We start from the raw sequence: 72,089 nt of genomic DNA on the forward strand, positions 1-72,089 counted from the left end.
GTAAATATAAGATGATTTTAAATGCTAATAACCTATGTATTATTTCTGTTGCTTATTTTTGGAATGGCATCATAGTATAATGAGCTAAGAATTGCGGGGGGGCGGGTATTGTTGTTGTAAATTGATCATACATCCTAGCAGTAGTTTTGGAAATTAACTAATAGTCCATCTATACCTTCATTCAGCAACCTAAATGTTATGTGCATTTCCAGAATTTTAATTTTCACATTCTTCAAACTGGGTCCAAGAGGAATTTTTTTATTTGTTCTTTTTAGTTATATGTAATAGTAAAGTCTATTTTGACATAGTTGATGTTTAAGAAGTTTTTAGACATCAGCTTTTAAAACTAGTTTGCCTCATTAAGTCTATTTTCACAGCCCCTTGTTATAAAGTGTTCATGCTGATATATAGACCCTAAATTTTTCATTTTTAAAAATAAAATTGATGTTAATTAGCCTTCAGTTAAAAACAGGCTTTTTTCAATTGTCTGTAATCTGACATCAGATCCTTTGCCAACCTAGAGTTAAAAATGAGGTCATATGGTATTCTAATCAGCAAGATGTTTCACCACCTTTAAAAAATGTCCTTCAAAGCTGTTAAATGGATCTTGTGCTGTTAAAAGTCTAGGTTGCTTCATCTAAATGTTGTAGAACAGTTTTCATTTAAAAAAGAATTATTTATTTTGGCAGTAAATGTAGATCTATTTAATATATCAGCGTGCCTGTTTTTTTTTCTTTCAGGATTAGTGTTATTTCTAATATCTTTATTTTCTCCATTTCTAACCACCTTAAAACATAGAATAATAAACTTTTGGATGTTTTCATTAGTGTTTAAATGCTAGAAGAATTTTGAATACTTTTTAAAATTTTTATTAGTGCTTTATTGTTATATACAACACTAGGGTTTATTTTGACATAATCATACATGCATGGAATATGATTTGCTCCATTCAGTCCCCAGTACATCCTCTCTTCCTCCCCTCCCCGCTCCACCTGTTCCCCTTCCTCTACTGGCCTTCCTTCTATTTATGTATTGCTTTTTTAATTGGCACTTTATGGATATACGTAAAGATGAAATTCACTGTGGTATATTCATACATGCCCATGGCATAACGGGGTCAATTTCATTCTGCAGTTCCTCCCTTTTCACCTCCCTCCTCTCTTCCCATTTATCTCCTTCTTCTACTTCACTGATTTCCCATATATTTTCATGAAATGACCCCATTTTCTCCTTATCTCGCTTTACTTTACACATATGTGAGAAAGCATTCAACACTTGATTTTCTGAGTCTGGTTTGTTTCACTTAGCATGATATTCTCCAGTTTCATCCACTTACTGGCTAATGCCGTAATTTCATTCGTCTCTCTGACTGAGAAAAACTCCATTGTGGATATACATCACAACACAGGCATCTGTGCTGGTTCCATAACTTGACTATTGTGAATTGTGCTGCTATAAACATTGGTCTGGCTGTATCACTACAATATGATGATTTTAGTTCTTTGGGATAAATGCCAAGGAGTGGGATAGCTAGTTCACATGGTGGTTCCCTTCCTCTTTTAATGAAGCTCCATGCTATTTATACTGCTTTCTAAATGGTTGTACTAATTGGCAGCTCTACCAACAATGTATGAATGTACCTTTTCCCCCACATCCTCACCAGCATTTATTATTATTGGAATTCTTGATGATTGCCATTCTAACTGGAGTGAGATAAAATCTCAGAGTAGTTTTGATTTGCATTTCCCTTTATGCTAGGGATGTTGAATATTTTTTCATGTATTTGTTGGCCATTTGTGGGTTGTTTTTTTTTTTTTTTTTTTTTTTGAGAAATATCTGTTTAGTTCTTTTGCCCATTTATTGACTGGGTTATTTGGCATTTTTTAGCATTAAGCTTTTTGAGTTCTTTATATTTTCTGAATATCAACCCCTGTCACAGGAGTAGCTGGCAAATATTTTCTCCCATTCTGTAGACTTTCTCTTCATGCTCTTGATTGCTTCAATCCATGTGCATAAGTTTATTGAGTAATGCTCTTTTTACTCTGTATTGATTTGACTGTTCTGGGTCAATTATTTCTCCAAACAAATATTAAGACCGTTCTGGTTCTGGGAAGAATGTCATTGATATTTTAATGGGAATTGCATTGAATCTGTATAATGCTATCGGCAGTATGGCCATTTTGATAATATTAATTCTGCCTATCCAAGAACATGAACATGGGAGGTCTTTCCCTTGTAAATCCTTCTTCAAATCATTTGGTGATCTATAGTTTACATTATAGAGGACTTTCACCACTTTGGTTAGATTTTTTTCTGAAGGATTCTGTTTTTGTTGTTGTTGTTGTTTTTAGATTATTTTGAATGAGATCATGTCCCTGATTTCTGGATTAGCATATTAATTGTTGGAGTATAGAAAATGATGGATTTTTGTATGTTGATCTTGTATCCTGCTACTTTAATAATTTGTTTGAAGTCTTTGGGTGGAGTTGTTTTGGGGGTGGATCTTCCAGATATAGGATTATGTCATCAGCAAACAGATAATTTGACCTCTTTTTAAATTTTTTATTCCTTTAATTTTCTTCCCTTTTTAAAAAAATTTTTTAGTTGTCAATGGATCTTTATTTTATTCATTTATATGCAGTGCTGAGAATCAAACCCAGTGCCTCACATATGCTAGGCAAGCACTCCACCACTGAGCCACAACCTCAGCCCTAATTTTCTTCTTTCCCTCCCTCCCCCTGACCCTCTTCTATTTTAATGGTCTCCCGTCTATTTTTTTTATTTGTTCTAGTTAGTTTTACATGACAGTAGAATGCATTTTGATACATTGTACACAAATGAAGCACAACTTCTCATTCTTCTGGTTGTACATGGTGCAGAGTCACTCCAGTAGTGTAATCATACATGTATATAGGGTAATAATGTCTGTCTCATCCTACCATCCTTCCCATCCCCACAACCACACACACACCCCTAACTCCCTCTGCATAATCCCAAATTTCTTCATTCTTCATTCCTCCCCACCCACTCCCGACTATGGATCAGCATGTGCTTATCAGAGAAAACATTTGGCTTTTGGCTTTTTAGGGGATTGGCTTACTTCACTTAGCATGATATTCTCCAACTCCGTCCTTTTACCTACAAATGCCATGATTTTATTTTCTTTTAATGCTGAGTAATATTCCATTGTGTGTGTGTGTGTGTATGTGTGTATATATATATATATATATATATATATATATATATATATATATATATATATATATATATATATATATCACAGTTTCTTTATCAATTCATCTAATGAAAGGCATCTAGGTTGTTTCCACAGTTTAGCTATTGTGAATTGAGCAGCTATAAACAATTGATGTGGCTGTTGCTTTACTATAGTATTCTGATTTTAAGTCCTTTGGATGTAGACCAAGGAATGGGATAGCTGAGTCAAATAGTGGTTTCATTCCAAGTTTTCTAAGGAATCTCCATACTTCTTTCCAGATTGGTTGTGCCAACTTGCAGTCCCACCAGCAATGAATGAGTGTGCCTTTTCCCCCAGATCCTCACCAATATTTATTGTTGTCTGTATTCTTGATAACTGCCATTCTGACTGGTATAAGATGAAATCTTAGAGTAGTTTTGATTTGCATTTACCCAGTGTTTTTAACATAAACTGGTGCTGAATCTCATTAAAGGCGTTTTCTGCATCTGTTAAGATTATCACATGATCCCTGTCTTAATTTACATTTATTGATTTGCATATGTTGATCCAATCTTGTATCCCTAGGATGAAACCTGATTGATAATGGTGTACTATCTTCTTACTGTGTTTTTTAATGCAGTTTGCTATTATTTTATTAAGAATTTTTGTGTCTGTTCATCATGGATATTGGTCTGTAGTTTTCTTGATGTGTCTTTTCCTGCTTTTCATATCAGGGTGCTATCAACTTCATAAAATTAAATTGGGAGTGTTCCTTCTCTTTCTATTTAATAGAATAATTTGAAGAGGATTGGTGTTCGCTCTTCTTTACAGGTCTGGTAGAATTCAGCTGAGAATTTGTTTGGTCCTGGGCTTTTCTTTGTTGGCAGGCTTTGAATTGCTGCTTCAATCTCATTGCTTGATATTGGTCTATTTAAATTTTCTTTACCTTCATAGTCAAATTGGGTAGGTCGTATGTGTCTAGAAATTTGTCAATAACTGAGATTTTCCAATTTATTGGATTATACATTTCAAAATAGTTTCTAATGTTCCTTTTAATTTCAGTAATGTCTATGATGGTAGCTCCTTTTTATCTCTAATTCCATCCATTTGGGCCTTCTCTTTCTTTTGATTAGTTGGCTAAGGGTTTGTCAATCGTGTTTATCTTTCAAAGAGCTCACACTTTGTTACACTGATCCTTTGTATCTTTTTATTCTCAATTGCATTAATTTCAGATCTGATCATAATTATTTCCTATCTTCTACCGATTTGGGTATTTGTTCTTCCTTTTCTAGGGCCCTGAGGTATAACATTAAATTATTTGGGATTCTTTTTTTTTTTTTTTTTTTTTTTGTGTGTGTGTGTGTGTGTGTTTTAATGTATGCATTCAATGCTATAAGCTTTTTTTCTCAGAATTGTCTAAATACTGTCTCGGAGATTTTGATACATTGTTTTTCTGTTCTCAATTGTTTCTAAGAATTTTTTTTATTTCTCCCCTGATTACTTCTATGATCCATTCCTCATTGGAGTGTTTTATTTAATCTCCAGGCATCAAAATGGTTTCTGCCAGGCTCGGTGGGGCATGTCTGCATTCCCAGCAGCTATGGAGGCTAAGACAGGAGGATCTTCTATTCAAAGCCAGCCTCGGCAAAAACGAGGTGCTAAGTAACTCAGTGAGACTCTGTCTCTAAATAAAATACAGAATAGAGCTAGAGATGTGACTCAGTACCCCTGAGTTCAATCCTCAGTACCCACCCTGCAAAAAAGATAGTTTGTTTTTTATCTTGTTAATGGTTTCTAATTTTGTTCCATTATGATCTAACAAAGTTTCGAGGAATTATCTCTATGTATTCTTTTTTTTTTTTTTTTAGAAATAAAAATTCTTAGGTGGCTGGGGTTGTGGCTCAGTGGTAGATCCCTCACCTCACACAAGTGAGACCTGGGTTCGATCCTCAGCACCACATAAAAATAAAACAAGTGAAATTAAAAAGAAAAGAAAAATTCTTAGAAACAACTGAACAGAAAAACAATGTATCAAAATTTTTGGAACAGTGTTAAGACAATTCTGAGAAAAAAGCATTGAATGCCTACATTAAAAAAACACACACACATATACACACACAAAAAAAAATTCCCAAATAACTTAATGTTATACCTCAAGGCCCTAGAAAAAGAAGAACAAATACTAAAATCAGTAGAAGACAGGAAATAATTATGATCAGATCTCAATATGTATTTTCTAAGACTGGTTTTGTACTATTGTACTAAAATATGGTCTATTTTAGAAAAGGTTCTATGTGCAGCTGAGAAGAAAGTGAATTTAGTTGTTTCTACAGATGTCTGTTAGTTGGGCACAATGGCACACGCCTGTAATCCCAACAAGTCAGGAGGTCAAGATTTGCAAGTGTAAGGACAGCCTCAGCAACTTAGGAGGCCATAAACAACTTAGCAAGACCCTGTCTCAAAATAAAAAATTAAGAGTTTGGGGATGCAGCTCAGTGATACAGTGCACCTGAGTTCAAGTAACTTCATAGAGTGTGTTGTGTGTGTATGTGTGTGTGCTATGTCCATTTGATTAATAGTAATGTTTTTAGTTCTGAAGAGTCCTTAGTTGTTTATTTTTAATTGATTCCCTATCTATTGGTGGACAACAGTGTTGAAATGATCCAGCATTGTTTTATTGGTATCTGTTATATTTTTTATATTGAGTAGGCTTTGTTTATGTATGCATGTGTTTGGAGAATAAATATTTACAATCATTATATCTTGTTGGATTATTCTCTCAACCAGTATGAAGTGAACTTCTTCATCTCTTCTGATTAATTTGGGCTTGAAGTCTACTTTGTCAGATATGAGAGTACCCACTCCTGCTTGCTTTCTGTCTCCATATGCGTAGTATCTTTTTCCATCCTTTCACCTTCAGCCTGTGAATGTCTTTGACTCTTGTAAATGACATATAGTTGAGAATTATTTTATGTCTTTTTATTGGAGAGTTTAGACCATTCATATTCGGTGTTATTACAGAGAGGTGATTTTATTTCTAATGCTTACTTTAATTCTAATGCTTTATTTTGATTTATTTCTAATGCTTAATTCAGACTCAATTCTCCTTTAATTCACTATTCTGGGAGATTTATCCATACATTGGCTCTGATATTTGTATTTCATTTATTCTGTATGAAATACTTGAGTATGTTTTATAGTGCTGGCTTAGTGATTATGAATGATTTTAGTGTCTGCATGTCATGGAATATTTTCTATTTCACTTCAACACTGAAGAATAAATTTCATGGATATAGTAATCCTGGTTGGCACCCATTTTCTTTCAGGGCTTGGAACATATTATTTTAAGTTCTCCTATCTTTTAGGGTCTGGGTTGACAAATCAATAAAACTTTTAATTGACTTACCTCTAAGTGTGACCACCTGTTTATTTTTGTTGTTGTTGTTGTTGTTGTTGTTTTTTTTGTGTGTGTGTGGCTTTAAAATTCTACCCTTATTATGTACATTAGGCATTTTAATTATAATGTGTCTTAGAATCTTTTTTGATCTTGTTTATTTGGGATTCTAAATACCTCTTGTATTTGGATTTGCATCTAATTCCTAAGGTTTTGATTTTTTTCTGATTATTATTTCATTGAAAATGCTTAACATTTCTTTAGTTTGCATTTTGGGTGACTTCTATACCATGATTCTTAGGTTTAGTGTCTTAATGTTGTTCCAGCTTACTTGAATATTCAGTCATGGTCTTTTAATTTCTTTATTGTTGAATTTATTTTTAAGATTATGTACTTTGTTATGACTGGGCATGGTGGCATACGCCTGTAATCCCAGCAGCTTGGGAAGCCGAGGCAAGAAGATCGTGGGTTTAAAAGCAGCCTCAGCAATTTAGCAAGGCCTTAAGCAACTCAATGAGACCCTGTCTCTACATAAAATACAAAAAGGCCTGGGGATATGGGTAGTGGTTAAGTGCCCCTTAATTGAATTCCTAGTACAAAAAATAAAAATATATGCTTTGTCTTCAAGACTTGAAAATCTGTCTTCTATGTAATTTAATCTATTGGTGAGGCTTTCAACTGTTTTGAATTTGATTTATTGAGTCTTTCACTTCCAGTATTCGTTTTGTTCTTTTCATGATCTCTTTATTGAATGATTCCCACATTTTCTCTCTTAGTTCATTCCTTATATTCTTTTAGTTAATTGAACATTAAGCTATGAACTTTCTAATTTTTTTAACTTTAAATGTTAAAAAAAAAAGTAAATAAATAAAGTGATAGCTTAAATGTAGAGAGGAAGAAATTAAGGGGGAAAAGGTCCAGGAAGATATAATCAGGAGATGGGGCGGTTTCTAGCAGAGCTGGAATAAGTGGAGTGGGTAAAAGGAGATGGGGGAAACCACATCCCAAATGAACTGGAAAGGCATGCTGAGATCAGCTGATCATAGGTCATGCATGCCAGGGAAAGATATTTCCATTTTTATAGAAGTTGTTTAAAGAGGTTGATTTGACCCCTTCTGTTTTACAAAATTGAGTCTGGTAGCAACAGATAGGTGACTTTGGAGAAGAAGAGACAGAGAAAAGAAAGCCAGCCGAAAAATTATGATGAATCTGGAGTGGAGTGGAGGTAGTGACCATGAGAAAGAAGCAGTTACTGGGAGAAAATGAAGAGGACTGGCAATGTATAAATATGAAAGAAGTCAGGAGAGCAGAGGTAAGGTGGGTGACAAGGTGGAGCAGTTTTATAACTAGAGATAGACTTATCCATTCACAGAACTAGGAAAATATGAAGAGGAAATAGCTTATATTTGTGGAGAGGGAGGACGGGAGAGGCGAGACTGAGATGCTTGCATACCTCTAGCAGGAGGGGGCCAGCAGACAGTTAGGAGAGGGTGTGGGAGTCCAGGCCAGAAGGCAGAGCTGGGAACATAGACTAGAAAGCTGTTTGTGAAATGGCAATAGTTGAAAAAATGGAGTAAGTGGAGATGGACTCCTCTCACCACAGATGTGGTCTAAAGGAAAATTCCATCCCTAATGTTTCCCTTAAGTATATAATTCTTCAGAAAATTCTAAGTATAATGATGTATCGTGTGATAAATGCTCTTTCTCCATGTGTTCTCCTACCTTCATTCCTAAGAAATTGTTTCTTCAGTTCTGTGATTTTGAGCAGGAAAGCTGTCTTCATAGTGGAAGATCATTTTAAAAAGACATACTCTAATGATAGTTTTTCAAAATATTTTTATTCTTATTTCTTTTGAGGCATTTTCTGTAACAAAATTGTTGTTCTGAAGATTTCAGAAAAGCTACTGATGTACCCTACCTCATCACAAAGTCCTAATAGCCCAAGGGACTTGCCCAGTATCTTATACAGCAGGCATGGACAGTTGGACTCACAGTGAAGTCAGTGTGCGTTTCTTTCTTCCACAGGTACATTCCTGGTACTTAGGTACACGTGGTAAAAATGGGAGTTCATAACCCACTTGAATCAAATGTATGAAATATGATATGTCAAGAGCATTGTAATGTTTTGAGCAACCAGTAAAAAAAAAAGATACTCATGTAGGTACCAGGAGATGATAGGTAGGGAGATAGAAGGATAGATGCTAAGTACATAGGTAAATAGGAAAGTAAACAGGTAGATAATCAAGATGGTTGGGAATAATACATCTATATTTTAATTTTATTTTTTAAATGGGGGAAAAAGAGAAAATGGCTTCTGATAGGTATTTTTTGACTCATCAAAGCCTTGATAATCTGAAAAAAAAAACTTACTTTGGCTTTCCTAAAACATTAAATTGAACCAAATCAAAATATTGAGAAAACATTATGACACATCCATTCAATAAAGTTTATACTCTATCATGTAGGAAATCATGATTTTTGTTGTTGTTGGCATGCATGTACACATGCAGAAGCAATTTCCAGGGGGAAAAAAAAGTCAGTAGGAATCAAACCTTAGATTTTTACTTTTGTTTGTTTGTTTTGCAGTGATGGGGATCAAACCCAGGACCTCACCTAACAAATGCTAGACAAGCACCACTGAACCACATCCCCAGTCCTCAAACCTTAGACTGTTTTATGCATCATAGACGCAAAATGCCCATAGTAAATCCCTTTTGGAAAGTTAAGTGAGATTTCCTTACAATGAAGTTCCAAATGCATTCATTTATGTAGAAGATGGAGAAAAGATAGACCATACCATTTCAAATATATGTCACAAATATACAGAGTTCTGATGACTCATGTCAGAGTAAACCAACTTGAGCACCTTCTCCCAAAATCTGGAAATACATCCCACTGTTTTTATAAGTGATGATTCCCCTCAATATAGGTTCTTTCAATACTTTACCTAGGCCCACTAGAGTCTTCCAACAACACTTGAGTGGGAGCTATCAGATTTTCCAAAAAATCTTCTTTTTATAGAGAATGTAGGCAATGAGCACCCAGAGAGCAGTGGCGAGTATGTTCTGAGTTAGATGTTCTTTGTGTGACTGATTATCTTTCAGCTTCCACTGAAAGGGGAAGTAGTCCTCAAATACCTCGTGGCCAACATATACCAGAATAGAATTCATTCCTTAAGGAGAGACACAGAAAATAAGTTTCTTCCTGAATCACATTGGATCATCTATTTAATTTCTGAAATGAGTTCAGTAAAAACAAAAATCATGCACTTGTATTACTGACTGCCGCTGAGAATAAGTGATGCATATTTGAGATATTAGATGTGAACTGTATCTTTAATTTACTAGAAAATATTCATTTTATGATAAATTCTTTTTTCTTTTTTTTTTTTTTTTTTTTTTGTGTGTGTGAGGGGGGATTGAATCCAGGGCACTGCATGTGCTAAGCACACGTTCTACCATTAAGCGATACCCTTCAGCCCAACAATGAATTCTTGAATATTAAATATGAAAGGAAAATTACAACATTAACTTTTTTTAGACATAAAACTTGAGGTACAAACAATGTAACTATTACTAAAATCAAAACAGCTAAAATGAGTCATTGAAGGAATCTTAGAACTGCACCTAAACTATTTCATCCCTCTCTTGATATTTCTTAAAATGTCTAATCTTAGAGGTAGTACATGTGTGTTAAGAAAGTCTCATTTCTAAGTATTAAAAACCAAGTAAACATATTGCCATACTCGTGTCTGTTGTGTTCTGCCTCCTTTCCTATCCTCTACTATCCCCCCTCCCCTCCCCTCCCCTCCCCTCTTCTCTCTCTGCCCCCTCTACTGACATTCATTTGTCCCCAATATGTAAATCAATGGATGTGTAACTGATGTGATTCTGCAATCTGTATATGGGGTAAAAATGGGAGCTCATAACCCACTTGAATCAAAGTGTGAAATATGATATATCAAGAACTATGTAATGTTTTGAACAGCCAACAATAAAAAATTAAAAAAAAAAAAAAAACAAGTAAAATGCGCTGGATTGTTTCTGATGCTCCACGATTTGCCACTGTCTGGAAGTAGAGCTTATTAATTGTCATACAATGACTCAGAACCTAAATGGGGAGGGCCTCTTCAGAACAGGCCAGCTGTCTCCCTCAGTGTGTTCCTTGGAAACATAGTGGCTCCAGTCCCTAGCCAGTGGAGCTCAGTAGATCTCTGGGCCACCATCAGCAACTCTGTTTGCATTTAGAGTTGACTTACCTGGATAAAAGAAGGGGGCTCCTGTCCACAGTCCTCTCACATCAACAACTGGGTATAGGACCAGCAGGATGAAGAAGGCAAAAGAGCTCAGTGTGGTGACATATGAAATCGACCTTTAAGGAGTTGAATGGGTGAGGTAATTTAGTGCTCATGAGAAACAGCCAATTTTAACACGAGAAATTATCAAACATTAAAAGGACACTTTTTTTCTATACTTACCAGAGATTTTTGTTGATTGGAATGAAGGCTTCGTTTTCAGAAACTTTTGTCAAAGCAACAGAAATAAGCCCCTATGAAGGGGAAAGGAAGTGTGTTAAAATCTCAACAATTGTGTTTCAAAAAATAACTAAAATAATTAGTTATTGAATTGCCTTATATTTTACTCTTTTGACTGGGAACATATTTTAAGATGTATAACCACAATTTATTCTTTTTTATTAGAGCTTTATAGTTATACATAGTAGGTGGGTTCATCCCGACAAACTCATACACACAGGAAATTCTATTTCGGTTCATGAGCCCCCCTTTCCCTCCCATCCTCCCTCCTCTACTCTAGACTTCACCTCACTTGTCTATTTATATTTGATGTATATTTACGTTTGTATAAAGGTGAATATGTACACATATATTTATGTATAAAGGTGAATATATGTGGCATATTCACATAACATGATTGTTTAAGAAGTCATTCTGCGTTGCCTCCCCCTACCATCCTACTCTACCTCTCAAGCTCCTTCTTCTACCTTACTGAGCCTCCCTTTATGTTATCCTATCCTCCTCTCCCCCTTTCCTTCATTTTACTCCAGCTTCCACATGAGAGAAAACATTCGACCTTTGAGTTTCTGAGCTTGACTTATTTCAGCTAGTATGATATTCTCCATTTCCATCTATTTATCAGCATGCTGTAATTTCATTATTTTTTATGGCTGAGTAGAACTCCATTGTGTATATATACCACAATTTCTTTCTCCATTCATCTATTGATGGGCACCTAGGTCAATTCCATAATTTAGCTATTATGAATTATGCTGCTATAAACATTGAGGTGGTTGTTTTGCTATATTATGTTGATTTCAGATCTTTTGGGAAAATACTCAGGAGTGGGATAGCTGGGTCATATGGTGGTTCTATCCCTAGTTTTTTTAGTAATCTCCATACTGAACAACATATTCTTTAAAAATATGTTATTCAGTATGGAGATTACTAAAAATCTGCAGTATTCCTCTGAGTTGAAGAAGGGAAGCTAACTGATAAATTATAGTGAATTCTAAGAGGAAACATGATTGCAAGACTAAAGGAAAAAAATCAAACTTTCAGTTATTTTTCTACATATAAATCTGGAAGTTGGGATTTACAAAATTGTTGTTATTTACCTAGTCTTTCTGATAAACATGCAGAAGCCATACCTCATACATTTCTTCAGGCATTTCTCATTCCAGTGTTTGATGGAAACATTGTCTTATTTAAAAACATATCCTTCTAAGAAGATAAATCTGAAAATTTAGATGTAAGGATTTGTTCCTTCTTGAGAATGGGGGTGGGGCTCAGTGGTAGAATATGATCTTACAATGCAGGAGGCTCCAGGTTTGACCTCTAGCACCAAAAATTTATATATATATATATATATATATATATATATATATATATATATATATATAAATAAATTTGTTCCTGTTATTCAAATGAAGCATATTCCCTATCACAATGTGGTAACAGCTGCTGTGCCAGTGTTGCTAAACATTTTATTTCTTTTTAAATATACATGTGTGTGAAGAAAATCAATCTTTTTTTAAAAAAAGTTTTAGTTGTAGATGAACACAATGCCTTTATTTAATTAATCTATTTATTTTTAATGTGGTGCTGATGATCGAACCCAGTGCCTCACATGTGCTAGGCAAGTGTTCTACCTCTGAGCCACAATCCCAGCCCAATCCCATTCCTTAATAAGGAATGTCCATTACTTACTAAAATAAAACACCAGACAGTGAATCGGATGAGGATGTCTTTGGTCTGATCTTTGTAATACAATAGTATTTTTCCTGCCTAGAAAAGAAAATAATATGACCAAGAGAATCACTTAAGATATATATTCTTATTTCATATTCACCCGTTTTTTCAATCACTCAACAAAGCACACTTTCAGACACTGGGATCACAGGAAGAATGAAATTTTACCTCTGCCCTCAACTAGTGGAGACTGAGAGAAACAAGAGACCAAAAAAAGATGAGGTACCTCTTCAGGGAAGGAGGGAGACATCTGAGACGTGGTACCCTTGAGCTGAGGCTACAATCATGAGATGGTGAAGCAGGAGGGACACTCTGAGCATAATGGAACAGCATGCACAGAAGCATGTCAAAAAGAGTGGAAAAGCACCACAGCATCTCTAAAGGGCTGCATAAAGATAGAGGGAGGCTATGTACGTCTTGCAAAAAGGTGGTAGGCTTTGTAGGTCTTGCTTCAAGCAGGCTCTTTCTTTCATAGGTGATAGGTAGCCAAGGAAAGTTTTCCCCCAAATGACAGGATCCAGCTCAGACTAGTCTGCTAGCTCATCCCATCTGGCAGCATTACAAAAGAGGGATAGAGACAGAATGGAAGTGTGGGCAGGTAAACTAAAAACACTAAAATAGGTCTTTGCATTAAATTGAAAATTAATTTTTGGAAATATCAGAGGATGAGAAAGTGTTAATAATAATTTATAATAGCTACAAGTTATGCAGACTTTTTATGTGCCAGTTCAAAGAATTATATACAAATTATTTAATCTTCTCAACATCTCTATTCACTATGCTACTAAAGCCAGAGAGGTCAAGTAATATGCCTGAGGTTACCCAGTTATCAAGTGGCAGAGCTGGATTCAAAGCTGGGCAGTGCAGCTCTAGGTCTGCACTCTTAACCTCTACATTAGACTGACTGCTCCAACAGGCACAGATTGACCTAGAGAGCACACAGTGAGGTTCAAGGAATATATGTAAAATCATAATATAAAGTGCTATAGAGATAAAGGCAGGATTTATAACTATAAAATTATTTAATCACCAAAATATACATGGTTTGGATCAATATAGGAGCCACCAGCCACATATGACTATTTATATTTTGAATTAAATTAATTAAAAAGAAGTAAAATTTAAAATTCAGTTCCTTAGTCATACTAGTCACATTTCAATTACTCAAGAGCTATCCAGGCAAGAGGCTGCCCTAATGGATGGCACAGATAAAAATTCCCATCACTGCAAAAAGTTCTATTAGCACTGATTTATACATTTTAACACTCTCAGTTCATTCCCTGAAAAATGAATATCACCAGTAAGAACTTTTGGAAGAAAAATAGAGACTACTCAGAATTTTAACAAAATTTCATGTGAGATAGATTAAGAATAACCTGTATTGACCTTGTCAATTATAATTTATAATAATATACATGCATACTATGTCTAGCTGTGGTACACACACTGAGGAGGCTAACAAAGGAAGATGATAAGTTCAAGGCCATCCTGGGCAATTTAGCGAGACCTGTCTCAAAATAAAATATTTAAAAGAGTTGGGAATATAGCTCAGGGGTAGAGAACTTGCCTAGCATGGGTGAAGCCCTGGGTTCAATCCCCAGTACCAAATGCACGTGTGTATAGCTAAACACTAAGTTGAAAAGAGTGCAGAGCCTCTGGGAGGTGATTATGTATGAGAGATTTTATGTCCTTATAAAAAGTCTCAAGATAAAATGTTCCTTGTCTTTGCCCTTCCACTTTCTACCACACAGGACATAGTGCTTGTCCCTCTGGAGAACACACTGTTTGAGGTGCCTTCTCAAAAGCAGAGACCGGACTTTCACCAGGCAAAGAAACTGTCAGTACCAGCACCTTGATTGTAGACATCCCATCCTCCAGAACTATGAGAAAGAAATTTCTGTTCTTTATAAATTATCCAGTCTCAGTTTTATCACAGAAGCACAAACATTCCAAGACAGAAAGAAATGTGATAAGTGACATGGTGACTTCCTAAGGTTACCAATATCCACTCTGCATATCCCACAGGGAAATCTTTTATCCAGAAATTATGGGACTAAGATAAGCCACATAAATAATATTTTTAGAATATAATAATTATATCTAACTATTTGTGCTCAATTTTAACAAATCCTAGTTTTGCACAATCTGACAAACCCAAATAAAATTTATTAGACCAGTAACACAGAGGAAATGCTTGTAATTGCTTTGTTTTATTGAAATGCTTTCAAATTAGTGATGAATCAATAATCATAAGCTGTTAGAAAAACATATCCTAATAAAATAAATAAATACCTGAACTCCTAAAAATGCCATCACAATGGAATTGATGGTTCCTAAGATTCCTTCTGGATCGTAGGCCACCTTAGTGTGATAAAGGACCTTAACAAAGTAGAACAAGAAAGTAGCACTTACTCACTGACCACAAAAATTAATGTAAGAAATTCTTAGATTAAATGCAAACTTGAAAGAATTCTAGTGTTTCCAATGTTTCTGGGTTCCTTTTTTTTTTCTTTTGGATTTTGCTACAGAAATCCATTACCCTAACTTATGGAGATTCTAGGCAAAATACTCCAGGTTATGAAAGGTATATATAGGGAATGCACAGCACCAGGGATAAGCCATAGTTCAACAGCAGCTACTTCAACTCCATCTGGCTTGGAATAAGCCTGGTTCCACAAGCCTGACAAGTTTCAGGTGCAATATATTAGTCTTTGTAATATGCATACTTATTTTCTTTTTTACCAAACCTATTATAGCATCAATAGCTTCCTATCTTCTTCTATCTTCTTTTAAGGCAAATAACCCCTAAAAATACATTTGGGTGGGGGGGTGTAGCTCAGTGGTAGAGTGCATGCTTAGCATGTACAAGGCCTAGAGTTCATCTCCAGCACCTCCCAAAATAAAATAAAACAAATATAAAATAAAATATACTTGTATTTTTTATTATAAAATAAATGCTGAAAATGTAGAAATTTGGAAGTACTCAGGGTAGTAAATGCTGTAGCGCACCATCAAGATCCCTCCAACCCTTTCAGGACTAAAGCATTCATTACCCCAGCTGCTAGAAATATTAATTGCCAAAAGTTCTCATCCAAGTTTCTCTTCCGGATTGTCTGTGACTAAAGTCAGCTGCTAGGCCAGGTACATGGCTCAGTGGTGGAGCACTTGCTTAACATGCACGAGACCCTGGGTTCAATTCCCAGCAAGGTGAGGGTGGGGGGAGAAGTCTACCTATCTAGGAATCACCCCTTTGTTGGAAGCAGTTCATATCTGACAAGGAATATAAAGGGCCTAATTTCTCAGCACACACAGAGCAGTTCTGACGTGCCCCCAGCTCCAAATGAGATTAACTGGGGCTTTTGTCAGAACCACAGTGCAGTTCAGCTTCTCCCTCAACCAAGTCCCGCTTCCTTCATTCTTCAACAGGGATTGATATACCAAGGATTTCCCACTACACTTCTAGCACATGAAGCTCTTTCTCAAACTCCACTGCCTAGAAATCTAACCTGAGATATATAGAAAAGCACTAAAGTGCTACTCATTTAATACAATGCATTATCACTTTATCCTTAAAAATAATGTTCATCTACTGCCACATAATGAATGCTGAAGTCATTAAGGTAGACAACTTTTAGTTTCCATCCCATTTTACATAGCTGAACATTTTGCATGGTCTAAAACTGATGGTTCTTTTTATTTTCCCTCACTTTGGAGACCCTAAGTTTCCCAGGTCCAAGGACTTGCCAGTCTCACGTACTGCGGAAGAAGGGTGCTGGTAAAGATGATCATCTCCCAGAAGCAGGCGATCAATGTAGCCAGCAGCTCCTCCTGTACAATTTGGATATTTCCCAAAATCTCCAATACCACCAGGGCCAAGATATCCACTAGGAAAGTGAAAAACATACTTAAATTATGAGACTTCAGGGGCTAGGGTTGTGGCTCAGTGGTAAAGCGCTTGCCTTGCACATGTGAGGCACTGGGTTCAATCCTCAGCATCACATAAAATAAATAAGTAAAACAAAGGTATTGAGTCCATGTTCAACTAAAAAAAAATTATAAGACTTCAGAAGACAGAGTGGTATATAGTGACTATATGCCGCCCAATTCAAAGATCCTCAAACATGTATAAGCATCCCTCTGGCTCCAAGCACTCTCATTAATGCTCTTTTGACTTAATGGCTCCCCGCATGGATAAGGTAGTAAACACAATTTCTACACAAGCTGACCAAACACCAAACTTCCCTCCCAATGCCAAGTATGCCCCAAAGGAGAAGAGTGAAATAGAATTCCTCTGACTTGAGAAATTTGAAAGCTGAAAGCCCAGAACCTCTCACTTGGCAGAAAGTGACATATGAAAAGGGCTTACTTATGTAGGGCAAGGGTTCACTTACATAGGGCACCCAGGAACTGGTAATAAGAACGTTAAGCCCAGCCAAATGCTTTCCAGAATCAGAATGAAGAGCCACTGGGGCCAGCTGGCAGTGATGTCTCGAAGAAAAGGGCAGCTTCTCTCCTGAGGGCAGAAGAAAAAAACACATATAAACCAAATGCAAACAGAATAGCACACGTATTTGGGAAATTCCAAGTGATTATTCTTTTGATCTCTATAGCAGTAATTCAAATTTTTATCTAATAATATAAAGTTTGTCTATCTCTCTCTTTCTCTCTGACTCTGAAATATAACAGTAAAAATATTAGTTAAAAAGAAATCAGGGGGCTAAGGATGTGGCTCAATGGTAGAGCACTTACTTAGCATGCATCAGGCCCTGGGTTCAATCCCAAGCATGCAAAAAAAAAAAATAATAATAATAACAATGATAGAGATTAAATAAAAATAGCTTAATAAAGGAGGGAAGGAATACATTTGATTAGTACAAACACTATTATAATCAGAACTTAAAAAAAACACTAAAAACTAAAAAGTGAACTTTTTCATGTCTCTTTTAAAAAAAACAAAACAACAACAAAACCGTGATTTCTCACCAAAACACAATTTTCAAGCATGGGTTTAGCAAAGAGGAGCTCCAACACAGCAACCACAAAGTAAGTTACTCCCAACCGCTGCAGGACACCAGGAATTCGCACCTTATCCCAAGACACTGCAGAAGATACAAGTTAGGTAAGGGATTACCCAAAATTTCTCATCGCATCCCAAAACAATTTACTTTTTTAATGAGGGAAGACATACTCTTATTACATCTAAATAAGTCTTTTTAAGTTCTTGAAGCAGAAATATACATAGTCAGAAGACAAGGCTCAAATCCAAGCTCCAAGAACAGACCAATACGTTCATCAGAAGGATGGTCAGGAATATGGCTCATCCTCAAAATATGAAGCTGGCCGACTGGGAGACCAAGAACAAAGGTGTCTTACTCAGGGGACAAAGATAAAACAAAGATAACCTTTGGCCTTCAAATCCACCAGGAATCTGCAGACCCAACACAAGACAGTGACTGACTCTCCTTGCCCAACAAGCTCCGGGACTGTACCAATGGAAGAGTACAACCCTATAACAAACCCTGTGATGAATACTACTGGGAGCAATGGCTCATTCTTTGGAAATGCATTAAATCTGCTTTTAGGGGACATCAACCAGAAATGATCTCTACTTCCTCTTAGTGCCTATAGCCTTTCAATAAAATGACTTATTGCCTGGGGGCTTGATTGGCTACTACCCAGACATTTGTGTCCTCTTTTGCTAATGACAGAGTAAGCCCCTTGAGGACAGTGACTACTGCCTTTCCTGATTCTGATACTGGTATAAAGTGCAGAATTGATATCCTTTCTTCAGCTATCCTATCTCACTCACTGCAACCAACAAAGTAATAACAAAGATATCATCCTTCCCAGACAGCCAGTTAGCATACAAGGGATGATGAAGGTAAATTCTTAAACTATCACCCCAAACTATAAGTTGGGGAATCCAAAATGGCAGAGCAGGGCCTTGAGAGCAAGGTAACCTGGTCTGGCCCTCTGCCCTGCTCCTCACGATCCAGAGAAAACACATCAATCTTTCTTGGCATTGGATATTTCTCTCATACAACAGGAGAGTTTGAGTAGTTGTACGGATTGCTGCCAGGTCTAAAATTCCAAGATAATAATAATGTTGATGATGCCCAAAGTTACACAAGTATTGTATGTATTTTTCTAAAGTTGTTCTTTTTGCAGGTACCTGAGATGGAGGAATTACATTTCTTTCAAATTACAACATATAGGCCTGGGGGGTGTAGCTCAGAGGTACAGCACTTGTCCAGCATCTGCAAGGACCTGGGTTCCATTACGAGCACCACAAAAATAAATAAATAAATAATAACATGATTTTTCTACTTTCAAGTGAATATATACCAACAAAAGGGAAAAAAACACTTACATGGACCAAGACAATAATTGGGATTCACGATGAAAATTCCTATACAGATTAACAGGAAACTCCTCCATGCAATTTTCCCCAGCAATTTGAATTTTGAACATCCTCGCTGCAGTATAGAAGTCATTGATAGAAAAATTGAAGATCCCATAATAAATACAAACCTAAAAAACAAAACATGCTATTAATAGGTGGTCATTTTGTATGAATATGTAACAACAAACCCCATCATTATGTACAACTACAGTGCACCAATAATAAAAAGTGGGTTAAAAATAGGTGGTCAATTACTAATTTTTTATCTAAATATCATTAATATTTTATAATATACTACATGATAGAAGCAGTACATTCAGTTTAAAGTAGCCAATTATGAAATCAAGCTGGGCTAATAACATAGAAAAGAATCAGAACATAGTCCTGGTGGGCTGTGAGGTTTTGACAACATATATCCAAGTTCTATTTTAGGAGGAAACTTCTTTAGTATTAAGTGGAATTGCCAAGGACAACTCTCCCAAACAGTTGTCAAAGAGAAATTATAAGAAAGATGCCACAATCCAAACAACTGATTTTTTATTAGCATACCCTCACAGACCTTGAGAAACAAGCCAAACACTTCAATCATTTCTAAATCCACTCCTGCTCCCTCCAAAAATGAAAGCTTAACTTTTTTCTCCATTTAGTCACACGTATTTCCCCTTTCTTTTATCATGCAAAATTCTCTCTTTAATGAAAATTCTAATATTAAGTTTCCTAGTTATTTTGCAAAGGGTTATGGAAGTGAGAACTTGCTCTTGCTGTATTCTCAGAGGTGCCTTGGCTTCCTTTCTAGGATCAATCTAATCAGAAAATTCCTCTACAAACAGGAACTTTCCTATAGGGAATCCCACAGGGAATATACTTAGAGAACTACCAGGTCCCTGTAGTATGCTGTTTTTAAATCTTTTGGTTATAGACCAAGGAGAGGAATAGCTGGGTCAAATGGTGGTTCCATTCCCAGATTTCCAAGGAATCTCCATATTGCTTTCCATATTGGCTTGCACCAATCTGCAGTCCCACCAGCAATATATGAGTGTACCTTTTTCCCTACATCCTTGCCAACAATTATTGTTGTTTGTATGCATAACAGCTGCCATTATGACTGGAGTGAGATGATATCTTCGAGTAGTTTTGATTTGCATTTCTCTAATTGCTAGAGAGGATGAACATTTTTCATATATTTGTTGATTGATTGTATATCGTCTTCTGAGAAGTGTCTGTTAGATCCTTGGCCCATTTGTTGATTGTGTTATTTGTTTCTTTGGTGCTTAGCTTTTTGAGTTCTTTATATACCCTAGATATTAGTGCTCTATCTGATGTGTGAGGGGTAAAAACTTGCTCCCAGATGTATGCTCTCTGTCCACTTCACATCAATGTTTAGAGTAGCACAACTCACAAAAGCTAAACTGTGGAACCAACCTAGATGCCCTTCAGTAGATGAATGGATAAAAAAATGTGGCATATATACACAATGGAATTGTACTCAGCAATAAAAGAGAACAAAATCATGGCATTTGCAGGTAAATGGATGCAGTTGGAGAAGATAATGCTAAGTGAAGTTAGCCAATCCAAAAAAACAAATGCTGAATGTTTTCTCTGATATAGCAGGATAGGGAGGGGGAGCATGGGAGGAATAGATGAATTCTAGATAGGGCAGAGGGGTGGGAGGGAAAGGGAGGGGACAGGGTATTAGCAAGGGCAGTGGCATGTGATGGACATCATTATACAAAGTACATGTATGAAGACACGAATTGGTGTACACATACTTTATATATAACCAGAGATATGAAAAATTGTGTTGTATATGTGTCATAAGAATTGTAATGCATTCTGCTGTTGTCTATTTTTTTTTAAAAAAAAAATCAATTCAAAAAAAGAGAGAACTACCAGGTCTTCACCTATGTAAAACTGCCCTACCCATATGCATCTCAAAAAATCAAGACTTCATCAGTGATAAAAAATGGAACCAACGATATATAACAATCTTCTGGTACTGTTTCTTAATGATGGAGCTAAGGTGCTCAAAGCATCACAGCAAAGACACAAATTGCACAACATATACAAAGTGTCCCTGAACAAAAATGAGAAGCCCTGGATGAACAGAGTATGGGTAGCACTATTATAATAAATTTCAATTTATTACTGTCACTGCTTGCTACATATTTATCATTATTCACAGACATACTATGTTTCTTTCAGAAAATATGATTTTATATGCATTTTTGGACTAGTAGAACTTAACTATATATTCAAAATTTATAATATAGGATTTTAGGATCTAGTATATCCTATCTGTTCAGCATAATGTTCCCTAAAAAATCACTCATCTTTTGGAATAGAGCTGTAGCTCTATGGGAGAGCATGTGCTTAGTGTGCACAAGGTCCTGGGTTCAATCTCCAGAGCCACAAAAGAAAAACAAAAAACACTTATCTTTTCTACACACATGCACAAACATGAAGCCAAGTATAAAAACAACCCATTGATGCAACTTTTGGAAGGACTCTGTAACAGCCAACACAGGCCTATGGTGCAGAACTCAAGGCTGGTCTCAGAGAAGGCCTCCAGCATCATTTGAAAGAAAGAACTAGAGATGCCCCATGGAAGAGCTGATGGTTAGAATGCCAACTCACCATGGGAACACAAGGTCAGCCACTGTCAGTCCTGCAGAATAACACAAGCACAAATGGAAAGAGGATTCTTGAATATAAATACTTCTTAAATTCAAAATGAACATAATTGTAATTGACACAGAAAGTACAACTAACATAGAGGACACACACACACACACACACACACACAAACTCTCTTGAGACTCTGCAGCCATTCCACAGGCTTGGAACATTTCCTGACCATATCTAAACATGGGACAACAAATTACAAGTATGTAGACAAGTTTGCTAGCTTTATACAATGCTATTCAAAATTTATTGCTTCCCCCCACCCCCCGAGATGTTCTCTGTTTTGCAGCAGAATGTCTAATGGACAATGTAACTGTAAATATTCAGCTGCATAAAAAGGAGCTAACATTTAGGCACAAATGGGAGACATGACTCTTTTGTTTTAAAATAAATACTTGAATACAATTTGGGTCCTACAAGAATTTGGGCTCCAGATCTGATGCAGAGGTGCCTTACCCATGGACCTGCAATGACATCATTAATTCCCTCCCAGGAATCAATACATGGAACCTGGGTACCAATGGTCAAACATGATCACAATGAGATAGATAGATAGATATATAAAATCTTTCCCCAGCCCTCTACATATATGAACTGTCCAGGACAAAGACTACTGGAATTTCACAAAAATCACTGGTCCAGCCAGGTGCAGTGATGCACACCTGTAATCCCAGCAACTTTGGAGGCTGAGGCAGGAGGATCGCCAAGTTCAAAGCCAGCTCAGCAACTTAGTAAGGACCTAGGTAACTTAGTGGGATCCTGTCTCAAAATAAAAAAATTAAAAGGACTGGGGATATGGTTTAGTGGTTAAGCACCTCTCTGTTCAATTCTCAGTACAAAAAAAAAAAATCAGTGGTCCGTAACAGGTAAGTATTCTAAATGATTCTCTTGGTTCCTAGAAAATCTATTCTTAAACCAACTGCCAAGCCAGATTACAGCTATGATTCAGCACCACTCAGATCAATCCCAGTTTGATAGCACCAAAAAGGACCATGAGTCTTAAAAGATAGACTCCCCAAGAATATGGTAGCTGTCATATCTATGACAATGATCATTTAAAACCAAATTCTTCACATCTTCTGCTGAGTTCCAAGTGTCAGCAGAAATATTTCTGTTACTCTAGTGAAGCATCCACACATTAGAGATCAGATTCACACATTAGAGATCCGCAGCACACAAGAATTAAACTAAAGGGCCCACAGAAAAATCTAAAGGTCATTCTCTGGGGGAAAGAGCTCAATAGCTCAGAAGAGGTTGTAGGGCCTCATCTCTGAAGCCCTTAGAGGAAATGCTGAATGATTCTTCAGATGCCAGTTCTCTGAATGAAACTGCAAGCAAAGTTACCTTGAGGTAACTTACCATTCCAACTCGAATGTTTGAAGTACCAATATTTTCCTCCTCCGTAATTAACAAAAACCATGAGTATGAGAGCTAGCCTGTAAAGTCAACAAAAAGAACACTTTCACAGTGTGCAAGGTGACAAAGAATGGTTGAACTCCAAGACATTCCTTTATACTCACAAGGTTAGTCATGCAATAATGTGATTCTACACAGCAGTTTGTATCACCAGAAGAAATATAAAGGCAAGACACTATTGTCCACAACAATTTTCACAACAATTAGGATCATCCACTAATGTTCTGTTGCAAATATTTCCAACATGTTTTAAAAAAAAATTGTACTTTACTACTAAGCTATATAACTTGGGAACACAGCAAAACATTTCCAGTAACTCAATTGTGTGCCAATAATTTGATGTCTCAGGTTAAAGAACTGTTATAGAAGGTACAGAGTCACTGGAATCAAAGAGCTAAGGATTCATATCCTGAGTCTTTTTCTCTTATTAGTCATGAGACTTTACACTAAGATTCAATTAACTCTGTACAATACCCTACCACATGACTATGTGGTTGGCACATTTGGGGCGCTTAATAAATGCTAGCTTCTGTTCACCTGTAAATATCTTATCTTCAAAACTAGCAATGATGATTGGAAAGAAAGAAGAAAACAGTAGATTCTGAATATGCTATCATTTGGTGCTAACTGTGCAGAATGCAGAAAATAAAGACTTTAGTATATAAGGGAATAATCTGTGGGGCCTCTGTAACTCAACTAACTGGAATCAAATTCTGGCTTTAGTACCTGAGTGACCATGGGAAAATTACTTACCCCTGGCTCAATTCATCTGTGAAACAGGCATATTAAAAGTGTGTACCTGGGGCTAGAATGTGGCTCATTGCTAGAGCACTTGCCTAGCCCATGTGAGACACTGGGTTTGATCCTCAGCACCACATAAAAAATAAATGAATAAAATAAAGGTATTGTGTCCATCTACAACTAAAAATAAATAAATAAATAAATTTAAAAGTGTATACCTATAGGAATGTTAAGAGACTAAATAAATTAAGACAAGTTAGGGAAGTGATAGCTGTTATTTGGATATGAGATATCTCTAAAAAAGTTCATGTGGCAATGCCCGAAGATCTGATTAGATTACAAAAGCCATAACCTAATCAGTGGACTGATCCATTTGCTGGATTATTGGGTGGTAACTGAAGGCAGATAGAGCGTGGCTGAAGGAAATAGATCAGTTGGGGAATATATTTTGTCCCTGTCCTCTGCTGCTATGAGCTGAGCAGCTCTCCTTCACCACACCCTTCCACCATGATGTTATGCCTCACCTGGGCCCAGAGCAATGGAGTCAGTTAATCATGCATGGACTGAACCTCTGAAAACATGACCACAAGATAACCTTTTTCTCCTCTAAGTTGTTCCTGTCAGGCATTGTGGTCACAGTGATGAAAAACTGACTAACACATTGGCACACAGAACTTTAAAACTGTTAGCAACTTTATTATTGTCATTATTGCTATATTGTTTTTACTTGAGTATCTCTAATCTAAAATGCTCCAAAAACCAAAACTTTTTTAGTGCTGAAATGATGCCATGAATGGAAAATTCCACACCTGACCTCATGTGACAAGTCACAGTCAAAATGCAGGCATGGAGCTGGCAGTGTAGCTCAGTGGCAGGACATGTGCTTAGCATGTATGAAACCCTACATTCAAAATTTCCAGCACCAAACAAAACAAAACAGGCACACTAAAAAGACTGTCTGAAATTACCTTCAGGCTATGTTTAGATGTAAATGAAACAAAACTGAATGGTTTAACTATGGACTTGCTATCAAAAGAGTCTGATTTTCAAATTGTTCCACCAACAGTGAAGGATGACCACTTACTCTTCCACAGGCTGGTGTTTCATTTCTGGACTGGCATGTCTTCTAAATTGTCAAGCTACTGACTGGACATGGTGGCCCAGTTTATAGTCCCAAGTATAGCCATTTGCTCAAATGCAAATGACCTTAACTCAGCAGGCTGTATACAGTAGTGGAAACTGGCTCTGGCCTTGTCCTACTCCTCTTATCAATGTACTCTAATGGACATCATAACAATTTTCTTTATTTTTTAAATTTGCAGTGCTGGGGATCAAACTCAAGTCCTTGTATATGCTAAGCACACATTCCACCACTGAGCTATATCTCAACCACTTATCTTGACAATTTTCAAGTAAGGAAAGACTGCAGACTTTATTTTTATATCCAAACAATACTTTCTAGCCTAGAAAGTAATGGATATGTAAAAAATATCTCAAGTTAAGTGCGTTTATGTGTAATTACATAATCTATCAAGGACCTGTGCCCACCATGTCACAAGGGAGCCTCACATACCCCCTGAATGTGTCCACACAACGGAGACGGTATGGCGAGCCCACCTGGCGCCACATTTCTGGTTGGATATCACCACTAAGAGGGTCTGCCCTGCTTGGGGACCCCAGCTCCTTTAGAAAAAATAGAGAAAGAGAAGACAATCAATAAAAGGGAGGAGTAAATTTCATTACTCAATATATTAGGAAAAAAATATTAGTGGAAAACTAAAGATAGTTTTCTGAATAATCATTTAGTTTTGTTTAGTTTTATTTTGGTTTTCCACTTTATTTGCTTTTGGTGCATTTTGTTGAGTAAGTACAAGGACAGAAGCAAACATGCCCATAATTTATTAGCACAAATTTCATGCAATATTTAATCATTAGAGTGGGCCATTGGTAATTATAGAGTTAATGTTAATGTCCCATATTCTTTGGTTTTGATCTTGACAATCTTTACTTAACTGAATGGTTTGAACAGTGCTGCCTCCAGACTGGAAAATGTCCCCATTGAAGAAAGAAAAGGGTGGAGCCTTCACAGAAGCTGAGGACTAGGCAGCTCTTTATTAAGGATATGGGTCAGGCTGGGATGTAGCTCAATGGTTGAGTGCTTGTCAGCATGTGCAAGGCCCTGGGTTCAATCCCTAGCACCATGGGGGTAAAAATTTGGGATCCTCAACCTGGTTTTTCCATAATGTAAACAAAGTTTATTGAGCTGGGCAATACTATTTACTAAATAGGAAATTAGAAACTCCAAATTTAGAAAACCAGACAATACATGATGTATCCCAATAACTCACAGAATTGATGAGGCGATCAGTTTCTCGAGAATTTATTGCCTTAGAAATCCAATTACTGAAGTCATCCAAACTGTAAATAAATAAAAGCTTTAGTTAATTCATTTTCTTTGGTATAATTTTCAAAACAATTGGATAACATATTGAAATAAAATTAATTGAAGGTTCATATTTGTATTAGTTAAAGAGCTAAACACTGAAGAAGTTTTTTAACAACATAACAATAGAAATCAAAATTTATAGCAGCCATACTTATAAGTATTTGACCCCTTACAGAATAACTTCCTCATCAGTAAAACAGAAACAGTGATGAAGCCTCTAATGAAGAGTTGTGAAAGTATTAATGATATTATTAAAATTAAAAAAGCAAAAAATTTGGCAACAACCGATATTTACTCAATATAAGAATGACTCAACACAGGATACAGCACCTGTGTGATACAATGACACAGTGATGAGAATAACAAGACTATAGGCTCTGAACAAAGAATGAAGATAAGCTATTATATACGAAAAGCAAAAACCCAACACAGATGGTTGATTGCAACTAAGTAAAAATGCATGTGTGTGCACTGAAAAAGTGTGAAGGCAACTTTGTAATGATTCAAATACTATATTGGGTTCTTTTTCCCCACATGGCTGATTTAATCCAGGAAAAAAATCCAGATGACATTAAGTTATTATATGATTACAAAAATATAAATATATTAGCTGGTTGTTCTTTAAATAACATTTTCACCTGGGGAAAAAAAAACTTTCAAAAAGTGTACCTTAGCCTGGCAAAAAACAAAACCACTGATATGTGTTGCATTAATTTTGCCACATCTGAATTACCTAATGCATAAAACTTTTTGTTCTGTCATGAAACATTTCAAACAGAATGAGAAAAACTAGCACACTGAATTGCCATCATTCAACTCCAACAAATATACCCACACACGGTCAATCTTATTTCATCTATACACTACCCACCACCCTCATTTATGATTAATTTATAGAAAAATCCCCAAAATCATTCATCTCATCCATAAATAATTCAATGTGTATCTCTAAAAGATAAGGACAATTTTTTCTTCTAAACATTATCATGTTAATATGTTAAGCAGTAATTCCTTAATATCATCACATAGCCAGTTCAGTTTTGATCCTGTAAATTATTTTTGACAGTTCAATTGTTCAAATCAGCATCAAAATATAATCCATACAACACACACATTTGTAATTTCTCTTTTACTCCTACAACACAACTCCCATTTCTAGTTTATTCAGCATTAATAGTGTCACTATCACATGAAAAATCTTAAAATAGATATACTTAAGGAAAGGCAAAAAGGAGAAGTGGTAATTCTCTTGCACGTGCTTGTTCTCCAAGTGAAAGCAGAGAGACTTTGTTCTTTCTACCTTTGCTGCTTCTCTTCTGGTTCCTACTAATACTAACTTCCCCAGACTTCCATGGGTATGTTGGAAAGCAATGGAGCAAGAGTAAGGGACTGTAGTTTTGTGGAGAGTAACACTCTGCCCACAGGCAGGAGAGGAAGAACCACATGCAATAGAAGTTTCAGCCCCACAGTGGGACAAGATGGAACTTCTCTTTGCAAGTGCTTGAGCTCAGCTCTCAATTACTTTAAAAAGAAATGGAACAGAACCATTCACAGATAAGCACCTCAAGTGAAAGCACATTAACAAGACAGACACTGGAATATAGGTGACTCTACGACCAGTGTGATTCTGCAATCTGTACAATCAGAAAAATGAGAAATTATACCCCAATGATTCAAATGTATGAAAAACCAGAACTCCTCTGAATTTTATTCTCTTCCTAGAATTCTATTCTGCCCCTAAAAAGCCATTAGGTTAAACATGTGCTTCTATGAAGCAAGAAGTTCTTTTACCTTTTTATACCAGTCAAGTTTTGCATACAAGGAATTAAACTATTTCTAAGATGCACAAGCTAGAAGGAAAATGGTGCATAAATTCCCCTAAAGTTTTAAGATTTCCTCAAGCTAATCAACTTTTTTTTGTACTGGGGATGGAACCCAGGGGCATTTTACTACAGAACCCCATCCCCAGCCCTTTTAAATTTTTATTTTGAGACACGGTCTCACAAAATTGCTCAAGGCCTCACTATATTGCTGAGCTGGCCTCAAACTTGTGATACTCCTGCCTCAGCCACCTGAAGTGATGGGATTACAGGAGTGAGTCCTCATGCCCAGCAAAGGTGAGGTTTTCATTTTTCCAATTTAGATACAGTTCACCAATAGTCTTTTGATCCTTCCTGATATCCTAACAGGATCGATCTTATTCCTTTTATTCCAATCAATCTTCTTCCTTTTAAAACACTAAAAAACTTTGCTTCAACCAGGTCTGGATCAATTCTATGTTCAAATTTTTTCTTCTCTAGTCTACTAATTCATTCACCAGACTGGCTGTTAACTAGGCAGAGAAGAACAAATCCCTCAAGTGAGCAACTCTACAAAAGGGAGTCTGTGGGATTCTGAAGTACAGCCCCTCATCCTCCCTCTTTGCCCCCAGTTCCTGGCCTGGGAGAGGAAAGGAAAGTTGGACAGAGGGGTGGCCTCAGGGTTCAGAGGCTAAGAGGAGGAAGAGAGCACAACACAGCAGCCTCCTCCTAAAATTATCACAAGCCACTTCCACTCACTGAAAAGCAGGATGGGAGATTATTTAGGAAAAAATTATTACTCAAGTGTTTTCTTTATTTTTGGCCACGTGGGAGGATGGAAGGCAAACATTCATGAGAACTTTTGTCAAAATTTCCTTACAGAGACCATATCTTAGTCTACATTGATTTTAATGCCTAGGACTAGAACAGACACGGTAGACACACAAATGTTCACTTAATCAAATAATAACGTTCATGTTTGTATGTTTTTAGAGACTCTGCTAGGATCAAATAATAGTCATTTGAGGGATCAAACTATCCTTTCTGAATATATTATCTCTGTGTTCTGTCCTCCACAGTCATTTCCTCTCCAACAACTTACCTCAGCAACAGCCTTAGGAAGGATATTGCAATGACGAGGGACAGACCAATAAGGAACGCAATACTCACAGCTATAAAAAGAAAGACATTATCACCAAAAATGTCATCATAGGAACCAAAGTTGTCACATCATTAAATCTAACCTATCAATTAAAAATGAAAACAATACAGGAAAAGCCTACATTTTTATATTAAATTTCCTATAAACAAGAAACTACTCTGCATGAGGGGAGTACTAATTTTTATTATGAAAAATATCAAACATACACAAAATTATAGGGAATTGTAAAATAAACCCATATATATCCACCACTCAAATTCTAGCATTGTCAAGATATTGTCACTCTCAGGACTGGGGGTTAGCTCAGTGGCAGAGCACTTGCTTAGCAAGAGTGAGACCTGGGTTCTATCCCCAGCACTGCAAAAAGAAAACAAAGAAAAAAGAAAAAGAAAAAGATATCATTCGCTTCATCTATTACTAACTCTCCTCCCTTTTGGGGGGGGTGGTAATGTATTTTAAAATCAATCCCAGACATCACGTCCCTATACCCCTACAGTATTCAGTATGCATTCAGTATGTACCTCTAATGCAGATGAACCTCTACAAGACATCAACCTCATGAACTTCCTGACATAACATACCTAAAAGGTGACAACATCGCTCTGGTAGTATTCTACCAAAAAATGCAAAACCTTTACCTACTTTACCTACTCATGAGAAAACATCAAGTAACTCCAAATCCAGGGACAATCTATAAAATACTAGCCAGTACTCTTCAAAACTGTCAAGATCATGAAAGAAAAGGAAAGGCTGAGAAACTGTCCTAGATTGAATGAGATGAAGGAAGAACTGACACCTAAATGTACATGGATCCTAGATTGGTCCTGCACCAGAAAATGGACATCAAAAGGGACAATTTGAAAAATTTAAATAAGCCTAAATAGATCAGTATTATAAGAATGTTAAGCACCTGGTTTCAATAATTGCACATGAACTACTCTTACTATGATTATACAGTTTAAGGGTATAAGGGCAGCCAGGTAAAGGGTATTTAGGAGTTGTTTTGTTTTGTTTGCAACATGTTTGTAACCTAAAACTATTTCAAAATCAAAAGTTTCTTTAAAATGAACTATTTCCTTAATATAACTACAAGGTGTTACAAAATTTAACAAAAATTTTCTAGTACTGAAGAAGCAACTTCTGCAATTGACCATGTAACTGGCAGATGTGTTAAGCTGGTAAAAGCCTGATCCCTCCAGTGTAAAGTTCCCCTTTCATCTGAGGATTTTTGCAAAATTATTTCATTAGGACTTGCAAAATAACCTACCATTTGGCCACATTAGCTGGGATTCTAAAAAGAAGCCATGCTCATCAATTAGTACAATTTGGTTATCTTTTTCAATTATAGTTAAAACAGGATAATGTTTAAATCTTTCCTTTCAACCGATACTTTTAAATCACCCTAGTCAACACAAGTGCCCTAGTTACCTCCAAAGACAACCAGAGTATTACTTTGTTTTTGTTTTTAATTGGGGAGGGGGCCTCACTCTAATTTCATAATGATCCCATAGTTTTTATGTATCCATTATTTTTCATCAATGACATTTATTTTTATTTTTAATGCTTAAATTGTCCCATATTGGTCCTTTCATATTGTCTTCTACATTCTTCTGCAATAACTTTGGACTCTGATATTTCTCTGTGAACTGTGTATATTAGTGCCACAGGGATTCATTACTGTGTCTTGAAAGGCAAGAGAACAATTATCTAATGGAGAGCTCAGGATGACAAATTTTCTTCAATGGAATTATTATAGAATGAATAATCCCTTCTTAATGTAAAGGGAACCTCTGGGCTCATTATCAGTAGACACATACAGGAAATACTACACCCTAAATCCTAAAACAAGGAAAGCCAATTATCCTATTTCTTACTTCTTTCCATTGAATTAATTTTTTTATTTATTTATGATTCATAATTAAGCTTAATAATGATATGGGGATATGTTGATATATTATACAATTTTTAATATATCACCTAATTTTCTTAGTGTACATCAGTGACACAATAAAAAAATATTACAATTGGGCTGGGAGGCATGACAAGTGCTTACTACCAAACACAAATCCTAAGGGTTCTATTTCTAGCACCAAACAAAAATATAATCATACCAAAACTAAATGGTATAGATATCTGTAAGCCAGATTTTCATTTATATGCTATAGACTGCTTCAATTTACAAAGAGTACTCAAAAACTAAAACCTCCGGAAATGCAAATTTAAAAAAAAAAATCAACGAAGAGCATATACATACGAAGGTCACTGTCAACTGGATTCTTATTAACAACTAGGTCACACGCAATTTCACTGACTCCATTGTAAGTGTCCTTTACCAAGACAGAATAGTTTCCAAATTCTCCAAATTTGTATTCCAGCCTAAAAGGATGAGATAAAAATATGACAAATGGCTAGATTAGGGACAGAGTTGGACTTTCCCAATTCACCAAGGGAAAATGATATTCCTTTCTGGGTATAGATCAGTAGAGATAAAATATATTTAAGAGAGTAAAAACAAAACCACATAAGAAAAAAAGTAGAGAGAAAACTCAGACTTCAATTAGATCACATCAAAGCAAAAACGAACCTACAAACTTCTTTCTCTTCCAGGGTATCATTAATTTGTAGAACAGATCTGTGCTGGGTACTGACAGAGACTGCTGCAATGCTGGGCTTCCCAGGTTTCCCACTCTGAGAAACATTTACCAGAAACTGAAACAAGCACTGTAAGATAAATGCACAACAGGTAAACTGTGAGGGGTTTTCTGCAGTGTTACAGACCAAACCCAAAACCCAGGGTCTTTAGCAGGGCTGAGTTATCCCTACAGCCCTGTTAGGGGATTTTTAGAGTCTCTGGGTTGATGGGGGACATGACTACACAAATGAAAATCCTATCATGAATTTTCCTTCACACTTATGACTTAATGTAAAATTTACCAATTATTTTATACTAAAACAATGATTGTTGCTATGAATTAACAATCTCCACAAATTGGCAAGTCTAGCCTACATTAAATCTTGCATCCTATTGTTTTACTTATTATTTAACAAGTAAACTTCCATGATTGTACATAACATACACTTTACAACACTTAATGGATGCCCCATATTTCAACCATCACTATAATTGTGTGTACTTGGGATGGTTTCAAAGCTTTTCTGTTTTTCCTTTTGATGTTTTTTGTTATATAAATATGCTGTTTTAAAAGATCTCCACATGAGATTCTCTTTCCTTTAAATTCTTTCCCTGAGGTAAATTTCCAAAAGTAAGATTACTAGATTAAAAGTAATCCTTTTAATGATTCCTGTTACAAGTGGTCAAATAGTACACAAATAAGAAAAATTACAGGGGCTGGGGATATGGCTCAAGCAGTAGCGCACTCGCCTGGCATGTGTGAGGCACTGGGTTCGATCCTCAGCACCGTATAAAAATAAAATAAAGATATTGTGTCCACCTAAAGCTAAAAAATAAATATTAAAAAAAGAAAAATTACAAACATTTTATTTGTTTATTATTATTATTTTTTTAATGTGGTGCTGGGGATCAAACCCAGTACCTCACACTTGCTAGGCAAGTGCTCTACCACTAAGCCACAACCCCAGCCCATCTTGCTAGGATTTTTATATAATTCTTATATTTGTTCATTTACTAGGTATCTATTTCACAACTTTAAGAATGAATTTTAAATTATCTAGAGATGAAATGGGTCAGTGCTTTTGCTATTTTGTTTCCATGTTGTGAGCCATAAGACCTCAAGTTCTCCTGAACTTAATCTGAGAAATGTCCCCATATACTGTAATAATAAATTTTTAACCATCTCAAGTATTTTTCCATTCTGCTACTTCCATTTCATCTTGTTATATTTTATTATTTTTAATTAAAGTTTTTAAATTTTTAGATAGTCATACTAATCTGGCTTATTTCTTCTATTGCTTTATTAATTTAAAAACATTCCGCTTTTCTTTTCTTTTTTTAATTTGTGGGGTATACTTTTTAAATTTAATCCCCTTGGAGTATTTGATAGATGAAATATAGTAATTTGAATTATCTTCCCCATAATTTTAGTCATAATACTTTGTATTCTTTTTTTTTTATTTCCAAAACTGGGGATTGAACCCCATGGCACTGTACCACTGAACTATATCACCAACACCAACCCCTCTTTCTTTTTCTTTTTCTTTTCTTTTTCTTTTTCTTTTCTTTTCCTTTTTTTTTTTTTTTTCTTTTTCTGAGACAAGGTCTCACTAAATTGCACAGGATGGCCTTGAATTTACAATCCTCCTGCCTCAGCCTCCTGAGAAGCTGGGATTACAGGCATGTACCACTATACCTGGCTAAGAAAATCAGGTTTTGAATCTTAAATTTAACATCTTATAAATATTTGTTGGAAAAAAATGTTTGTTAGACCATAATATTTTAAATTTCAGCTGATATATTTATTGTAATTTATTTTTTTCCTGAGCCTATGGTTTTTTCGTTTGTTTTTTGTTGTTTATACATTTTTTTTAGTTGCAGATGCACACATTACCTTTATTTTACTTATTTATTTTAGGTGGCTCATTGAACTCAGTGCCTCACATGTGCGAGGCAAGTGCTCTACCACTGAGCCACAACCCCAGCCCCAATTTATTGTAATTTCTAATATTTTTAATTCTCATTATTCCTTTAAATTTATGAATTCTACGACTTTTAAGTTTTAAACATTTCTTGACTCTTTTTCGCAATTCTTCTCATGACTAATTTAAATACTTACTACTTTTTTTATACCTTTATTTTATTTATTTATTTTTTATGTGGTGCTGAGGATCGAACCCAGTGCCCAGCACATGCTAGGCGAGCGGAGCGCTCTATCACTGAGCCACACCCCAGCCCAAATACTTATTACTTTCATTGCTTCCCTTTTTTTTGTGTTAGATGATTACATTGTTTGCTTGCCAAAACTTTGAGATTGATACCAACAGTTTTATACTTCCCTTTTTCATTCTAGTTAATAAAGCAGAACTCTGATAAAGCCTCTGGCCACAAAAAGTCACTGTATGTATCTTAATCTAGGTCTCACCATTTGTAAAATCCTCTCTATTCTACTATTGTGAGTATGTATTCAATTCCCAGTAACACCTCCCACCCAAAAAAATTGAAATAATGTTTTGTAAGAATTTCTTTCGCCTGACCTAAAGATTTTTCATTGAAATACTTATATTATATGGCTATTTCATTAGTTTATTTTCTGTTGTGCAAAGGAATGTGGGATATATAATCCCTCCTTTTGCTATCTATTTATTTAGTCTCATTTGACCTCACATATGATCAATGTTATTGTGAAATAAATATAGATATTGTTGGAGCTATCTATTTTTTTCTATTTAATTCCTGTGATAAGTGTCACTTGTTTATTGCCAATAAAGACACTTAGAAAGGCCTTATTCTGCTTCAATTTACGTATACTAAGTCATGAAATGTTCATAAGGAGAAAGTTCCATTTTTCCTCTGGGTTCATAAGTAAAGAAAGTGAGGCACAGAGTAAAAGTAAGTGCCGTACTCAAATTCACACAGATATAAAGTGACAGAGGCCAGGCATGGTGGTGCATGCCTATAATCCAGCAACTTGGGAGGCTGAGACAGGAGGATATTATATTCAAGGCTAGCCATAGCAATTCAGCAAGGCCCTAAGCAATTTAGTCAGATGAGACCCTGTCTCAAAATACAAAATAAGAGCTAGGGATGTAGCCCAGTGGCAAAGTGTCCCTGGGCTCAAAGCACAGTACCTAATAATAATGATGATGATGATGATGACAATGATGACGACGTGACAGAGGTGGGACTTGAACCAGGCACTTTAGCCGTGGAATCCATGCTCTTCACCACTTCATTCCACCACGCTGGTTCAGTTGAGCTGGTTAAACCCCAGTCAGCTTGCTCTATCACAGTCTGATAAATGTGTATTGTCATTTGTCTCTACAACTTTGTTTTGCAGTTTCTACCATTATTTTCTATTTGCTTTGCATAAATTGGTAGACTTTTTATCTAGGCTATCCATATTTTAGTATTAATATTCCTTTATCACTTATGTAAATACTAAAGCTTTGACTGGACCCTTTTATTCCAACATCTACCTCATCAAAAAAGTATGATTTCCTTTCTGTTTTCAACGTATTCTTTATAAGTACAATATCATGTTTGGGTTTTTAAAACTTTATTTATCAATATTTGTTTATGTATGTTTAACATATTTTGTATGTTTTTTTGAAAGGATCATTTTTAAGTATATTTTTTAGTTGTCAATGGATTTTTCACTTTATTTATTTTTATTCAGTGCTAAGGATCAAACCCAGGGCCTCACATATGCCAGGCAAGTGCTCTACCACTGAGCCACAACCTCAGCCCTAACATATTATGTATATTTAACTGTTTAACTTTTACCAAAAGTGATTTTGAATCATCCACACTATTTTCAATACAATCTGAGAGTCTTCCCCCCCCCCCCAGTGCTGGAGATTGAACCCAGTGCTTTGTGCATGGTAGGCTCTACCACTGAGCTACACCCCCAGCCCTTGAGGGTCTTATTTTTATAGAAGTTAGTACATTCGCATTTGTTATAATCATTCTAGTTTTAATTACCCTGAATTCCCTCCTCTGCTTTAATTCTTTTTCCATTTATATGTTTTCTATGTTGTATATTTTTCCTTCTTTAGTAATATTTTAAAGATACAACAACCTTATCTATATTTATCACACTTAGAGCATGTCTACTTACAAAAAATGTTTTTTATTCTAGTTTACGCTTGAAAATAATAATCATTCAAAAGTAACAGATAACCACTTTGAATTCCCTCAATGCAATAAAAGCACAGAATTTCTATATTCCTCTTCCACTCCCTCTTTTTTTTTAATTTTTTTTTAATATTTATTTTTTAGTTGTAGTTGGTTAAACACAATACCTTTATTTTATTTATTTTTATGTGGTGCTGAGGATCGAACTCAGGGCCTTGCACATGCTAGGTGAGCACTCTGCTGCTTAGCCACAACCCAGCGCCTCCACTCCCTCTTTTCCATTCTCCTACCTCCAGATCCCATAAGGAAGGAATATTATTTAGTATCCTTAAGAGCAATTTTCATTGTCTTTTTGTCAGTTACATCTTAATTATGTCCATTATAATAGTTGCTCATTGCTAACAATACAATAACAAACTTTCTCTAAATCTTGTTCTCTATTCAAAAGAACTTGGTAATACATTATAATTGTTTTTAGATGTGTTAAAGCTATCCATCACCAGACATGGTGGCACATCCTTGTAATCCCAGTGACTCAGGAGGCTGAGGCAGGAGGATTACAAATTCAAGGCCAGTCTCAGTAACTCAGTGAGGCCCTAAACAACTTAGCAAGATCCTGTCTCAAAAACAGAAAATTTTTAAAATGGCCGAGGATGTGTCTCAGGCTAAGTACCCTGGGTCCAGTCCCCTATTCCAAAACAAAACAAAACAAAAAAGCTATCAAGCTATAAAAACTGATCTACATGTTTTTTCTATGTTTATGGATCTATAAAAGTCTTTCTATTTTAGGAAAGTGAGATAAAGAAAAGGGAATAGGAAATTCTCAACTAGGTAATTGGTCTCTAAGGCATGCCTTCACTTTTAAATATCTTAAAGATATCAGTCTACCTTTCCCAGATTTTTATTATGTTGTATTAAATATAAAGTTATTATAATTTGCATTCTTTTGAATACTTGTCTCTCCTTTGACCCTTATTTTTTAAAGATTACCAAATTATTAGCTAGGCATGGTGGCACATACCTGTAGTAATCCCAGTACTTGAGTAGGTAAGGCAGGAGGATCTTGAGTTCAAAGCCAGCCTCAGCAAAAGCTAGGTACTAAGCTACGCAGTGAGACTCTGTCTCTAAATAAAATACAAAATAGGACTGTGGCTGTGGCTCAGTGGTAGAGCACTTGCCTAGCATGTGTGAAGCACTGGGTTCGATTCTTGGCACCACATATAAATAAATGAATAAAATAAAAAGATCCATCAATATCTAAAAAAAAAAAAAAAAAAAATTTAATTTTTTTTAAAAAGACTTCCAAATTATTAAAGTTCAAATTTAAAACAGTTTAAGTACAGATATCATTCTCTGGTTGCTTAACCTTTAAAGGGTCATAAGTTTCTTTTTCTTCAATTGCAGGACATTCTCTTACTATAATAATTAACTCTGTCCCACTCCTTTACACATTTTCCTTAGACACAATGATCTCTAAACCCTTTTAGTAAATTACTAATTTGTGTGTGTGTGCAATACTGGGGATCAAATCCAGGGCCTCACACATACCAGACACATTGCTCTACCACTGAGCTACTTCCTAGCCCTTCTGTTTTTTGGATTCTTTAGTCTGTTACCTGACCATGATTTGTATCAATGAGACTGATATTTTTGTTTTGTTTTGTTTTGTTTCCAGGAATTGAACCCAGGGGCGTTTAGCCACTTAGCAACATCCTCAGCCCTTTTTATTTTTTGAGACAAAGTCTCACTAAGTTGTTTAGGGCCTTGCTAAGTTGCTGAGGCTGGCTTTGAACTTGCAATCCTCCTGCCTAAGCCTCCCTAGTCACTGGGATTATAGGCATGCACCACCGTGCCTGGCTACTTTTTATTCTAATAATACTCTTACTGCCCTTCATCTCATATATTATCAATACAGTTGACCCACCCCCACCGGACAACTTGATTTCTGTGGACTTTACACCTTTTTTTTAGTTGTCAATGGGCCTCTATTTTACTTATTTCTATATGGTGCTGAGGATCCAGCCCAGTGCCTCACACATGCTAGGCAAGCGCTCTACCACTGAGCTATAACCCAGCCCAACTTTAGATCTTTTAAAATCTTGTTAGAAGAAATTTGCCCATTCTCTGAATTATGTTTCTTGTCACTTTAATTTCAGCTGTTATTGACTTTTTTTTCAGGCTTCTTTAGGCTCTTTATAGGCTGATAAAACCTTTTTCTCCCAGTGCTACGGATAGGACCTAGGGCCCTCCCCATGCTAGGCAAGTACTCTACCACAACACAGCTCCTGGCTAATAAATTTTGTCTTCAGCTACTTTTGTTTTTAACTATTACAGGTCTTCTTTTTTTCATAGATTTTTCGATGGGTTTAATCAAATAAAGGGGTATTGTATACTATGTTCCATCATCTTTTCAGTTGATGCCTGTACTGACAATTTTGGTTCTGGAAAGCTGTTTATAGTCGGGCATGGTGGTGTATACCTGAATCCCAATTACCAGGGAAGCTGAGGAGGATCACAAGTTCAAGGCCAGCCTAGACAACTTAGGGAAACCATCTCTCAAAATAAAATTTAAAAAGAACTAGGGATGTGGCTTAGTCGTAGAGCTCTTGCCTACTATATATGAGGCCCTGGGTTCAATCCCAGTATCACACACAAAAAATAAATAAATAAATAAGTACATAACTACATACATAAATCTTTATTTTCAGAGAGGCAGATTCCTGCTCTAATGGTCTTTCCCTCAACTTGCACCTTCCTACTGTTCTCACTATGCTTGTCCTCAGAGATGACCCAGGTACTCTCCCTTGATTACATTTCTTCTAACTCCTTATTATAACCTGTCTGTTTCCTTACCTATAAAAATTGAAAGTAACATGTAAAGGGCCTTAGATGTGAGGGCATTAAGGATCATATCAAACAAGCCCCAAGGGAAACAAAACTATGACTTTGAACACGATACATACACAGTAACAGCGTTCCGATTTCCAGTAAACAGTCAAGTTTGTTCCCAGTCGTTCATTATGGATGAGTAGCAAAGCCTGATCCATCTTCAGCTCCACATGCCTTTTTTTATCTAAGTCTAAATCTGATAAGAATAGAAAGAAAAGTTAAAAAAATAAAAATAAACCCAAAAGATGTGCTAGAGACGAAAAAAGTACATCAGTAAGTGCTTCTCAAATACCTGCACTCTATAGAGTTTTAGGAGTCTCTAAAACATTGCTTTCAGTACACACGAATGTATGTGTGCATGCAAGTGCATTCACATACACATGTAGGTACCCTTTGGCACAGATGCCTCTACTACAAACAAGGATTTGGTTGACACCATTCACATCCAGTGTGCAAAAAGACTGTGAAATGAACTTACACCCATCAAATGCTAAAATGAGACAGGCACTGAATTTAACAGTTTCCATATAATGACAACCTTGTGAACTAAGTATTTTCTCCATTTTTCAGAAGAATAAATTAAGGCTCACGAGAGTTAGATACAGCCTATCGCCACAGAGTTTTCTAATGAAATCAATGATCTAAACCCCAGTGGTATGTTTTCAAAACCCTGACTTTCCTCTATCATGTTACCAGTCTATGAGCTCAGCTTTGGCAGCTTGTTAGAAATGCAGAGCTCCAGCCCCTCTACCTCACCACGGGCAGGTTAGCAGGATTCCTAGATGACCTGTACATTCTTAAAAGTTTGAGAAGTCCAGCTCTTGATCACTTTGGTGTGGGGTTCTGAATCTCTTTGTCACTTCAATGACAGATTTGAGAGGGGACAGGAGTGGATCACACACTTGAAGGGTTAGAATGTAAGCCTCAGTCTGAATGGAAGACCCACTGTTCTGATATTGAATCAGATGCACAGGCCCCCGTTTACTAGATGGCATTCTTAGGATAACATAAAGGTGACGGACATTCAGAATGTAGGGTGTAGTCTAATATGTATGAAGCCTTGGGTTCCATGGCCAGCACTGTAGAGGGAGGGAGGGAGGAAGGAAAGGGATGGAGGGAAGGAAAGGGATGGGAATGGAGGGGAGGATGCATACTCTATGTTTTGCTAATTTGGAAAACAAACTGAACTGATATTATCTGAAGTTAAAGCAAAGTAGTTCATTTAAACCAACTGATATTGTGTGGAAGAGAAATCAATCTACCCTCTAGCTTCTAAGCAAAAGGAAAATAAGGAGTAACCAGCAAGGCGCAGTGGTGCACACCTATAATATCAGCAGGTTAGGAGGCTGAGACAGGAGGATTTTGAGTTCAAAGCTAGCCACCGCAGTGGTGAGGTGCTAAGCATCTCAGTGAGACCCTGTCTCTAAATAAATATTAAATAGGGCTGGGGATGAATGCCCTGAGTTCAATTCCCAGTACAAAAAAATAAAATAAAATAAGCTTAACTATGTAATCACCCCACTAGAAAGGCATCAATTTAGCCTCTTATTTTGTAATTTGAAAGCCTTTTTCAGGCTTCCCCAATAACTCATCTGAATGGTTCAGAAATTTTCACTTTACCAGCTTAAATCCCTCATCATTTTTATTTTAATTTACCCTTTCTTTGCTCAGTGAAGACAAAACACACAGATAAAACTCTTAATTATCCAATGATACTTTTTCTTCTCTAAGATAAATAAAAGACTACCCATCATTTTTTTAATATTTATTTTTTAGTTGTAGTTGAACACAATACCTTTATTTATTTATTTTTATGTGGTACTGAGGATCGAACCCAGGGCCTCGCATGTGCTAGGCGAACAATCTACCGCTGAGCCACAGCCCCAGTCCCAGCCCATATCCACCATTTTTTTTTTTTGATCTTCAGTATCCTTCTGGAAAACTTTTGACACACACAGTGTTTGGGTCCAGGGATACAACACAGTACGTTAAATGTGTACAACTCCAAGTTAGATCAACTTGAACCTGAATCCCACCCTACCTCAGTTCCTCATCAATAAATTAGGGATCATAAGAGTCCTTATTCGTAGGATTGTTGGAGAAGCTAAACATGATGATATATGTAATGTTTGGCACAGTGCATGAAACAAGTGCTCAATAAATGATCAGTAGAATGATCCAAGTTACAGTTGGAGCTTCTTTAGGATTGGGAACATCTGTTTAAAATTTTTTTATAGGTTGTTTCTTCTTTTTTCATTTAACTTAATTTCTAACACCCGTTCCCTATTTCTTTATAGTTTAAGAAATGATGCTAGATACATCTGAAATTAATATGTTCTTAGGATACGTGTTTGATTTTTTGTTTTGTGTTTTCTCATTACTGGGAATTGAACTTGGGGCACTTTACAACTATATCCCTAGTCCTATTTACTTTTTTAATTTTTAATCAAAAGTAGCCTTTGATATTAATCTCCAAGATATACAAATAACTCAAAAAACTTAACACCAAAAAAAAAAAACCCAAATAACCAAATAACCCAGTCAACAAATGAGCAAAACAACTGAACAGACACTTCACAGAACAAATATACATGGTCAAAAAATAAAGGAAAAAATTTTCAACATCTCTAGCAATTAGAGAAATATAAATTAAAACACACTGAGAGAGGGCAGGGGAGATAGCTCAGTTGGTATATCCCCAAGTGCTTGCTTTGCATGCACAAGGTCCTGGGTTTGATCTCCAGCACCAAAAAAAAAAAAAAAAAAGCAAAACCTACACTCAGATTTCACCTCACTGCAAACTGGATCAACCACTCTGGAAAGCAGTATGGAGATTCCTTAGAAAATCTGAAATGGAACCACCATTTGACCCAGCTATCCTACTCCTTGGCTTATACCCAAAGGACTTAAAATCAGCATACTACAGTGACACAGCCACATCATTGTTTATAGCAGCTTAATTCACAATAGCCAAGCTTTGGAACCAACCTAGGTGCCTCTCAACCAATGAATGAATAAAGAAAATGTGGTATACATACATAGTGGAATATTACTCAGCTATAAAGAATGAAATCATCGCATTTGACAGTAAATGGATACAACTGGTCATGCTAAGTGAACTAAGCCAATTTCAAAAAACCAAAGGTCACATGTTCTCTCGATATGTGGATGCTAACCCATAACAAGAGAGGGGGGAGGGGAAGTATAGAAATTCATTAAATTAGATAAATGAGAACAAAGGGAGGGGAGGGGAGATAAGAACAGGGAAGACAATAGAATGAATCAGACATAACTTTTCTATGCCCATGAATACACAACCAGTATAACTCCTCATCATGTTCACCCACAAGAATAGGATCAAAATTGTAATGGGTTGCACCACATGTATGTATGTCAAACCCTAACCCTAACCCTACTGTCATGTATATCTAAAAACAAATAAAAAACGGCCCCTTTTGAATAGCTTATGATATATATTTTGAAATTCCTCTCAATTTTAGTGATTTACGATGACAACTGCAATGATTATAAACTCCCAGACAACATAATAACTATGCTTTTAATGTATGCCAGGCCCTAATAGTCCACTGAAATAGTTCTTAGTCTGTTCCTGAATAGCTAGGCTATAGGGACACACTAAGAGACCCAACAGGTCTCCATTTTGGGATGAGGAGTCTGAGGCCTAGACAGATCAACCAATTTGCTGAGGTCACCACCTACTAGCAGCCAAGATTTCAGGTGAAGTCAATCTAACCAGGTACCTAGCAGCCTCCTGAGAGGAAGCACACCATTCCTTAGCAGCTGGTCATGATTAGCCTTTTAATTTTTTTACTTCACATTTCAGACTGATGAATAGGATATAGCACTTTGATTAATGACAAGCAAATTTAAGTATGTATTCCAAATGTTTAATATCAGGGCTGGGATTGTGGCTCAGTGGTAGAGCACTCGCCTAGCCCGTGCAAGGCCCTGGGTTCTATCCTCAACACCACATAAAAATAAGTAAAATAAACTACAACTAAAAAAATAAATATTTTTAAAAAGATGTTAACATCAATATTTTCATGTGAGTTATTGGATTATATATTTAACCACTTTGCCCCCGGGGTCTCCTTAAGTATTTGTAGAATTTCTGTACATAACAACAATATTAAATCCTTTTTCATCTTTCTCATAATTGTCTTAAAACATTTTTTCATTTGTCTTATTCAGTTTTGATGATTTTCCTTTTCAAATTTAGAATTAACTTCATGTTCACCTTTTCCTCTGTAATTTTTCTAAACACCATCATAGTCCACCTTCATAGTGGAATGACTTTGTTTTTTACTCAAATTTCTATGAATATTGTTTTATGCTTAGATTTTCCATATGAATTTTAGACTCTGAAAGCTCTTAATTGTCGTCATTACTAATTATGTCACTTGGGAATATGCAGAGGGGCTCAGTCCCAACTGAACATCAGAATTACCAGGAAAGCTCTAAGAAAAAACAACAAAATTCCAATGTGCTGGCCCTACTCCAGACCAGTTAAGTCAGAATCTTTGCCCAATCAGAAACAAAAACAACCCTTTCAAAGTGATTTTTTTTCTTTTAAGTATATTTTTGACTTATAGATAGACACAATACCTTTATTTTATTTATTTATTTATTTTTATGTGGTGCTGAGGATTGAACCCAGTGCCTCGCACATGCTAGGAGAGTACTCTACCATTGAGCAATAGCCCCAGCCCTAAAGTGATTCTTATGTGCAGCTGAGGTTGAAGGTCATAGAGACTATGAGACCAGAGATTTTTGACATATTTCTTTGTACTTTTTTGCATTATTCGAATGGGTTTTTTGTAGTCTGTTTTTGCAGTGTTTATTTGTCCTTCATACTGGGGATTGAACCTAGGGGCTCTCTACCATTGAGCTACAGGGTCTTGCTAAATTACTCAAGGCTGTCCTAGATCTTGCAATTCTGCCTCAGCCTCCCAAGTGACTGAGATTACAAGTCTGTGCCACCATGCCTGGTTGACTGTATTTAAAAGCCAAAATAAATAAATAAAAGAGTTTGTTTCACAGACACACACACTTCTTACGTTGCCTTGGTTGGAAAATAAGCCAAATAAAGACATCTTTGAATAACGCAGGGATAAATGTACTATTGTAAATCAGATCTTTATTATATTTCCAAATATTTAATTTTTGGTTGTAGCTCTCTGCTTTGCTGAGCGTTATGGTTCAGACATAAGGTGTCCCCCAAAAGTTCATGTGTGAGACAATGCAAGAATTTTCAGAGGCAAAATGATTACTTTATGAGAGCTGAAACACAATCAGTGGATTAATCCACTAATATGGATTAACTGGGCAATAACTGAAGGCAGGTAAGGTGTGGCAGGAGGGAGCAGGTCACTGGGCATATGCTTTGGGGATTTATATTTTGTCCTTGGTGAGTGGAGTTCTCTCTCTGCTTCCTGTTCCCTGTCCAGAGCTGCGTTCCTCTGCCATCCCCTTCCTTCATGATATTCTGCTTCACCTTGGGCCCAGAACCATGGAGTCAGCAGACCAAGAACTGAACCCCTGAAACCATGAGCCAAAATAAACTTTTCCTCCTCAATACTATTCTCATCAAGTCTTTTGGTCACAGTGATGAAAAAGCTAAAACAGTGAGCATATTTTTAAATGAAGTTTCCTCTCACCATTACCCCTCCTTCTGGGGCTCAAACCCAAGGCCTCCCCCATGCTAGGTAAGTGCTCTTCCATGTAGATACACCACCAATCCTTTGCTGAGCATGTTTTTAAATATATTTTTTCCTTATTTTTTTAAAGTAATATTAAATCCCCAGGTCATTTCTTCGAATAATGTTGTCCAGCCTAAATATGGGCTTTAATTGGCACAAAAAGCCTGGTCATCTTCTTCACAGGAACATTATGGGAATGGAACACCTAAGAATATGAGCATGAAGGCCACGGGCTGTAGCTGAACGGTCAAGCATTTGTCCTGGGTGTACAATCCCCAGTATCATAAAATAAAAAAATCACTTTTTCCCTAAAATAATTATTGTTACTAACTGTTGCTAAAATATAGAGAAACAGCGTTGGATGGGATCTGTCCCTGACAAATTGTGAATGGGCAGAGTACATAATAGCTTGGAGTCCTTTCAATTATAAAAGGAGGGGCGTACAGGAAAATAAGACTGAGGTCGGACAGAGGGAGTCAGTATATAAAATGTCCTCAGCTGAGATGTTTTTTAGAAATTCATTATGTCTTCCTCCTACAAGATTCTGATTGGGGAAAGGGGGCAATCTTAACTCCACATACACAAGACACCCAAACTCCTGTGTTCTGATACGGAAAAGGGGATGGAAGGAGGGAGAAGAGAGGCAAGTGACTCACAATCCCGAGTGATACGACTACCTGCGCCCCTGGCCCTAAACACTGACTTAAGGGAGTTTGTGGACTAGACAGATCCCTGGATCCAGATCAAATCATCCTCTGGGGAGAGGCTTGTGAATAAACTAGACTTCTGGGGATCCTCAGCCAAGAGTTTAGAAGCACTGGAATTCTTATTTGTCATTATTTTCTCCACTAGTTAGTTCCGGGAGCCGGCAAATTAGGGAACCACTAGGTGAATCTATCGCCTCTCCCAGGCCAAAAATACCAATCCCTGCCCGCTGCAAAGCCCCTCCCATGGGTCCGACCTAACTGTGGATTCCCTGCAAAACGCTGGGCGCCAGCAAATCACAGCCTCAGCTGCTGCTCCACTGCTTTAGGAGTAAAAGTCGCCTAAGGGAGGCTCACCAGAAAGTTCACCGGACATTAGACTTCAGGCAACGCCCCTCCACCGCCGCCTTCCAGTCTCTGCATGTTGAACTTTCACTCGGGAAAGCGAACCCGGGAAAACGTCCCTCTCGTGACTAGGGGTCACGTGCTCAGCGTCCCGCAGCTCCAGCGACCTTTCCAGGCCCGCGTTTCAGCGCCTGGCTTTCCTACCCCGCGGGACACCAATGGGTTTTACTATTTCGACCGCCCTGTCCTCTTTCGAAAGGGATGGGGGGGGGGCGGGAAACTGCGTTTCTGTATAAGTCTCTCCAAACAGTAGACCAGATGAGGCATGGCTTTCGGTTCCATCCTCTCCTCCGCTACTGTCTCTTACTTAGCTTTGCATCTGTGAAGTGACAGGTTTCCCGATCAAAGGCAGGATACTATTTAGCCCAAAGTCGCCCAAAGATGTGCCAGGATGCCCCTAGCCTCCTGGAGAGCGGGCGGACAAGGGCGCCAGGCTACCTCGCAGCACTGCTCTCGGTGAAGGCAAGGCAAGCGCGGGCCGCGCCTCTCTCGGGCCTTGTCGCCTTCGGGTGGGTGCTGTCTGGATGCTGGGGTGCGGCTCCTCCACTGCACTAACCACCACCTGCCCTGGCCTCACGGTGCCTGCAGCTGTAGACAAATGTGCCTAACACGGACTCCCGTCCCGGGAAAAGCTCAAACATCGAAGTCGAACAAAAACTGGCTCTGGAGGACTGGTTCAGCGTCCCGAGTTGGGAGATGCCACCGTGGGGGGAACACTTGTGCGCAGCACAGCTCATCGCGCCCACAGGCCGGCCATGGAGGGAAGCAGGGCCGCGGCGCACTCACCTCGCTGCGGCTCGGCTTCAGCGCCCTGCTCTGGGGAGCCGCCAGGGGCCAGCAGCGCGGCGCTCAGCATCGACGCCACCAGCAGCAGCGCAGCAAGCGCCCAGCCGGCGCCCAGCGCCCCGCGCATGTCGCCCGCCGCGCTCTCCAGCCGCAGCTTCCTCCCCGGCGCCGCCTCCTGGAACGCAGCTCCAGCGCCGCCGCGCTCCTCCGCTCTGCGCTTCTCGGCGGTGGGCGGCCGCGCGCCCGTCATCGCCTCCACTCGGATGCCGTCACTACACAGGTCTGAGTCACCGCTGGGAAGGCCGAGGGAAGTGCGGGAAGCGGGGCAGACCTAGGGGCGGGGCCGAGCCGCCCTAGGCCAGGAGTCTCTAGGCCCTGCCCTAGGTGAAGCTTATTAAGTAAGAGCCAAGGTTTTCTACACTTTGCGGTAGTGTTTGTGTCTTCGGAGAAACAAAGACTCCTGCAGGCCAGGAGTCTTTGCTCCCCAATCCTTAACCATTTCCCTGGGCAACATTCTGCTAAATTCCTGCAAAAGACGTTCACCATACAAGTGGGTGTTAGAGGCCTCTGTCCACCGTTCTGGGGATATGACCCTTTAGGTAAGCAAGACTAAAGGGTCTTATCCCCCAACACACACACACACACCCAGGCGTTTACTATCTAGAGAAAGAGACACAACTTAAAAACCACCAAGTCTTACTACCACTTTGAAAATCCTGTTGTCAATCTCTGAAGAAGTTCAAGGCCTCTAGGAATGAGTATTCCTCAGATCCACTGGCTATGTACGCAGAGAAACTATCACTGTGTAAGAGGACGTGTGCAGTACTTGTAGCAGTAGAAATGAGGGTGAATCTCAAAAGTAGGGGTGAGGGGGAGAATGCAGATTGCAGAATGACTTTGTAGTAACATAAATTGAGGCAAAACAATATGGTAAGTGTAAGAATATTTATACACATGTAATAGAACCGCATTGACAAACATGGAAAGATACACACGAAATTCAAGTAAAATTTCGGGGTAGGAAGAGAGCAGAATGGTACGCCTACTTCAGAGTGGGCTTCAATTGGCAGCGTTTTATTACTTAAATTGGGTGATAAATAGGTATATGTGTGCACAGTGTGGGACTTTTTAAAAATATATTTCTTTGCATACCTAAATTATTTGATTTTTTAAAACAGTATGATTAGTGCCATATTAGAAGAAGGACAATGCTAAGGTAGCATTTGACAACATCTAAACTAGCCACCTGGAAATATTCCAGGAGGCATTTACCTTTGTCCTGAGGGTTGTTACCCAGGAGGAATGAAGAAGTGCATTTCCAGCAGAAGGAATAGCCTTTGCAAGAGCTCAGAGAGAACGCAGCTTACAAAGGAGCTGAAAGAAATACAGTGCAACTGGAAGAGTTCTATGAAGGGAGTGTCAGGAGGTTAAGTAGACAGTATAGACTTTTCCCTAGGGACAGTAGAAAGCTGTTGATGACTTTTAAGGTGGAGAATGACTTTCAAGAAAGCAATGATCATGAACTCTCTCAGTCTCAAATTCAAATTATTTTTCTCAAGTGAAGCCCCTATGCCAGAATGTCAGGGAGAGGTCTAGTTACTCTCTGCCCTACTTTTAGTTTTAGGTAAAGTTATTGGGGAAGGTCTTAAACAAGGCAAAGATAGAGATGAGACCTGAATGAAGTGTTGAAAATCCCGGCAGTGGAGGAATACTGATGTCTGAGCATTCTAGCAAAGCCATTGCTAACCAGTCTACCAACCACTGCTGATCTGCTCAGCAGTGACCCTCTCTGGCCCAACCCTGGCTTGAACCCACAGGGTCATTGGGTGGATATACTCTATCAGAGGACAGCTCTTTCAACTTGATCAACACCCTCTATACCTTAGACAATCTGGAGTGCCTGTCTTAGGGCTGTATGTGAGCCATTCCTTCTACCTAGAACACCTTTCTCCACTCAGATATTTCATGGCTCCCTCCCTCTCAGCTCCATCCTTGCCTTGTTTAAGGAGACCCCCCCCCCAATAACTTCACCTAAAACCCAAACATCCTCCATCCCACATCCTACTTCATCTGCTTTATTTTCTTCATTGCACTACTTTCTGATATGATGGTATACATCTGTTTCCCTTATGTAAGAATGTAAACTCAATGAAGACAAGTAGTTTGTCCTAAGGGCAAATCTTCTCCATAAAAGGTAATACGTTAATGAATAGTTCCAAACTCTTGGACTTATCCCAACCAAGTTTGTTTCTTTTTTTTTAAACATCAGAAATTTATTAGTTGCCCAAAACATTACATTGATCTTGACATATCATATATCATACATTTGTTTCAAATGGGGTATGAATTCTTATTATTCCCACATGTACAGATTGCAGGATCACATGGATTATACAGCCACGTTTATACATACTGCCATACTAGTGTCTGTTGTATTCTGCTGCCCTTCCTATCCTCTTCCTATCAAGTTTGTTTCTTGCTGGCACTCACACAAGCTCACTCCAATGCTCCATTGCAGCAGGAGCTTCCACCATTACTGCAGCAGTGGGAAGACAATATAGCAAATCTTACACTGATTATTAAAGCTCCTGCTCAGAAGAAATGGATGTAAACTCCATCCACATTTCGTTGGCCAAAACAAGTCAGATGGCCTCATATGGCCAACAGATGCAGAAAAGAACACTGAGCAAAATGCAGCACCTATTCAACCCTCAGCAAAGCAGAAACAGAAGAAGACTTCCTCGGTATGATAAAGGCCATCTACAAAAAACTTAGAACATGAAAGACTGAATGTTTTCCTTCTAGAATCACAAGTAAGGCAAGGACATTTGCCTTTAACACCTCTATTCAACACTGTACAGGAGGTCCTAGTCAGTGCAATAATGCAAAAAATAAAAAATAAAAATAAAAAGCATACAAATAGGCTCTGTTTGCTGGGCATTGTGGTGCATGCCTGTAATCCCAGGAACTTGGGAGACTGAGGCAGGAGGATGGCAAGTTTGAGACTAGCCTTGGCAATTTAGTGAGACCCCAAGCAACTTAGAGAGACCCTGTTTCAAAATAAAAGGGCCGGGGATGTGGCTTAATTAAAAAGCACCCAAAGGTCCAAATTTAAGAATAAGGGAAAGGGACTTAAAAATTATTAGTCAATCCAGGTGTGGTGGTGCATTCCTGTAATCCCAGTAATTTAGGGACTGAGGCAGGAAGTTGTTGAGTTCTAGGCAGCCTTCCCAATGTAGTGAGACTCTGTCTCAAAATGAAAAATAAAAAGCCTCTGTAAAGCTCAGGGGAAGAGCACCTTTGGATCAATCTTCTGCACATAAAAAACATGTTGTTATTCCAAATTTGCATTTAGTCAGGCTCCACACATTACTATGATCATATGAATATCTTTCTCTGACATCTAATCAGAAAGCAAGGTAGATGTATAAACAGAGAAAGAAAAACTAGAAATAATAAGAATTTATATACATTTTTGGGACAAGAGGAAGGCCATGGAGGCAAACATATGAGGTTTAATAAGAAGCTTATTCCTATATCTTAGCCAGATTGAAGGCCAGGAAATTGCCCAGCTCTGATCAAACAGGTTACCATCAAACCAGAGTGTGGGTTTTGTGGTGGTGTCAGGTTAGGCATACATGTAGATCTCCTCTATGCTCCACAGTGAGTGTTTTAGATCCACGGTGTTTAACGCAGGCAGCACTCTTCGTCTGGAATGGGCACTGCAAAACCAGTCCCAGCAGTGCAGGTTTCAAGAACACCACAGGCCTGAGAGGGGAGTTGGCAAATTAAGCAGTCTGGATATGATGTCCCATATCCAGCCCACGTATGAGCAAGTCCCAGCCTGTCCTGGAGACTCTAAACCCCTACACTACACCATAGGAAAGCCTGGCCAGCTGTGGAGTGATGTACACAAGGGCGTCTGGGGTGATATCATACCCAAAAGACTAGGCATCCCATTGCTGCCACTCACTGTTGGAAGGGTACTGAGTTTAAGCCCACAGCCTGGGCTGAGCTTCCTGGGTGGGTTACCCTAAATGAATGTGTTATGCTACCACTGCCCACCAGGGCTCTACATGAGGACTGAGAGGTGGCTCTAGAACTGCTGGGGATCTGGAGAGTTACACTTATTCCCTGCACCTGCTGTGTATCCCAGCTGGTGGAGACTGGAGTTGAAGCAATGCTGCCACTCTGATGGTGGTTCCCAGAACCAGGAAGCAGCCCATATTATGTTCCAAAATTTTTCTAGGAGGCAGGAGGGGACAGTGATAGGGCAGCCTAGGAAGAAGGGGTGGTATCTACAGATTCCTCTGGTGCTGCAGGCTAGGAGGATGATGGCGGAGACACTGTGTGCCAGGTGGGAGGCAGTGCATGGTTCCTAACTGGGATCGCTATAAGCAGGGCAGCATTGCAAAGGCAGGTTCTCCATGGAACCCAGGAGGGCTCCCAGATGAGGGCTGAGGTGTGGTTAGTGGGACAAAGGATTGGTTCAAATGGGAGTTGGGGTGGGAGACCTGAGGTGTTGGGGGGCTGCCTGTGCTGCCTAGGGCCATGGACCTTGGGGCATGGGTAGGAGCTGTCATTGGAGGCAGGTGCAGTTGGAAATATTACTGTCATAGAAGAGGGAGTAGTGTCCATGGCCATGTCCTCAGACAGCACAGTGGAGGGTGAGTCAGGTGAGCAGAGGACTTGGCTGTGTGGGTGGGAGAGACTCTTGTAGCAGTTAAGTTCTGGCCAAGGCTATTGGGGGTGCAGGTGGAAGGGACTTGGAAAGGAATGAAGAGGAAGAGGAGCAGGAAGAGGAGCAAGATGAGAAGCTAGTGGTGAGAAGCAAGTGGAGAAGTAAAAGGAGGAGGAGGAAATGGAGGAGGACAAGGAGGAGGAGGAAGTGGGTCATTAGGAGGTGGAACAGATGGATGAGGAATAAGAGTGAAGGCACATGGGGGTTGGGGATTTCATTCTGCAGGGCTGTAGGGTTGGAGGAGAAAGAGAACAGGATATGAGGTGTGGGAAAGTGAAAAATGGGAGGTGCTACAGCTCTTCTCAGGTGAGGAGGGGCATGAAACAAAGTAGGAGTAACTCCTATATTGGGACTGGGCCTCAAGGGAGAATCAGAGTTAGTGGGATGAAACAGAGGAAGAGAACAAGGGATTCCCCACTACTTGTGACTTAGTGAGGGGAAGGTGGATAAACAGAGAGATTTAGGTGTCCAGCAGGCTGGAATTGCCAGTAATTGCTGGCTGGATAGCTGGGATGTGGGAGGGGTCTGTGCATGCAGTCTGCATGTTAGTAGCCTCACTCTGGGCCTCTGATGGGCACAAGAATGGACTGGCAAACTGGTGGTGGAGGCCTCCAGAGCTTCTTTTCCCCCTTCCAAGGCCTCCATATCATCCTCCAACTTCTTTGCACCTGGAATCTCCATCAACAGGGTGCGTATGTCTTCCTGCAGACACAGGAGAGGCCTCTTAACAGGTGGCGGAAGACCTTGGTGATGACAGGGAGCCACAGTGTCAGGGCCATAGACATTGGCTTCTTTCTCTTTTGAGCCCACCAGTTAGCAGTTCTGGCTGGAGGACAGCTCTTTGATGAACCCCAGAAATGGTTTTGTCCACTCACCCCCTTGCTTGAGTCCTGGAGCCTGGAGAGCTGGGCAGATGGTGTTTCTCCAGCCTTTCTTTGGCCCACTTGTCTGGAAGTGAGGAGCAGCTGGGGTCTGGCTCTGGCAGTACTGCTGCCTCTGCATCAGCCTGAGCCATGGGCAGCCCTCCTGCAGCAAGTCTGTGGAAGCTGCAGATGACAGGTGTCCCACACGGAAGATCTTAGGAAACTCGTGGGTCTTCTCATTAAAGGTGTTTCTTTCCCCAGGTACAGGACTGAGCTCCAGAGAACTGAGGTCTACCAGGGTCTTCAGAAGCTTTACTGATGTTTCTTCCTCTATTCTCAGGGCCCCTGGTTCCACGTCCTCCTGTCTGTCTGTTCCTTTGGGAACCTCCTCCTCCTCCCCGTAGACCACTAATTCTTCAGGCTGCTCTTCAATTGTTAGCTCTGTGTCCTCTGAAAGAGGAATAGGGTGGTGAGTGGGTGTCACGATCTTTACAGCCCAATGGACTTGCTCAACTGCTGAAGGCAGGAGTACTGGTCTGTAGCGAGGAGGACGGACTCTTACTGTTCTGGATGGTCCGAACATCTGCTAGATGGTGTAGGACAGCACTGGATTTATCAGGGAGGCTTCAGGAGACCAGGGGCAGGATCCCCTGAGAGGAGGGCAGCGCCTGTAAGAGAAGTCCTCTGAGGCAGCTGATCCAGGCCTGGGAGGATGGAGATCCTGGCAGAAGTACCTGGAGGCAGGTTTAATGGAAGCTTCTGGAGCAGCTCAGTGATCCTGCCACGGAATGGAAGCATTACCGGTCAGGTGTGCCTGATGTACCAAAAGGGCCAGTTGTCACAGCCTGCAACCACACTTGCTCTGAAGTTCGACCATTCAGATCAGTTGGTGAGGTCCAATTTGACACTAGTGACCAAACCAAAGGAGCTCAGCTGGACACCTGTTCCTCTGGAGACCAAAGGAGCAATATTGAGTTCACCTATTGTGACTTCTGGCTGGAATGCATGACAGAGAAAGGGCTTGGGGACAAGCCCTGTTGGTCAGAGGAAGGCCCCCAGGATAGGGAGCAAGGCTCAATGTCCACTGCTAGTCTGCGTGTAGAGCTCCTCGGGACTCTGTGATGCTTCTTTTCCCACCAAATGATTCTCATCTCTTCAGAGTGTTATTTGGGGCTGCTTTCCTATTGGTTATTTGACATTCATACCACATGACTCCAAATGATACCTGTATGGATTCTCCTTGACGTGAGGAGGTCATCTAGATTTATTAATTACCCAATCAAAACTGCCACCAATTACCCCAGAACAGCTCTAATCATGTTTCCTCAATAATTTCCAGATGCTACAATTTTAGAAAAGCATTAGAATAATCTGTGGAACAGTCCAGCAGAAATCAGGAACCAGTAATGGTGCCTGACTCTTTGATTTTAGCTTCAGGCAAGATATGTACATTTTGAATGGGATGAAGTTCCTTTTATTCTAAATATATATATATATATATATATATATATATATATATATATATATACACACACACACACACACACACACACACACACACACACACATCTTTATTTGTGAACCATATTGATGGGATCAATATTCTTGCTGTTGCCTAGGACCACATTTCTCAGAGATCTCAGTCTGTGTTGGGCTGGCTGCTGTGCTGTGGCCCAAGGTGATGCAGAACACCTCATGTTTCAGAGGTCTCAGTCTATGGGAAGCCAGCTCCACTCTGGTCATGAGGTGAGTCTGAACATCATGGAAGAAGGGTGTTTTTGCAGGATGCTTTTAAATTCATGGCTGCTGTGAAGCAGAGAGAAAGGAGGACCAAGTGCCAAAATATAATCTCCAAGGACATGCCCCCAGTGACCTACTTCTTCCAAACATTCTCCAACTTCTCCATTTACCACCCAATACAGTAGTACTTTCAAGTCATTAAGCCACCCAATGGATTTGTTCATAGATTATGTCACCAGTCTCATTATGTAATATTTTCACCTCTGAACATTCCTGCACTACCTCACTTCAGCTTTTGAGATACACCTAACTCCAAAATTTCACATGCCAAGCATGATCCCCAAAAGGCGATGAACATCTCACCATGGAAACTATGTTCAGTGTATCTCCAGGATACACTGGAGACACAAATCTGAACAGTTCCAGCATTGCCCCAAACTGCAAGTCCAAAGTGTCTTCTGGGACTCAAATTAAATTGATTGTCAACCTTTGTGGAAATAAAAATCAACTCATGTATATCCAATATTCAATGGCAGAGTATAAGTATTTCCATTCCAAAGGGAGAAATAGGCACATAGAAAGAAGAGATGGCTATGAACCAAGACTGAAATCCAGCTGGGCCAACAAGTCCTCTATCCCCATGCTGAGCATCTGGGCACATGTTGTGGACAGTGTGCTCCAAAGGACTTGGGCAGCCTAGTCCCATGTCCTCTCACATAGGCCGGCTCTATCCTCAGCCAGCAACATCCCCTGACATATCATCCACATTACCAGCATCTCTTCATCCCAGGGGTCACTACTGCAGCTTCAGCCTTCTTCGTAGCTGCACATGTGACCCTCTCAGGGCGACCTACATGGATTCTCACCTCATTACACTTTGACCTGCCAGGCCTTCCTTTGCAATCTTGATGGAAGCCTTCATGACCACCTAATTCCAGCATCCTACATTCCTGCAGAAGAAGAACCATGTGGTTGAAGCCAATGTCTGCCACCATCTCAGGCAGTAGCCAGATCTCTGAGGACCATGGAAGAGGCAACCTTTGAGTGGCTGCTTGAGCCATGGAGAAAAAAACTTCCTGAGATAATGCTAAGTGAAGTCAGCCAATCCCAAAAACACAAATACCAAATGTTTTCTCTTATATAAGGAGGCTGACTCATAGTGGGGTTGGGAGGGGGAGCATGGGAGGAATATAGATGAATTCTAGATAGGGAAGAGGGGTGGGAGGTAAAGGGAAGGGGCAGAGGATTAGCAAGGATGGTGGAATGTGATGGACATCATTATACAAAGTACATGTATGAAGACTTGAATTGGGTGTCAACATACTTTATATACAAACAGAAATACAAAAATTGGGGTATATATGTGTATTAAGAATTGTAATGCAAAAAAAAAAAAGAGAATAGCATTACCTTAGATTAGGTAGAGGGAAGTGAAAGGAGGGGAAGGCAGGGGATGTGGGGATAAGAAAGATAGTAGAATGAAACAGACATTATTATTGTATGTATGTATGTATGTGAGTGTATGACCAATGTGATTCTACAATATGTATACTCAGAAAAATGAGAAATTATATCCTATCTATGTATTATACATCAAAGTATATAAGTGCATTCTATTGTCATGTATAACTAATTAAAACAAATAAAAAAAATTTTAAAAAAAGAAAAGAAAAAACTTCCTGGTAGTTTCTCTTCATAAGTTTCTCTTGTGATCATGATTTCTGTATGATCTTGCCAATTCCTGAAATGGCCTTAAGCTACCTCTCTACTGTGTCTGTGTAATTTCTTTAGAGTCTCTTTCATCACTGTAATGTGTTAACAACTACAACTTCCTGAGGCCCAGCATTACTCCACCTTTTATAACCAAAATGCAAGTTTACACTCTTCCTTCTGCTCCACAGTATCACAATAAACATGAATAAAATTTGCTAGCAACAACCATATCACTGCTTGAATTCTGTACTTCTTTGAAATTTCCTCCAGCAGATTAATGAGTATATTACCTCTAAATTTAGCCACATAAATTTGACAGGACATGTGCACAATGTATACAATATGTTTGCCAAAATGTGACATGTCTTCTAGTTCCTTTTCCAACAGAATACTCCTGTGCAACCCCATGAGCAGTCTTTCCTATCAACAGTCCTATAAGCATTTTGGTCTTCAGAGCTTGCACCAGAATCACATGATAAGCTTCATTTACAATGTTCAAAGCTTTTCCAGCTTATATCTCTAAGCTATTCAAAATTCTATCCCAATTACCATAAGTCTCCACAAGTTCCTGAACCACATAGTCTGACAAGTCACTGCAAGCCACTCACCTGTTGGCACCTATTTCTGTTCTAGTTTTTTTTTGGTCTCTATGCTCAAAGAGATGCCAAGAATAATTAGAGGAGGAAAGTTTATTTCCCATGGCTTCAGAGGTAGTCCATAGTCAGCTGAGTTCATAATTCTGGGCCCACGATGAGGCAAAACATCATGTCAGAGGAGTGTGGTGGAAGAAAGCAGCTGAGGCATGACCGCTTTGAAACAGAGAAGGAGCGAGCAACTCACCAGGCACAAAATGTAAACCTCCAAGGCATGTTCACATGAAACTACTACTTCCTGTTTACACTTATCTCCCTTTTAATCATATTAATGCATTAAGGAACAACTTCATTTAGGGCTCCTCTAACCCTATCATTTCACCTCAAAACTTTCTTGCATTGTCTCACACAGGAGCTTCTGGGGGATACCATATATCAAACACTGTAACACCTTATAGTGTCCCATTCAAATATGATTTGTCCTCTGATGCAAAGACTCCATTGAAACCATGCTGAGAGCAATCAGAATGGTCCCTTGAGTGAAACTATAGGAGGACAGACTAATGGAAAGTTTTGGGATAAAATGTTTCATTTCACAACTGTTGGTTTGGTTTTGCTTTTTGCACAGTGGGAATGTGCCTGAGGAACTTTGATACAAAACAGTTGTGCTAAATAGAGTCATAAACCTATAACCAAGGTTCATGCCAATGAAAAGCAGGTAGGGTACAACTTTATCTGTACATCATCCCTAACACATTGAGAAGCTGTCCGAAAGTGAAAAATATGAAAGTGCAGATGAATTGGGAGTGGTTCAGATGAGAAGTAGTGGTAAAGCAAAATAAAACCATTCCATGAGCACCTTCAACTCTTGTCACTGTCCAAATATCCCGTGATTGTTGCATCTGTTAGTTCTTCACATATGACACACACATTAAAAAAAAAAAAAAAAAAACAAAGATAAAACGATGGTGGACCAACTCTGTGCATAAATCCTGAGGATCATGAATTGTGCTGCTCAGCCTGATGATCCGTGCTGCTCTGCCTGTAACATACAATAGCACCCAACTCTGGCTGTCTTGTACAGAGTTTGCCCAGCATCGTAGGTGCTAGAAACCTTGACTCCTCCATGGCAGAGTTGGCAGGATGGGTAGCATGGATCTGCAGTGCACAGCAGCTCTAATTCACAACTGAGCAGTGACTGTCAGTTGACCTCTGAGGACGACTGGGTTCAGTACCTGCAGTTTTCATCATTGTCCTCAGTCTACTTTGTGCATCTGCAATTTGAAGGTGAAGCCCATTCATCCAAAGGGTGATCTCATTTGAAAACAATGATGGCACTGTCACTAAGTTTACAGAAGCAACTGTTGTAGAAATTTAAAATAATTACAGGGAGAAACCAGAAGAATTCCTATGACTACTTAACAATTGAAATATTTTATGTGCTTAAAAAAATAAGTAAAGGAGAAATATTTTCCTATGAGAATACTAAATTTCAGGAATTAGGATAGAGATTCTAAGCAGTGTATTCCATCAAGTAAGAGAACATCTGGCCTGCCAATGGCATTGTAGGAAAGCCTTATCCAACTGACACATTTTGTCTTTCAAAATTAATGCTTAATGGTAGATGTCATCCAACTTTGTGACATGGAACTAACTCGTGCATCAGTGCTTGATAGCACAAAAGTCAGAACAAGGTTGTGTGGGAATCCAGTCTGGCTCTTGAATGTTCAGTCACCTTCTTGGCCGTGGTAATGGAGGCTGTAACAAGGGTTGGATCAGAGTGAAAACTCCAAACCCACCCTCCATTCCCTGAGCAGGATGGTCTTTGTTTACTGAACAAGAAGGAAGCAGCTGAGGTGGAGAGATTGCCTGGCCTTACTAAAAGCAGTCTAGAAGGTGACTAGTGTTGCAGTAATTCACTTGCAGGTCAGCATGAGAAAAGAAAGAAGAAGCAGAGCAAGCAAAGCAGTAGCAGAAAAAAAGTCCTTTATTGTGTACAAGCAATCTTTTTATAGTATTGTAAACAAAGAAGGCAGCCTTCCAACATCAATAAATCAGGTCTTTCAGCTAATTAAACATAGTATACAGAAGTTTTACTTTCTAATCAAAAGTGACCTGTTTCTCATGGCTAATCTACTCTTGGCCCAGAGTATGCTGAGCTCTGCTCTTTGTTAAGAACAGATAATAAAATTTTTCTCAGCGCCCTCCTAGCCCACTTGGCAGAACATCCCGTTTGCAGGCAAGTCCTCCCAAGGACAGCAGACACCTCGTTTTCAAGCATGTCCGCTGTTACCTATCTATACCTTGTCAGAATATCCCGTTTGCAGGCAGACTCCATCAAGGACAGTAATAGTAACACAGTCACATCTGATTCTCTACAACTAGCACCACCAGGAGAGTAAAATGCAGCCATGTTGTGTCCTCGTGTTCCCATTCACAGAAACCACACATGGCAGCACATATATCTGGCTTATTTAGTTCTTGATCTCAGATGGAGAGAGATTCTCTTTCACAGCAGTCAGCCACTGCAAGGACTTGGGTGGTCTCCTTATAGAACACTTCTCCACCTTGAAACCTTTGTTACTTTGGGGAAGTTTGAGTTCCCTGATGGGCCAGTCCAGGTGGTGAGTTCATTCCTGTGGCAAAGGAGGTGGGGCCTGCAAATGAGAAGGAGAAGAAAAATCAGAGTAAGAAAGACACTTCCAGGGAAAAGAACATTGGTTCATAGTATTCTCTCTTGGGTGCTTCCATCTTGCCCTCTGTCAGAGCTAGATGCTCAGGTATATTTATTCATAGTTCAAAGCTAGTTGAGGGCAAGTATCAACAAATATTCAACAAGCCTTAGCCTAATTCACCAATGGTTAGCTGAGTCAAGAACCTCATTCCCTTGGTGCTGCAGTGCTCTGCTTTCAACCTGTGATGGGCTGAGTTCTCTGCTGCTTGGTACTGACCCTGAATACTGATTCTCCCCAAGGACAACTGCTATATTTGATGACAAACACGCCACCTCAGGATCACAAGGCCAGACCCAATGTGACTACTCATGTTAGAAAGGTCTTCCTCCAACTGAGATTAAATTTAATGTTTTTGAGAAATAGAAAGCTGCTCTACTCCAGCTTCTTCAATATAGAGAATGTGAAGCAAAGCAAAGCATAGTGTACAGAGTCATGGAAACGGGCACCTCAGGGTTCTCATGAGGACACACATCATGAAACAGTTTCATGGTCAAAGTCATGGTGCTATCAAACTCTTGACAACTTACATAACTTCATTGCTGCCCTGTTTCTGGCCTGGTCACATTTCCTCCTGTAAAGCCCAATTCTGCTTTCTATGTAAACACAATGTGCATTCATTCTTACATCAGGTCCAATCCACTGTTATTTACTCTTTATAGTAATTTTAGATATTTTTTACTCTGCAGGATTTTCAAACTTTGGAAATACTGTTAAGAGAATTCCATATAGGAATTTTCCCTAATTGATCTAACCAATCTTGTTGAACTAATCTTGTTAAGCAAACAGCATTTAAATATTTTAACATATCATTAATGAGGGAGAGAGGTCTATATTATAATAGTTGAAATATTCATCTATACATGTGAAATATTGAAGTGTGTTTGCAAATGAATGCCAAACTTTTCTTACTAGTGGGGGAGAGAAGACCACTGAAACTGCCTGGACAAACTTTATTTCCTGTCTCTCCGTGAGAGTTATTTGGAATTTCTAGGAGGAGTCAGACTTTTCACATTTTGCCACATGTACTTTATCTTGCCTCTTTCCCTAATTCAACCTTTCTGAACAGTTTGAGAAGAGTATTTGTGTCTCACACCCCTGGACACTTAATGCCTTTACTCTGCTGTGAATTGTCCAGGACAGTACATTCTCTCCCATAACCCTGAAAAATTCCTACATTCAGGAAACTAACATTGACACAATACTTCCTCCAGTCTATAGCCCAATTTGTTAGTTGTCCTGTTGTCATCCTCCATGCTTGATTTAAGTCCAGGCTCCCACAGTTCATACACTTATCACATCTCTTTAGTCTCCTTTATAGTTTTAGAAAATTTTCAAGTTTGCCTACTTCTGAAATTTAGAGACAAAGACGGTGGCATTTCTGGGGTGTGTGTGTGTATGTGTGTGTGTGCGCGCGCGCGCACGTATACACACATATGCTGCTTCATTGGTGATTAAGTCTTGAGCTATTATGTCAAAAGCCAACATTTGCAAAGCACATTTTACCTCAAAAGTAACATTGGGAAGAAATAGGAAGCAGAAATCAACCCCAAATATGTGGCACCAGGCCTACAATATAGAAATAGCTGTCGACGTGTCTGCCATGCTTACCAAATTGAGTCAGTCTAAGAACTTGGCAGGCAGGAGGTGACTAGAGCATGACAGCCTTCGAAGGAGGGGTCGTATCCATGGGCTCTTCACTGGCAGCCTGGGAGGTTGGTGGTGCAGAGGCCCTCTGTGCCAGGGTGGAGGATGGTGAGTGGACCTTCACTGGCAGCATGGTAACCATGGGGGCATTGGGAAGAGAGGCTCTTTGCTGTCCAGCAGGGTTCCCAAGTGCAGGCTGAGGGGTGGGTGGTGGGACAATGGGATGGGACAGATTGGGGTTGGGTTGGGAGAACTGAAGGGTTGGGGGGCCGGGGAAGACTGGTCCCTTTGCTGGCTGCCTGTGCTGCCTATGGCCATGGACACTGCGGTGTGGGCCAGAGCTGTCACTGGACACAGAAGATGGGAAAATGACCGCCATGGAAGGGGGGGTAGTGTCCATGGCCGTGTCCTCAGGCAGCACAGCAGGATGCTGGGAAAGGTGAGCCGATGACATGGCTATGAGGGTTGGAGGGACGGAGTGCTGGCCCTGGGTATTGGGGTTGCGGGTGGAAGGGACAGGAGTGGGTCGTGGGAAAGAATGAGGTGGAGGAGGAAGAGGAACAGCAGGAGGAGCAGCCAAAGGAGAGGGAACATGAGAAGGAAGAGGAGGAGGAGCAGGAAAAGGAGTTGGAGGAGGAGGAATAGGAGGAGGAGGAAAAGAAGGAGGGGGAGAAGGAGGGAAGGGAGGAGGAGGAGGAGGAGGGGGAGGAGGAGGAAAAGAAGGAAGGGGAGGAGGAGGGGGAGGAGGAGGAAAAAGTGAAGGAAGAGGAGGAGGAAAAGAAGAAGGAAGGGGAGGAGGTGGTGGTGGAGGAGGAGGATCAATACACATGGGGGTTGGGGATTCTGTTCTGGAAGAGGTAGGATTGGAGGGGAAAGGGACCTGGGTAAGAGGTGTGGGAAGGTGAAACACATTAGGGGTAACTGCAACATGGGGCCTGGGGCTGAAGGGAGAAGGAGGTTTCCTGGGAAGAGGCAGAGGAATATTAGCTGAGGGGGAAGGTGGAGGGATGGATAGGTTCAGGGGCCCAGCATGCTGGAATTCCACCTGCCTGCTGGCAAGGATGGTTGCTATGGGGGAGGGGTCAGTGGGTGGGGGGAGGGGGCCTGCATTCCAGGTAGGGCCTGCAGGTGGGGAGGATGAATGGACAGTGGTGGTGCAGTCCTCCCGAGCCTCTCTTCCGCCCTGGGCGACCACTGCCTCAGGCTCCACGTTGTTACTTCTGGCACTCTGAACCCTCCTCAGGGTGCCTTTTGTACATAAAAGTGGCCGCTTTGCAGGTGGGGGCAGCCCATCCTGATGCCAGGAAATCAGTGATGGCAGGGCCACTGGCATGAGCAGTTTTCTTTTATTTGGCCTCCTGGAAGCAGCAGTTAGTGAGGGCCAACTCTGGGATAGAACACAGGTCGGCTTTAGGCCCTGCTCTCCCTGGATGGCATCTTGGGAGGCTGGAGAGACAGGCAGATCCAGTTCACCTACATGCTCCTGGGCCCACTTGTGGAGCATTGAGTGGCCCTGGGCTTGAAGCAGGAGGAGCACTCCCTGAGCAGGGCCGTGGGAGCTGCAGGTGGCGGGGCTCCCATATGGCAATTTCTTGAGAGACACCTGGGCCCTCTCTGGAAGGATGTTTCCCTCTGGGGGCCAAGAACAGGGCTCCAGGGCACTGAGGTCTCCCCGAGTCTCCTCCTCCTCCTCCTCCTCCTCCTCCTCCTCCTCGTCCTCCTCCTCCTTCTCCTCCTCCTCCTCCTCCTCCTCCTTCTCCTCCTCCTCCTCCTCCTCCTCCTCCTCCTCCTTCTCCTCCTCCTCCTCCTCCTCCTCCTCCTCCTCCTCCTCCTCCTCCTCCTCCTCCTCCTCCTTCTCCTCCTCCTTCTCCTCTTCTTCCTCCTCCTCCTTCTTCTCTTCCAGCTTCTCTTCTTTCTTCTCCTTCAGCTCCTCCTCCTCCTCCTCCTTCTCCTCCTCCCCCTCCTCCTCCTTCTCCTGCTCCTCCTCCTCTAGGTGGATCTTGCCTTTTTCTTGCTGTTCCTGGGCCCTGAGCTCAGCTTCCTTAGACGCACCAACAGGGCAGCGAACAGGTGTCTCGGGCCCCTCAGCTTGGTGGATGAGCTGAGGAACTGAAGGCAGGAGGCGTGGCCTGCGGCCAGGAGGGGTGACCCTTACTGCTGTCAAGGGTCCCAACAAGCGCGAGTTCTTCCGGGACCCCCAGGACACGGGCAGCAGGATCCCCCGAGAGAGGAGCGGGCCTCTGTCCCTGCCAGCAGCAGGAGGCCCCCGACGTCCGTGATCCTGGGGGAAACGCCTGCTGGCAGGGCTGAGGGGAGCGGCAGGTGCAGCGGGGTGGTCCCTGTGAGGAGAGGGAGCCTCCCGGGCAAGGCGGAGGGGAGTGTGATGGCCCAAGAGGGCCCTGCGGCGCAGCCTGAAACCGCACTTGGTCAAAAGACTGCCCATGGAGGGCACCTGGGGCTCGTCACTAGGCAGAAGTCCCACACTAGTCCAACGCTAGTCAGCACAGAGCAGCTGGGCTGAGAAGCCAGCTCCTCCTTCGACCAAAGGCTGAACTGGAGTTTAGCCTTTGTGACGTGTGGCTGGAACCTGTGACGCAGAAAGGACTTGAGCCAAGACGGTTGGTCAAAGGAAGGCTCCAGGGTGAAGAGACCCCCACCCCCACTTGGTCTGAGCTCAGGCTCCTCCAGACTCTGCGCTGCTTCTTCTCCCACCCACCACACAGTTATTCTCACCCTCCAGAGGGTCATTCTGAGGCTGCTTTCCTTTGGGTTACTTAGGCAGTCATTCCACTTGGCTCCAAAAATATCTCCATGGTTCTACTGGACATGACTGTAGCCATCCAGAGTCTAACCACCATCAGTTGCCCCCAGATAGCTCTAGTCAATTTTTCCTCCATAGTTCCCACCATACTATCAAGTTAGAAAACCATTACAGTGGTCCCTGGAACTGTCCCACAGAATCCTGGAGCTAGTAATGGTGCCTGACTGTGATGTTGCTTCAGGTAAAATATGTATATTTTCTTTGGGAAGAGTTCCCTTTCATCCTGACCAAAGCATATACACATCCTTCTCTCTACACCACATTGAAGGTGTGCAGTGTTCTTCCTGTTGCCTAGCATTGCATTTTCCAGAGATCTCAGTCCATGTTTGGCTGACTGCATTGCTCTGGGGCTAAGATGATGCAGAACGTTTCATGTCTCAGAGGTGTCTGTCCATGGACAGCCAGCTCCATTGCCCTGGGCCAGAGGTGGAGCAGAACATTAGGGCACAAGGACATTTTGAAAGGCAGCTGCTCACCTCATGGCAGCCACAAAGCAGAGAGTAAGAAGGAGCAAATGGCAAGATTTATCTCCAGGGGTTTGCTACTAGTGGCCTAGTTTGCTACTTGTGGAGCCAGCTTTACTGCAACTTCTCTGGCCAAACTCGAGTTTACCCTCTGCTACCTGCTATTCATTTTCACAGAAATCTGGATAAATGCTGCTAGCAATATCCATACCACTGGATGAAATTGAAATATTCATGCTGCATTGAAATTTTTTCCACTAGAATATTTAAGACATCACCTCTAAATTCAGCCACACAGTGTCAGGACATGTGTAAAATGTAAAATGACAATGAATCTGCTAGAATGTAACATGAATGCCCTCTCGTCCCACTTCCAATAGAGTACTCCTTCTCCTCAGCAACCTCATGAGCACTGTCTTTAGTATTGATAGTCCTTTTGCATTCTGGCCTTCTGAGCCTCCACCAAAATCACACCCAAAGCTCTGCTTACCATGGTGAAAGCTTTTCCAGATGGCATCTCTCAACTTTTGAAAATTCTACCCCAAATTCCAAAAGGACCTAGACATTACTAAATCACATGGTCAGATTAGTCACAGTAAGGAACTCATCTCTTGGTAACCATTTCTAGTCTAGTTAGCTTTTTTTGCCACTATGATCAAAAGACAATACAATTCCTCCTACGCTCATTGGGACATTCTGACACCACTGTTCCATGCTCCAGAACAGGCCCCAGTAAAGCCTCTTGCATATGAATTTAAAAAAATTTTTTTAATTTATACATAACAGTAGAATGCATTTTGATACCTTATAGGTACATGGAGTATAACTTCCCACATTTTGGTTGTACATGATATGGATTTACACTGGTCATGTATTCATATATGAACATAGGAAAATTATGTCTGGTTCATTCTATTTTTTCCTTTTCTCATCCTTTCTCCACTTTTCTCATCCCTTCTCCCTTCCCTTCATTCCTCTTTGTCTAATCCAATAAACTTCTATTCCCCTTCCCCTTATTGTTAGCATCTGCATATCCAAGAACATCGACCTTTGGTTTTTTGGAATTGGTTTATTTCATTTAGCATGATAGTCTCCAGTTCCATCCATTTACCAGCAAATGTCATGATTTTATTCTTTATGGTTGAGTAATATTCCATTGTGTAAATATAACCCATTTTCTTTATCCATTCATCTGTTGAAGGGCACCTATGTTGCTTCCATAGCTTAGCTATTGTGAATTGAGTTCTGAAAATATTGATATGGCTGCATCACTATGGTATGACGATTTTAAGTATTTGGGGTATATGTCAAGGAGTGCGATAACTAGGTCTACTGATGATTCCATTCCAAGTTCTCTGAGGAATCTCTGTACTGCTTTCCAGAGTGATTCTACCAATTCGCATCCTCACCAGCAATGTATAAGTGTATACCTTTTCTCCCAACATCCTTGCCAATATTTACTGTTCTTTACATTCTTGATAATTGCCATCATGACTAGAGTGAGATGAAATCTCAGTGTAGTTTTAATTTGAATTTCTCTAATTGCTAGACATGTTGAACACTTTTTCATATATTTGTTGAATGATCATATTTCTTCTGGGAAGTATCTGATTGGGTTATTTGGGTTTTTTGGGGGAGGGTGTTTTTTTAGTTCTTTCTATATTCTGGATAGTAATGTTCTATCTTGCCAATGGTTTACTTATTTGTTCCTCATTTCTGTCTTGGATAGAGTGGGCTGAGCTGGTTTCACCAAGAGATGGTGACACCAAGAGATGCTGGGCTACAGGACATCTCAGGGTCAACTCCAGAACTCCTGTGTGATCCTGCCCCCAATGGAATGCACTTCAGAAGTTCACACTGCTCCACTGGAGGTTTTCAGCTGCTGCAGAGGAGAAGACCAGACTCTCCACTGCAGGCTGATCCTCAAGTCTGCAAAGAGATTGTGCAAGTAGGGATCCCAGATTTCCATTTCAGCTTTAGAGCTGGCCTATTGGAAGAATCCATATGACAAAGTGACAGAAACAATCACAGGACAGACAGGTACCTCTAGGAAGGTAGCATCCCCACCCAAAAGTTCTAGATCCTGAAATCACAAGATTCTTCTACTGACACATAGAGGAGGAGACCTTCTCATACCCCCACCACACCCAAAACTTGGATTTCATGTCACTGATCAAGACTTAGAGCTGCATAAGGAAGCAGCCCTCCAGCACACCAAGGGTCCTGAGCGCTACCCAAGCCCTCTAGAATTGAAGTGATGGGCAACCTTCCTGCTCCCTACTGCTGCCATAGGGATGGCTGGGGGATGGACCCCAGTGCCCTCATGGGCCAGGCTCTGCCAGGCTCCACCCCAATCTGGTGGGTGCTCTGCTGTGTCACTGCCAACCTGTCTGGGAGGCCAGCTGGCCGCCAGGTGGACAGCAGACTGGGCCTGTGCAGCCATTCCAGAAGCTCTGAGGTCCAGGCCAGAGGAGTTCAGAGGCTTCCATGCTGCAGCTGGCCTGCAACAGAGCCTAGACAAGAAGGTAGGGACACCATGTTCTCCCTCAAGTCACCCAGACCCACCTCCAGGGCCTACCTCCTGCCGCCGCCACAGACTGAATACAAGATCAATTCGGAACCAAAGATGAAAAAACTGGAGCCAGAACTTTCGCCAGGAGAAATTGTTTTAAATAAAGTCAGCTTTTATAAGAAAATGCATTGCAACATACACAAGTCAGTAGGATTGGTGGGGAAAGCTGATATGCAGTAACTTCAAAATCTCCTTTATTATGGATGACCCAATAGCATTATAGAAATTGCATTATAGAAAACTTCTTCTTGGAGAACATGATGACCCTTTAACATGTATTGAACAAAATATCACATAAATGACCATAAGAGGTAGCAGAAAGTCCCAGGTCCCAACAAGAAATCAAAACAGGGTTTATTGTAAAGATTTCAGAATTGTTAGATTTTTGCTTTGATGAATTAGGTCCTGAAAGTGCCCAAAAGGTATGCCTTGCATTTGCATTTGAATAAGTTGGGCGAAAAATACCACAATTCAGCTAACAAATTAATGGAATACCCTCAATAGGTGGAGGAGGAGGAGGTAGTGGAGCTAGTGGTGGCAGCAGCCAGAGAACCCCACTACTTGAAACTTACTCACATTGGGACAGAGAAATCAAGAGGACTGGTGCTCTCAGGTGGAGAGTCTGTTCTGTGAATGAGGGTTACAGGAGATCGACTTGCCTTCCAGAGTACTTTGTAGCGCCAAGTTCTTTAGCAGACCAACATCTGAAAATCTTTTCGCATTCTTTTGTTGGAAGAAGCATGTCACTCTGCTATTAAAGCCACTCAATGGCAGTGCTCTTGTGTGAATAGCCCTCATTAAAGATGTGTTGCAGCAGAGAAAACTGACCAGAGGATTTGTTATGCAATAACTAAAACTCATCCACAGAGAAGTTATGTTTACAACTCAGGTTTGGATAAGATCTTGCCTAATGTTCAAGAAATACAGGCGACATTTGTAAAACTTAAGCAACTATGCATTCATGAACCTTTTGAAGAAATGTAGAGAAATGGCTATCTTCACTAGAAAATACTCTGTGGTTAGAATATGTCAGGGCTTTTCTTAAATATTTAGCAGAACTTGTGTACATGCTAGAAAGCAAACATCTCTCTATAATACTACAAGAGGAGGAGGGAAGAGACTTAAGTTGTCTTATAGCTTCTCATGTTCAAGTGATGCTGAATCCATATTTTAGGATAATTACTGGAGTTCAGAGTCTGCTACAGAAGGAGTGGCCCATGGCAGGATTTCAGTTCCTAAACAGATGCAACCATTTGAGGAGATCAGAAAAATAGTCTCCCTTATTTTTGCTGTTCTTGAATGCCATGTGGCAACTGTTAGAACAGTACCCAGCAGCCTTTGAGTTTTCTGAGACTTACTTAGCAGTGCTTTGTGACAGAATCTAGTTCTCACTGTTCAGCACCTTCCTGTTCCACTTTCCTCATCAACAGGTGAAACAAAGCACAGAATTTGTTATTTGCAAAAATATCCAATTGGGTGATGAAAAGGGCTTAAAATTCCCTTCAGTTTGGTCTCCTCAGTTCACAGCAAAGGACCGCACACTTTCCCACAACCCCTTCTACAATGGAAAGAGCACACCTTGCATACACAATGGCTCTATCAAGTCCTTTAAACAAATGAAGAAAAGCTACAGCTCCACACTAAGAGGAATGCCATCTTCCATAAAGAATGGAATCATCAGTGACCAAGAATTAGTGCCCAGGAGAATTAACTCATTAACTAAAGCCACTTAAGCACACCGACAGCCAGAACAGTGATATGGAGCAATATTTTAGAGAGTAGTTTTCCAAACCAGCTGACCTGCACAGGGTTATTCTGCCACGTCTCTGGAACCCACAAAAACCTGTGGAAACCGTGCTACTTCTGCTGGATCCCTGAGGCTCAGAACAATCTTGGGGGGTCCATCACTGCCTTTCACAAGCTCTCCCTTCTGGCTCATGAAGTGGATGCGCTCAGTAGAATACAGCAGTGCAACCCCTGAGAAGCCTTCTATGCAGAGCTGGACCTACTTCAGAGCTAGTGGCCCTCATGACAACTAAGGGACATCAGAGTTTCTCTCCTCTTCCTTCCCATGTTTCCTGCAGGAAATCTGTGCAGATGAGGTATTTTAGGAACACCAGTAAGCAAACTGTAAAGTCGGACCAAAATGGGGTTCTCTACCAAGACACTTGCAAATGAAGACTAAAATGTAGTATTTTCTGAACATTTTGAGGCAAGCTCTAAAATTTTCCCTCTGAATCAAAATTGTTAACCTAGGCATTTAAAAACTCTGATAACTTTATATGTAAGATAATAGATGAAATTTGCTCTAATATTTAAAAATATGTTGAACCATTCTCCCTTCACAGTTATCGTAAGAGAAATATAATTTTATTTTTTATGTTCTCTTTCTATCATTATAGTTCTGGCTCATTTTAGGTGATGTGCAGACAAAGCTTCTCCGTTCTTATAACTATGATCAAACTAATCAGGTTTTCTTTACTATATTTATTTTGTCTGCATCCATTTTTCCTATCTACTAAAGCTGACCTGAAACTAATCAGATTAGCAACTTAAAGAAGTAGAGATCAGGAAAGTTAAGAAATTAGTATTTAGTATATTTCCAGGAACATCCAGTAAAACCCACAACAAACTTCAGTAGGTATTCCTGTATTTTTTTTTGGGGGGGGGGTCACATTCTGTTTTTCTAATTGAGCTTACATGAGCTCAATTCATTCATTGTTTTGAGGCTAAACTTGTTATTTTAGATCACCTTGTTTGGTCCTTAGATGACTGTGTTTCAAAATCATGAGTTTGCTTTTAACTCCACAAGACTAACTTTAAAATGATGTGCACTGTAACCTTAAAGTATCACTGTAGATAATAAAACTGAGAGGTGCCTTTGACTTAAGATATGAATAACAGAGAAAAATCTCATTCACTTTTTAAAATTAGGGGGTTAAAATACCACTGCATACTGAACATAGGTTTTTCATACTAAGCTCCATAACAGTAGCCAGGAGTTCTCAAAGCCATATTTCTGTCCTTTTGAAAATCACTGAGGACACAGCAGCTGTGGGGTGCTGATCCTGAGAAGTTGCACAGGCCCCCAGCCCTATCTCTGGCAGGCTGGTGCCTAGACGGGAGAGCGCTGTCTGCATAGACCACAGGGCCTGTTGGAGGCATCCTGGCTTCCCTGTCAGCATTCCGGGCCTGGTGAAGTATGGCTGGCAGACACTCCATGGAAATAACTAGTGAGGTCGCGAATCAGGGCACCTGCACAGGAGTTCTTCTCCTAAAGTTCTTAATGCTTAGGAGAAAGAAAAGTGTACTTCTCTCAAAATACTGCTGTTCTAACAAATAAAGAAGCACTCCCTCACAGCCCTTCCTGACTTCTGACAGCAATATTAAGAGAAGACCAATAAGTTTGAAAAGGTGTTTTCCTGATCTGAAACTCACTCATTTTCAAACTATGACAAGAATCTAGCCAGCTTTGCAAGATCCAAGCTTTAAGCTCCTTATAGTGGTGGCACTGGTAGTGACATTTGGCGCCATTCCCCCCACACATAATCACCACACCCCCACTATTTAAAGGATACACATATTAAAATCTCACTGTTAGAATCCTTAAACTGCCATCATAAGATTTTGAAAATTTTTATAGTAAAGTATCTAGTTAGCTTATTTCCTTTCCTAAAACATTTTTTTTTTCTTTTTCAGGATATTTTTACCTGTATGTAAACTAAAGAGCTATTTCTAATTTAATTGTTTGCCTATTAAATATTGTTTGATAATGTTTCTGAATTTAATAGGACAGAAGTTTTTAAAAATGACTTAGGAAATTCATCATTTTGCAGAGTAACCCTACATTTTTAAAGCTAATTTGTTGCCTAGAAAACAAGGGCTATTTTCAAAATATACAAATAGTATTATTGTCATTAAACTCTTTATAGCCTTTGAATAGAAACCAGTCCTAACCCCCTTAAAACACCACAGCATTTTCTGCCATTGAAATTTTAATAATTTCCCCTTTGCCACTAAGCTGATTTTTTACCATTACAAATTGTTCTAAATTTATTTTTTTTGGATTGATCATCTATTTCTGTACAATTTTCTTTCCTCATACATTTATTTCATTTCCCTTAGGCTTTGTTTTTTGTAAATTTATAAGTTTAAAAGGATTAGATACTACCAATAATGTCTCAAAATAGAAAAATGCATATTTTGTAGGATAATCAAATGTAGTAAAATATGGGTTTTTGTTTTATTTTTACTGAGTAGTTGTTATCATCATGATTGTGCCACAGTTCATTGTGCATATTATGAAAACCACCTATTAACAGCCTTAAATATGGGTCATTATAAAGCTGCTTGGCATCTCTGCCAACTAAAATGACACTGTGGTGACAGAAGTAGCAAGCACGGCTGCATGCAGTGTACCAAAGGGAGCCAACACCCCTAGTCTCCATGGCCCTGTGGAGCCTGTGCTGTCAGAATTCAGGCAAAGGACAGATGGGATGGACTTCCTAGTGTTGGACTTCAAGACCTACTGGGTCTTACTGTTTTATGATGGGAACCAATTTTAAAATGAAAATTGTCTAACATTATTTAAGGAAAGGATACTAATTTGTACTAACAGGGTGAAAACGGCTCAACACTTCCTTTAACAATGTCTGCTTGCTGTAGCAGTAACCTCAAGTAGTTAAAACTCGACTTAGAAAACAAAAACCTTTGTGCCTAAGACTGATGAATTGAAGACGCCCCTCCTATACTGATTGGATCCTGTGTTGATGTCATTCCTCTAAGCCCTCACTCCATCTCTTTCCATAGAAGAGGAAGAAAGCAAAAATGAAAGTTCTGTTTTATCTCCTGGAAGACTGGAACCCAAAGGCTAAACATGTCTTCAATTTCCTCACATGTTCATGTGAAGAAAAAATGACAAATTAGCCAGTGAGTACAGCTGGAAACCACAAAATTTAGGGAATAAAATATTATTTTTGTTCCTTGATATCCTTTTCTATTTCCTGACACAATCAGAGGAATGCCCAGAAGCAGCCAAACCTGGTCTGCACATTTATTCCTCTTTTCAGAGTATCCCAGACAAATGCGCCTCAATAGGAACTGACATTTCAAGAGAATGAGTTAATTCATGTATGAATCATTTATGTTTTTTCCTGCAATATGTAACTCATTATATTCTTTCAATGCAAAATATCCAGAGTCTCAGATGTCACACTCTGGGCTGGGCATCTTGGGCACATTGGGAAGATGAAAGTTTCCCTACGCGTGTTTCTGACCTGAACATCTGTGTCCAGAAAAGCAGGTGTGGAAAAATGTCCATCTGGAGCTGTTCTGCTGAAATACACTAAGTGGGAAGGGCTCCAAGGTTCTGTCTCTGTTCAGGCTGCAGAGCTGAGCAGAAAGGGGATGCGAGTGCCTTTCTCAGG

General features: G+C 39.6%; 1 protein-coding gene and 1 pseudogene across 3 annotated transcripts; one reads left to right on the plus strand and one right to left on the minus strand.

The window, feature by feature from the left end:
- Positions 1-8,409: 8,409 nt before the first annotated feature.
- Positions 8,410-47,054, minus strand: Hgsnat (heparan-alpha-glucosaminide N-acetyltransferase). 3 transcript variants are annotated; one of them, XM_046419113.2, is made up of 18 exons: positions 46,778-47,054; positions 39,237-39,358; positions 32,089-32,225; positions 31,759-31,880; positions 29,445-29,514; positions 26,446-26,515; positions 25,671-25,780; positions 23,300-23,376; positions 21,893-21,923; positions 19,226-19,386; positions 17,839-17,954; positions 17,247-17,368; positions 16,613-16,739; positions 15,148-15,234; positions 12,814-12,891; positions 11,068-11,138; positions 10,849-10,961; positions 8,410-9,762 (listed from the first exon to the last, which is right to left on the minus strand). In XM_046419113.2, exons 1-18 carry the CDS (start codon positions 47,025-47,027, stop codon positions 9,581-9,583), a joined length of 2,046 nt encoding a protein of 681 aa, XP_046275069.1. In that variant the 5' UTR covers positions 47,028-47,054; the 3' UTR covers positions 8,410-9,580. The 3 variants fall into 3 exon arrangements, with proteins under 3 accessions (XP_046275069.1, XP_046275070.1, XP_046275071.1); XM_046419114.2 differs by lacking the exon at positions 46,778-47,054 and adding an exon at positions 45,944-46,171; XM_046419115.2 differs by lacking the exons at positions 25,671-25,780; positions 29,445-29,514; positions 31,759-31,880; ... (1 more) ...; positions 39,237-39,358; positions 46,778-47,054 and having other exon boundaries at positions 26,446-26,500.
- An 18,770-nt stretch (positions 47,055-65,824) lies between these two features.
- LOC124075595 (myotubularin-related protein 10-like) lies at positions 65,825-69,103 on the plus strand (annotated as a pseudogene).
- Positions 69,104-72,089: the final 2,986 nt, after the last annotated feature.

Source organism: Marmota monax, unplaced genomic scaffold, assembly GCF_021218885.2.
Source record: "Marmota monax isolate L192 unplaced genomic scaffold, Marmota_monax_Labrador192_F-V1.1 WCK01_AAM20220418_F8-fsc00609, whole genome shotgun sequence".
Lineage (NCBI taxonomy): Eukaryota > Metazoa > Chordata > Mammalia > Rodentia > Sciuridae > Marmota > Marmota monax.

Bases quoted from the DNA above. Each gene is read 5' to 3' on its own strand.
- Hgsnat (XM_046419113.2), bottom strand. From the start codon at position 47,027: ATGACGGGCGCGCGGCCGCCCACCGCCGAGAAGCGCAGAGCGGAGGAG. The intron at 16,740-17,246 runs GTAAGTGAACCC...TCACTTTCCTAG, and splicing joins CCAGTTCCTGGGTGCCCTAT to TGGATATCTTGGCCCTGGTG. The intron at 15,235-16,612 runs GTACGTGAGACT...TACTTTGTTAAG, and splicing joins ACCAGCACCCTTCTTCCGCA to GTCCTTTATCACACTAAGGT.